Here is a 72,089-nt window from a genome sequence, read left to right as displayed (position 1 = left end):
ATATATATTGGGGGGGGGGGTCACGGATTGTTAAATATGTACATGGGGGGGCCCAGAGGAAAAAGGTTGGGAACCACTGCTCTAGGGGACACTATAGGGAACACCTTGTTGTGACCCGTGTCTGAAGCATACATTGAAAAAACACCAACTTGTTGGCCGGCGACAGCCTCTGAGGCCACTACCAGCGTGAGTATAAACAAGCACCGGGAATACACGTCATTCTCTTCTTCATCTGAAACTTCTGTCTGAAGCATGGCAGGGAGCTAGAGGACGCAGTGTCTCTTTCCCTACTGAGGGAACCATGGTTACATTCGTAACCTGAGACGTTCCCTTTCAAGGGAATTTCGAACTGCGTCCTCTAGGGGTCGCTATGGGGAACAGTATACCCACGCTACCATGCTGAGGTGAGTGCAGGCCAGAATCATGGCGTGCACTAAGTACCAACTCTACCATTTCCATGGGAGTTGCCTTTGGGACGTTTAGACTGCTGTTTGTGACAGTACCCCTTACGGACAAAGGCCTAAGCTACATACCCAACTTAATTGTTAGGGCCTCGGCCCAGGGTAGAGCTGAAGGCTTGGAATCAGGAAAGATTCCTTTAAAGGGATACGGCTAAGAACCTAGCAGTTTAAACCAAGTCTTGCCTGTCACACAGGGGCTACCGCTAGCTTTCGCATGAAATGAGTGGAGTGGTGCGCAAGATGAACAGGGCTTTGACCAACTCAAGAAAGGGCACAAAGCCCTTACCATATAGGATTTTAGAAAGAACGCAGAATACTAGCGTCCAAACTTACCACAGTGTGGATTTCAGAAAGTGTGCAAAGACTTCACTTGCACACTTACCATAGCATGGATTTTCAAATACTGTTCTAAGGAGGGGCTCTCGTGGCACTCTAATAGAGCAGCTCATAGGAATAGTGGAATAGTGTATCTCAAAACAGTATTTTTGAGAGTCATCAACTCAATCTATGGAAACAATACTGGAGCCCTCTGGTGAAAAAAACAGAGAATTCAGTCTCATATGAGAGGAGAACTCCAAGCTCAGAGTAGCGTGCTCATAGGCAACCCTTCTTGGAAAAAGGGGAGCGCTGCTAAACTACCACGAGAATCACCCAAACAGCCCATCGTGTTGAGGGAAGCGATGCTTAAGGTGTATAACCAAATACACACTGGCTAAATTAAGCCAAGGGAACCAAGGTCCAATCATCTCAAAAAAGGGAACGAAGCGAAGCGCGTAATCCTTACCACACAGGAAAGTGTGCGTGAGTCTTGTGTGCCCACTTACCACTTGGATTTTAGAAAGTGCGCAAAGTGTTCACGTGCACACAGACCGCCATGTGGTTTTGAGAAAGTACACAAAGCTTAGCGTGTGTACTTAAAGGGGTCATGACATGGGTTTTTTTATTTTATTATTATGGTCCCCTAGGTGCAATTATAGTATTACTATAGTTAAAAAAAAAAAAACTTTTAAAATGTAGTGAATTATGACATTTTCCCACCCTGTTTCTCATCCTTTGATTCAAACAGTCTGTTTTGGGTTGTTTCCCCTTTAAGAGTTCAGTGTTAACGCCCACTGTTATGATTGGCTAACGACATTTGACGGAACATTTGCGGATTGAGCGTAACTGTTTAGTAGCGAGTGATGCATTCGAAGCGATGGCTCTTGCAATGATAAAACCTTATATGTTTGAGCCGGAATCAGATGAGGAATCAGAGGAAAATGAACCATCACCACAACAACGAAGACTGGATCAGCCCGTGTCCACATGGAAAGTGAAACTATTTTGAATTAATAAAAAAATTGTAACCCGAGACACTTGAAAACGGTTTATTGTTGCATAATTATTCTATAGTTTAATATGCTAACAGTTCAACATTATTTACCTAATTTCAATGAAATGATAGGGTGTACTGCAGACAAAAATGCATGCACAGGCCATATTTGAAGATGCAGCATTGATAAGGCAACATTTGTAATCTTCTATTACATGTAGGCCTACTAGAAAGGCAACATATTTTCAAGATTCTCTTATACAAATAAACTGCATCCATTTTTCCCTGACGTCAGGATCTTTCGGCAGCGTATTCAAAGATGTTGTTTGTCCACAGCCAGGAACAGCACATCTGCGTGGCATTGTAATTTTCCTGTACACAGACCCACTCGCTGTCCGTCGACTGAACACTTGTGAGGCGCGCAGCGCGACAACGATCCGAAATGAGCGTAGTTGTCTTGTGCTGGAGGCGGTCATATGCAAATGGTTGGAACGTCACTTCGCACCGTGACGTCACTTCTTACCATGGATCCAGAACGAGCTGTATTTAGAGCTTGATTAAATAAATGGCTCGTTTATAATGGGGAGGACGTCTTAAGCTATGAAACTTGCAGGACGTTTTAATGGTACAAAGACCTCTTATATTCCAAAAGATCAAGGCAAATTTGGTTTCTCATTTCATGACCCCTTTAAAGGTTCCTAAGCATCACAGAGGCGCTGAATCTCACTGGAGAGGCAAGCTCAAATTTTTGAAACCTTGGAAGAGGGGAGGATCACCTGAGGCAGCATATACAAGAAGACTTCTGTAACTGCCACCTCTACTTCCCACTAGATGCGACAGCACCACTAAGTGGCCAGGAGACCCCCTCATGGCCGGACATCCATGAAATTCCCTGCTGTGCCAGGCCTGATGATCAAGGAGGCCCCCTCAGAAACCTGTGATCTCAGCCGCCTAATACCGGAACATGAAGCCGGATGGCTGGTGCTTGCGAGTGTTAAGTTAACACTGTAATTGAGCACTGCCACGGAAACTCACAGAGTTTATTAGTAGACACATAACCACCAGCAATTTAATACACATAAGTATATACAGAGAGGGTTACATTTACTCACCCACCCTCCTGCGCTGGAGCCCCGCTCAAGGGGTGCCTCCTTTTAGTCTGGACCATCAGTAGGGTGGTTGCTGCCTCGTCTGGATCACATCTTTTAGGTTTTGCTTACCTCCTCATGACCCACGATTCCTTTAACCCCTGCCCACAGGTGGGGGAGGAGCGCGAGTTGCGACTGTGTGACTGTGCCCATCTTTGATCCTCAGATCGAGACAGGCAAGGACCCCTGTGTTGTTCAGGCTCAGACCTGGACTTTCATGGAATGAAGGATCTGAAAGCAACAGAGCGTGCCTTAGTCTACCTAAACTTCTCAATCACCGTCTCAATGGAAATACCGAAAAGTTCTGAAGGCAAAACCTGAGCATCGAGAAGAATGCCTATTTTTGGCCTCACAGTGTCACCTTGTTAGCGCACTCTAATGGAAAGTCCCTTTTTTTTTACTTTGCCGTGGCGCGATAAATAACCTTCAACAACTCTACATACGCAGGGCAGGAGAATTGAGAAGGCTGAGCCTCAGCTTCTTCACCATCCTCAAATATCTCCTACATTCCCTGGGTAAATACCCAGCAGAGCACTAACCTCAGTATCAGAAAGTGTTAAAGATATAACATCATCCTCCCGAGGCTCTGTCGCGTCCGCCGCCATTAAGAACATGAAAGGGAAGATCCCTCTTTAAACCATTCAGACATACCCACCTGTATTCTCACAAGCTCATTCTCCTCTGTGCCTCAGCAGCTACAGGACCTGAACCGCGGGAAGCAGATGGCTGTTTTTTCCCCCTTTTTTTCCTCAGAAGAGAGACGAACGAGAGCTGAGTTTTTATTTATTTATTTATTTATTTTAACGCTCACAATGCACGCAGATGGCCTCCCTTGCGTGCGTGCTCTTCACCCAAACAAATGACGCGTGTCAAAAGATTGCGTGTGTCATCGGGTGTCAAATAACGCCGACACAGATGCACACATTGTCTAAACGCTTGCTAGTTGTTGCCATGATAAACAGAGAAAGATCACTCTTACCGGTTCTTTCAGATGCTCGCTTCAAACAGAACAGTCAGTGAAAACGAAGAGAATGACGTGTATTCCCGGTGCTTATTTATAGTTGCACCGGAAGTGACGTCAGAGGCTGTCGCCGGCCAACAAGTTGGTGTTTTTTCAATGTAAGCTTCAGACATGTCACGACGAGGTGTTCCCCATAGCTCCCCCTAGAGGATGCAGTTTGAAGTTCCCTTGAAAGGGTACTATAGTTGTTAAAGAGGTATTCGTGGCAGTTTACTTTGATATGGAAAATGAATATGATGTTGGGAGAAAGGAGGGATTAATTATTAAAATGAAGAGTGTAGAAGGAAGAATTGGGTTTTAAGTTTTTTTATTTCACAGAACAAATCAAGTTAAACTGGATGGTGAAGTATCTCAAACTGTGGAAAAGGGAATGCCTCAGGGAAATGTGTTTAGTCCTATATTATTTAATATAATGATTAATGATATATTTGGAAATGTGGCTTTGAGAATTAGCACTGGGTTATATGCAGATGATGGTATAATGTGGAACAGAGGAACGAATATATATTTTAATATGAATAAAATTCAAGAAGCTATAGAAGTAGTTGAAAAATGGTCATTAGAATGGGGATTCAAATTCTCAATATCTAAAACATGTTGCCAGATATTTACAGGGAAGAAAATTAAAGAGAATAAACTGTTTAAATGATATGGGCCTTCTTTAGAGAAAGTGTCAAAATTAAAGCATAGGATTATGGTTTGATGACAAAATATCATGGAAGCACCATATAGATTTTATATTAAAGATATGTGGAAAAATGTTTAATTTAATGAGAGCAGTAGCAGGACAATATTGCAGTGCTAACAAACAGTTATTTAAGTGTATTTATGTTGGTCTTATGTGATCAACCCTAGACTTTGGATGTATTGTTTATGAGTGAGCATCATCAACATTGTTAAAGAAATTATACAGTTTATGACAAATGAGAGTTATAATTCAATTTATGTGGGTGACAGCACACATGGAGCATTTAAGGTAATGAGGAAGCAGACAAAATTGCCAAAGAATCAATTAAAATGAAGGAACCAAATATAACCATTGCACTCATTAGATCAGAAGGAAAACATTTTATTTTAGAAGCACGCAATAGGAAATGGCAGTTTGGGACTCATGTCATACCGAGTCGACGGTATGATTACAGTGCCGACCTGGCACTATTGCAAGGTTCAAAAATCCATAAAGAAAAGCAAAATAATTCACAACTTAAGCAGAAAAGAACAAGTTATTTTCACACATTTACAAACAGGACAAAAAAAAAATCTAAATCATACTTTACACATTATAGAGAAACATAACACAGGTTTATGGTATGTCTGTTTAATAGAGGAAACTGTAGAGAATGTTATGAAGATATGTACAGTAGAAAAGAAGGATTCTTAAGGAAGAATTACAAGAAGTAGAATGCCAGGAATTTACTTTAACCAGTTTATTAAATGACGGTCCAAACTCAGGAAAACAAATACATGAAGTAATGAGATTTATTAAGAATAGTGGGTTGTATAATAGGATATAGGAGGGTTTGGTCATTCTTTTCACACTCCATCACAGTAGAACCCTTTAAAGTTGGTTCGCAACCCACCATTAAATCAAAAGAACAAGAAGAGATTTCTTTACAAAGGTAAATTAAGGAATTATATTTACTTAATTATTCAATAAATATATTTCAGAATGTGAATCTTAATGTACTTGTTTATCATTATGTCAGAGTTTTATTGCAAGAACAACAAAGAGACGAAATGTGCTCTGTAGAGCAGTTTGTCCGTTTAGGGCTACTGTAGAAACATGATCGACTTCCATGTAAGGGGGCCCGCGGTGTATGAAGATAATAATTCCTCAATCTAAGGTAATAAAAACATAATGGTTCATTGAGTAAGGTCTTTATCCACCGTTAAACTCTATTTATGTCAATAGATCATAATAAATATTACACATTGCACCTTTAAAATATCAAATTCGCTGTTAACATGAAATTTGAACTCTTCTTTAGAAAAGGGTTTCATAATTTTCACAAAAATTACCTTTTTGCTTTTTCATGAATTGGTTTGTGTCATTCTACTTTCTTCTGACAAAGAAAGTGAAACTTCTCGTCACAGTTTCTGTGTGTCCAAAGATGTGTTTGCTTGTCTAGGGCTCCACAACGAAGGTCTCTTGCAGGACACTGGGGCTGTTCATTCTGATCCCAGGCTGTGTAGTTAAGATCATCTCCATTGACCCAGAACCAGTCCCCTGCTAGAAAACGCAGACCAGTCCACACATAATCTGTTTCAGCCTGTGTGATTTCCAGTGAAGCAGAAGCCAGTCTTTTCATTGTGCTCAGACTTGACAGATCATTGTATTGTTTTTGGCAGTATTCCAGAGCTCCAACCCAGGTCTCTTTCTGACTCACCAGAACAAACTCTATTATATTCATACAGAAGAAGGAGTATTTAGCAGTGCATTTTACTTTTTTCTTAAGGCCACTCTGTAGGAAAGCACAGGTATCATTTTCTAGTTTTCCATTACTAGGATCCCAGCTAATTTGTGTTGCATTTTCTCCTCCTGACCACTTCCAGACTCCTGATTCTGTGTACAGTCCAACCCAGGCAGCAGACGTTTGATCAGCTACATCTCCCAAAAACTGCTTATACTCATTCTCATCAGTAAAGGTGGAGAGGTCGTGAAAATTAGTTTTGCAATATTCTTGTGCAGAAGACCATGACTCATTCTCATTCACAAAGAAATGTTCTTTCATGAGACCGGAGGAGAGTCCGTAGAGCTCCATGATTAGGAGCACAGCGAGTGTTGTCTTCATCTTCATCAAGTGACGATGTTCTCTCAATTGAGAACAGAACTGTGCATGATGACACTGGCTCTCTCTTATTTAAACTGACATACAGCCAATGACAAATGACTGTGATGCTGTGACCAATCACTGAACACCTGTACAGACAGAACAAACAGAACAGGTGCATTTAACCAGTCAAATAAACCTCATAATATTTCTAAGAAAGAAACTAGAGACAGGGAAATATGGCATGCAATATGGATTTTGTTTCAATGTACTTAAAATTGTTTCAAGATTTTGTCACAGTTTCATTGTGCTGAGCCAATTTTACTTTTTCCATTTGAGCTGTGATTACAGAAGTGTTGGTTGTTATTTAAAAGTAGCAAATATGGGAACATGATTTCAACCTTCCATCATGTTTTGCCTGGGTCTGGATAAAGAGAGTAAATGAAATAAAGTGTTAGAGATGAAAAAAATGTGGAAAAAATGAAAATTACTCCATGATTTACTCCTAGGTTTATAGGACTTTATTCGGAATTATATTATATATATAAACTATTCCAAGTTTTATAATGGCAGTGAGTAGATGTTTGTTGTCAATAGTCCAATAAAGCACATCTATCCATAAAAAATTGTCCCACACGGCTCCAAGGGGTGAATAAAGGCCTCCTGAAGCGAATCAATGTGTTTTTGTAAGAAAAAAAATCAAAATTTTACATTTAATAAACAGTAACCTCTAGCTTTTTTATGAACATAAATATAAATACACATAATTTCAATTTCATATTATAGCAACAACAATAACATATATATAAACAATATACAAAAAACCTGGAAAATAGCCAAAAAACAAAACACTAAGCTAGTGGTAATTTACTGTATATAAAATATATACCAATATTTATGAAACAAAAACCTCCATTTGAGAAGAAAAAAAGAGGAAAAACATTCTATCAAGTTCTACATTGAATAATTTTCTCTAATTATTAGCTTTGATTCAGTAATATTTAATCAAAAAATAACAACTTTTTTTTTTTTTTTTTTATCTCAATTGGTTATAAGAGTTGAGCTTCCAATAAGAGAATAGGTCTTGGAGAAGAGAAAACTGAAGATAAAAGGGACTGGATAAGAGTTGCCTTTTGATCAGTCATAGGTAGAATGCTAACATAAACATTAAAATCCCTGACACACTGTGAAATAAGCCAATAGTCTTTACAGGATTGTCTAGAACAAATTTTGTTACTCCAAATACGATTTAATACCATGAAATGTCTTCCTGCAAACATCAAATTTATCTCTAAATATTGTTTATTTAGAATTAGTAGAGGAAGACTAATATTATTATGCACAATATTAAAGCCCCCACCAATGAAAAATAAAGCATTTGGAAGCCACAGCAGAATTTTCTCAAGAGTCATTCTCAAGAGAACTAGTAACCATTAATTAATATAATCACAGTATTATTTAAACAGATGACCATACGCAGAAAGTGTCCACTAGAGTCACTGAAATGATGTAAAACATCCCCAGCAAAAAAAAGTTTTTTTAGAGTCAAAACCGACTTGTGAGCCGTCCAAATCGAATTATTCCACAGATTTTTCCAAAAAAAGCTATATCACTATCAATGAAGATAAAAAAATAAATAATAATAATCTGTCTTAAAGGATTTGGTCGCCATGATTTTGCCAAGTAAGACATGTTCCTGGATCAAAAGCTTTTGCTGATCCTGCAAAACACATTGATTTGCTTCAGGAGGCCTTTATTCACCCCCCAGAGCTATGTGGGACACTTTTATTAAAGATGGATGCACTTTATTGTACTTCTTTTGGACTATTGACAATATTCACTGCCATTATAAAGCTTGGAAGAGCGAAGACATTTTTTTATACAATTCCGATTGGATTCGTCTGAAAGAATTAAGTCATATACACCTAGGATGGCTTGCTGATGGTTCATTTTTGGGTGAACTATACGTTTAACTTAATTTATAAATGTGTGTGTTTCCCAGTTTGTTTTAAATGGTTCCAGATTTGGTTCTCACCTAAACAATATGCAAATACAGTTTGCTTTTTATTTGCTCTGTTAATAACACTTCGAAATGGTTACCAATTATCCAAGCATGGATGAAATGAAACATCCATTGCCTTACAGAAACAGAAGTGCAAGGTGTTGTCAAAAAGTGAATTGTTAGATAGTTGTCATGTAAATTTTACACACAAAACTACACAGAGTAATACAGAAATATTAATGAATTACTATCTTTTACCAACTAAATGGCAAAATCATAATCATAACCATAATCATGTCATAATGTGACTTTATCTCATGTCAACAGACCAAATGGACTGTTTTTGTTGTTGTTGTTTTTTGGAAATGCAAATCAGAACTAGTAAAACAAAGTTTTAATACCATCTAAACAAGCAGACAATCATTTGCCTTTGAAAAAAATAATGGAGCAGAATGCAAACAATTAATGCAAACATTCACTGGTAACTAAATGCACAGATGCTGCCCTCTTAGCCAAGGGTACAATCAGCTGCCTAAAAACTTGAAAAGAACTACAAAATTTACATTTACCTTCATTTATTCCTTTAGCAAAGCCTTTAGGCAAAACAACTTGCAAACAAGAATAATAAAAGCAGAAGGAATTAATCAAAGGTAGACAAGTAGCGTTACTCTGTCAAATGTAAAATAACAGTACATCGAGCAGAAGTGAAACAAGCCACAACACATTACACATACACTGGGAATTATTTGTCTATCCAAATATTTTGTTTAAATCATATTTTTTTTTAAAAGGATAATAAAAAAATAGCCTGTCTTTCTGTAGAAATTCAATATGTTGGTGGATTATTTACTGAAGTCTCTTTTCTAGGCACAAAATGCATTCTGCATGTAGTTTTAGAATACTGCTGTCACACTAACAGCAGTTTTAGCATACGGTATATGTATATATGCTGGGCACACAGTCTGTCACTGGTAGATTCAGTAAAACTAGGAGAAGATGAGAGATCACTACCTGCAACACAAACAAAACAAAAAAAAAAGAAAGAGAGTGTGTGAGAGACATATTTTATGTTAGTTCATCCAAAAATGTAACTTCTGTCATTATTTTCTCACTGTCATGCTCATATATGACTGAAATTCTTATGTGTAACACAAAAGGGTAAATTATGATGTTCTGATCTCTTGTAGGTATCATGCAAATAAAATTGAATGGGGCTGTCAGGCTCGAAAAAAAATAAAAAATTTTAAAGGTACCATCAGGTTCATCTGAAGGCCAGACCAAAATTCTAATTTTATGTAGTGAACAGAACATGAAGAGTTCAGATGCATTCATGTTCATGTGACGTGCATGAATGTCCATTTTATGAATGAATGAGTCAGATCTTTTCATTCACTTTTCAGTAAACAAAACCACTCTTGAGTGATTTGTTCAAGAATCCGAACTGATCTGGTTCTTGAGTTTAATTTATTGACTCAGTGATTCAGTCACAACAGTTAACATCCCACTGGAGGGGAAGATTATCAGTGAATAATGTCATGAATATTGGATTGTTTCGTCAAAAAGATATCAAATTAGTTCAGAAGATTAGGTAGCATGAGTCATAACTTTTAAGATATTTTGATGTTGTTTTTGCTTGAAAACTCCTGTCCCCAATTCACTATACATGCAGAGGGACAGTAGTCTACTCAAAATCTTCTCTTTTTATGTTCCATGGAAGACAGAAAGTCACAGTAGTTTAGAACAACATGAGAGAAGCTTCATTTGAATGTGGTTCATTGCACTATTGCACATGAACACACTTGTTTTCAAAGTTTCACCAAAAGATTTGCGATGGTACAATAAACTGTAATTCGGACTTGAATCAATACATAATAGGTGCATTTAATCAATCAAATAAACCTTATAATATTTCTAAGAAAGAAACTTGTGACAGGGAAATATGGCATGAAAAATGGATTTAGCTTCAATGTACTTAAGCCAAGTTAAACAAAGATTTTCACAATTTCATTGTCTTTATCCATGTGAGCTGTGGTTGTGATTATTGTTGTTTAAAAGTAGCAAACCTGGAAACACGATTCCAACTTGCATCATGTTTTGCATGGGACTTGATAATATGTGAAATAAAGTGTTATTTTAACCATAATTTTGCAAGATGAAAAAATGGACAGATGTGTTCATGTTTAATTAGGTTAGTACTTAAATGAGTTTCTTTTATGAACACATGCTAACAAGAACACAGTTTGCCTTAATGAACTACTGTGAAAATGCCTTGGCTGTAACAAATATAATTTTCTGGCTGCTATCATGAACACACAGTATGTGTGAAAAGTTTATATGGTTTGCTAATGTGATATTTTAAGATAAATCTTTACTTCAAAATAATGAGTTCTTTAAGTTAACTTAAGTTATGAGTGTGTGTTTTCCAGCTTGTTTTAAATGATTCCAGATTTGGTTCTCATCTAAACAATATGCAAATAGTTGTAGCCTTATAGTTAGAGATTTGGACTCGTAATCCAAAATCCAAATGGCAGGGATTGTAGGTGGGTGGTGTGAAGGTACAGCGCTCTCTCCACCTTCAATACCACGACTGAGGTGCCCTTGAGCAAGGCCCTGGACCCCAACTGCTCCCTGGGCGCCGCAGCATAAATGGCTGCCCACTGCTCCGGGTGTGTGTTAACAGTGTGTGTGTGTGTTCACTGTGTGTGTGTGTGTGTGTGTGTGCACTTCAGATGGGTTAAATGCAGAGCATGAATTTTGAGTATGGGTCACCATACTTGGCTGTATGTCACATCAAAAAAACAAAAACAAAAAAAAATACAGTTTAATTTTTATTTGCTCTGTTATAACCCTTAAGAATGGTAACTGGTTATTCAAGCATGGATGAAATTAAACATCCATTGCCTTACAGAAACAGAAGTGCACAATGTTGGCAAAAGGTGAATTGTTAAGTGCATATAGTTTAAGTACATTTTACACACAAACGACAAAGAATAATACACAGAAATATTAATTTATTACTATCTATGACCAAGTAAATGGCAAACTCAACCAACTTACTGTCCAGTTGTAAAAGAAAAAAAGAAATGTGTCATAACGTGATTAGACCAAATGGATTGTTTTTTGTTTTTGTTTTGGAAATGCAAATCAGAATTAGTAAAACAAATCTTTGAAACCATCTAAACAAGCAGACAATCATTTGCCTTTGAGAATAATGGAGCAGAATGCAAAAAATTAATGCAAACATTCACTGGTAACTAAATGCACAGATGCTGTCCTCTCAGCCAAGGGTACAATCAGCTGCCTAAAAACTTTTAAAAAGATATACAACATTTACCTTCATTTATTCCTTTAGCAAAGCAACTTACAAATAATATAATAATATAATAATCCAAGTATTTATAGCATAGTTTAATTTTTAATCCAATTTTGAGTTTCCTAGGCAGACTTGACAAATTGGTCTAATATATGTATAAGATGCTTGCTCAAAAAGGACATAATGACATAAATTAAAAGCAAATAAATTTTTTAATTCTAAACAAGTAACACTACAGTTCCATAGTCTAATCTGAAGGGAGAATTCAAAATACATAAATCATACAACAAGGTCATTTTTGAAGATTAAATCTACTGTTAAAAAAAAAGAAAAAAAATCAATAGGATTTACGTAATATACTGTAGAATATTTTTTTTTTTTTATTTATTTTTTTTTTTTTTTGTCACCTGCGGCCACCCCATTTGGAGGCAGTGCCCCAGCATTGCCCCAACCCCCCACTGAAAATGCTCTAGACACACCCCTGTGTCCTGGACCACAAACACCTCCAGTCTGGTCAAGAAGGCTCACCAGTGCCTCTTCTTCCTTAGGACACTAAAGAAGAACCAGTTGTCTTCAGCCGTCCTGGTGAACTTCTACCGGTGTGTGATCGAGAGAACCAGTTGTATCACAGTCTGGTATGGGAACTGCTCAGTTGCTGATTGCAAGGCACTGCAGAGGGTGGTGAAAACTGCCCAACGCAAATTTGAGCTCGCTGCCTTCTTAAGGACTCCTCTCACCCTGATCATAGACTGTTAGATTAACCTCCTGCTCTCCTGGAGGTGCTTCATGAGCACCTCTGAACCCCCCCACCCCCCACCCCGGCCAACACCCACACACACACACACACACACACACACACTTCTAACCCCTCCTCGACACTACATCTGGTTTACAAACAAACAAACAAAACAGTTCACTTGTTATTACTTGCACTACTGTCTGTTTATCCAGAATACTGAATAATCAGTTTGCACACTCAAATATTTTTCTAGGCACTTTTTTACTGTCCATTGCACTAGGGTAAATGATGTTCATAGTTTTGCTTATAGTGTACATACACTTATTACATAATCCATCTGTATAGTATAGGATAAGTGCTCGTTCACGGCATTCTTAAACAGACGGGATCGATCACAGAATCAATTATGCAAAAATAAAATAAAACTTTATTATCATTGCACATGTAAGGTACAAGGCAACGTAATGCAGTTGGCATCTAACCAGAAGTGCTCAAATCATGAATATTGATAATAAAGTCTTGTTGCAAAAGCTTTCAATAAATAATAGCAGTTCAATGTAATTGATGTCTTAACTTAAAAGTTGCCTTCAACCAAAATTTCATTGAGACCTTTTGATAGATGCTTCTTTATTCATAAACTCTACCAAATAAAAACAAACAAACAGAACCCTGTATGAGAGAAATGTACATCATTTAATAACTGGATGGGGATTAATGAGAGTTATGGTTTAGGACTGTGACTACAGTAGTAAAGGAATTCAGATATATTGTCACAGTTTAGTCCAATGATAACGAAAAAGGTTAAAATCAGTTTTCTATTCTGAACCAAGGAGAGTTTGCCAGTTGATACTGATGTCAACGTTCAGTCTTTGCCTTTGTCTTTCACTGATAAAAATTTTCACCCTTTACATGTGGTGATCAAAAACACATTTGGTGTACAACCACTAAAATCGCTTATGTATGTATTTGTTCTATTAATATGGTTAGATCCAGATGTGTGCAGGCTGCTTATGGGGGAAGTTTCTGTCGTGTGGAGGTGAACTGGGTACACAGTCTGTCACTGGTAGATTCAGTAAAACTAGGAGAAGATGAGAGACCACTACCTGCAACACACACACAAAAAGAAAGAGAGTGTGTGAGAGACATATTTTATTGTATATGTTAGTTCATCCAAAAAATTTACTTCTGTCATTATTTACTCACTGTCATGTTTATATATATGACTGAAATTCTTGTGTAACACAAAAGGAGAAATGATGTGGATGTTCTGATCACTTGTAGGTATTATTCAAATGAAAGTGAATGGGGCTGTCAGGCTCGAAAAAAAAATTAAGAAAAAAAATTGTAATGTAACAATCAAAGTGGTTCACATGAAGGCCGGACCTAAATTCTAATTTTATGTAGTGAACCGAACATGAAGAGTTCAGATGCATTCATGTTCATGTGACGTGCATGAATGTCCATTTTATGAATGAATGAGTCAGATCTTTTCATTTGTCCAGTAAACAAAACCACTCTTGAGTGATTTGTTCAAGAATCCGAACTGATCTGGTTCTTGAGTTTAATTTATTGACTCAGTGATTCAGTCACAACAGTTAACATCCCACTGGAGGGGAAGATTATCAGGGAATAATGTCATGAATATTGGATTGTTTCGTCAAAAAGATATCAAATTAGTTCAGAAGATTAGGTAGTATGAGTCACATTTTTTTTTTATAATTTGATGGTGTTTTTGCTTGAAAACTCCTGTCCTCAATTCACTATACATGCAGAGGGACAGTAGTCTCACAATCTTCTCTTTTTATGTTCCATGGAAGATAGAAAGTCACAGTAGTTTAGAACAACATTAGAGAAGCTTCATTTGAATGTGGTTCATTGCACTATTGCACATGAACACACTTGTTTTCAAAGTTTCACCAAAAGATTTGCGATGGTACAATAAATTGTAATTCTGAGTTACTAACAACACCAATTAGTTGAATCAATACATGAATTAATTATGAACTCTGGAGCAAATGTAGTTGTTCTTATATTCTACATGTTCTTTTGAAGAAAGAGGGTTGACACTTAGGCCTAGTTGACTTCTTCAAATTTATTTGAAAAAGAGAAAATACAGCACTTTTCTAAGACTTCCATTAGAAAAGAGCTATGCCCAATTCTTTTCTGATACTATGGTTGACAGAAACAGTTGGAAGGGCAGGGCTGGTCAATTATGTTATTAAAGGAATAGTTCACCAAAAAATAAAAATTACCCCAGGACTTACTTACTTAACCTCAAAGCATCCTAGGTGTATATGACTTTCTTCAGACAAATACAATTGGGGTTATTTAAAAAAAAAATGTCCTGGCTCTTCCAAGCTTTATAATGGCAGTGAATGGGTGTTATTTTTCAATAGTCCAAAAGAAGTCCAATATAGTGCATCCATCCATCATAAATAGTGTCCCCCAGACTCTGGGGGGTTAACAAAAACCTCCTGATGCAAAACAGTGCATTTTTGTAAGTATAATATCCTTATGTGAAACTTTATAAACAGTAATCTCTAGCTTCTTCTAACTGTCGTACATGTGTAGACAAGAAAATCGCATTTGTTTAGCAAAGGAAATATCAAAATCCGACATTTTTCTTTACAAAAACTTTTGTTTTGCTCTCTCCACTGCACTTCTGCGTTCGTCACTTCTCACTTATGCCTACGTCCGCCAGAACAGAACAGAAATTGCGATTTATAAAGTTGTATATATGGATATTTTCTTTACAAAAATGCATTGATTAGCTTTAGGAGGCCTTTATTTCACCCCCCAGAGACATGTGGGACACTTTTTTATGATGGATGGATGCACTTAATTGGACTTCTTTTGGATTATTGAAAAATAACACCCATTCACTGCCATTATAAAGTTTGGAAGAGCCAGGAATTTTTTGTTATACAGAACTCTGAATGGATTTGTCGCAAAGAGTAAAGTCATATACACCTAGGATGCATCTGCTGAGGAAATCATAGGGTTATTTTCATTTTTGATTGAACTATCCCTTTAAAACTTAACAGTCTTTATTCAGCACAACATTAGCTCTGTTCACACTCAGTTTATTTTACTCACCTCTCATGAGGTTGTACATGTTCAGGTAGTTTGTTCCGGAGTCTAAAATGGCATACCAGCTTTGAGAGACTGACCGGCCCTGAGGAGGGATTCAGAAACAAGAGAACGATTGAATGTTTCCAAGACTGCTCTGGTAAGATTTAATTAATTGTCAAGACATTCACAAATACTGCAATCACAGCATTAAAATACAGTGTGCTCACTTTTGTGAGAAAGCTAATGTGCCACTCACCTGAACATCACAGGAATCTGGGTGTGGACTGCTGAGGTTAAAGGTGATGTCATCCACAAACCTCATCACTGGAGTGGTGTGTGTAGCAGTGATGTCCTCTGCATTTACAGACACCAGCTAAAGATATGAACCGGAATACATTTTAATTATCACGATAAGCATACAGGTATACCAGCATCATGGACAAGAAAAATGGCCAGATCTTGAGATGTTATCCCAGAGATGCATTGCTGTTCTCATCCAAAGACATACATTACAACTGTTAATATTAGCTAACAAAACTTCCCCTTGACATCAGTGTCAATCACACTAGGTTAACACAAGGTGTAATTTTTTTATTTATTTTTTTGCAATTAACTACTCAACCCTCTTTCCTCTGAAGCCCCCATTGTTTGTGTTTGTCCATCATTTAATGTATCTTCAACTAGCTAGCTACCAACCTCTCATGCTGTTTTTAATTATCATTTAAATATTATATATATATATGAAAAAAGTTTAGTGGTCAGATGGTGAGACCATAGTTAGGAATTATTACCCGAACGTGTGATTTCATAAATAATAAAATAAATAAATATATATATATTAGGGGTGTAACGATACGCGTATTCGTATTGAACCGTTCGGTACGACGCTTTCGGTTCGGTACGCGGTACGCATTATGTATACCGAACGGTTCGTTGGAGTATTTAATTATATTTGAAAAAAAAAAAAAAAAGAGAGAGAGAAATATAATGATATGCGTTCAACAAGGTAGCCCAATAACCCAAACAACGTAACAGGCAACGCCCCTGACACTCCCGAAGAAGAAAAAAACACCATCTTATATGTGTTAGGCTACTCAGCAGGCGCTCGCTCACTCAGTACGCGCTGAAGGCTCGTTGCAAAATAGCCAATGCGTTTAACAGACTAGAAATGAGAAGATCCTCCAATAACCAACAGGTCTGGTGTTTGGGTGCACTTTGGATTCCCTTTAAGCTATAATGGTGATGGCAAGAGAGTGGTGGATAAAAAAACAACGGTATGTCGCATCTGCAACATGACAGGGTACACCAGCGGGAATACAAAAAAAAAAAAAAAAACACCAGCGGGAATATCTGGGATATATGCGTCAGTACTATCTGGGAAAAGACGAAAAAAAAGGAGAAACATGCACGCAGCAAACTATCCCTGCAGCATTTAGACACTATAGCTTACAGGGAATCCAACCCAAACACCAGACCTGTTGGTTATTTTAGGATCTTATATTTCTGGTCTGTTAAATGCATTCGACATTTTGCAACGAGCCTTCAGCGCGTGCTGAGTGAGCGAGCGCCTTAGGGGCCGTTCACATATCGTGCCTAAAAACGCATGGAAAACGCTAAGCGCGTCTTTCTCCTCCTTTCCAAAGCGCTCGGGCAGAAGCGCTCATGAGGCGTCTGTCTTTGCTAAGCAACAATGACGTGCTCTCTCCATGAGACGCGGAAATTTCAGCGAAGGATAAATGGATTTGCAGCTCTAAAAATCGCTTGCAGTAGCTCTGCTACTAAATTTATTTCAAAATTGCAATCCATATACAACTATGATCAGCTGATCCTTCATCTTGGCTGAGCTCTCAACGTTGTTACGGGAAAGGATGAAGCTGATTGGTTGGTTCTTGTCACATGACCCGCGGTGCGCTTGCGGCATTCTGAAAAGTTGAGATGTTTTTACATTTTGCTGTATCTAAAACGTATCGAACCGAACCGAACCGTGACATCAGTGTATCGTATCGAACCGAACCGTGAATTTTGTGAACCGTTACACCCCTAATATATATATATATATATATATATATATATATATATTTATTTTATTTTTTACGAAATCACACGTTCGGGTAATAATTCCATTTTTCATCTTACTGGATTCATATTATTTGATATATTCATCATATGAAACAATATACATGCCAAGTCTTTTCTTAAGCCTTTTCATATACACACTCACAGAATAAAGGCATCTTTGACTCTTCCCAGGACATGTTTCTGTTGACCACTCTTTAATCTGATTGACCAAGAGGGAGGAGACGTCAAAGCAAGGAATATCTATTTTCCTTATAAACAAATAAACAAACAAGAGGTTAAAGTCGAAAATAATATATTTAATGAGCATATGTATATACATGCAATGTAATAAAAGATACAATATAAGAATTTACATTTAACATTTAATCAGCAGACGCTTTTATCCAAAGCGACTTTAAATATGTTATAGAATAAATGTGTCTAGAAATCAAGAATAAGCGTGACGCATGCAGACATTTATCAAATTTGTGTCAAATGTGACTAGGCTACTATACTGTACATAGGCCTACCACTCAATAAAGCACTGTGCATGGAGCGGACCGGCCGCCAGCGCGCACAGTATCCCGATACCGAGAACCAGTGCTGCCAGCACGGACACACACACAGTCTTTGTACGGTTAGAGCCGCATGAAGAGTCGGCGGAGCGAGAAACCGCCTCGTCGCGTAACAAACCTGCAGTGCTCATGATCGCCGCGTCCTTATCGCGGCCGTGCAGATGTTTGCAAATGTATGATCCGGATCAGCTGAGTCCCCTGTGCGCTTCTACAAAATAGAAGCTCCAAAGACACTCGATGCGCCGCACTTCAAAAGAAAGGCCCGTGGCATAGTGCAGTGCACGTCTCTCTCTTGCCGTCAAGGATTATGGAGCGCGAAGGAAGGTCTCGAGACGTCATATCAGATTGACCACTCGGACCAATCAGCTGTTAACTTGACGCTAGAATTTAACAACGTTCCGTTTATGATAAGGCATGTCTTTTTCTGCACGGTCTCATATCTCTATTGCACAGAGTAACAGAAGCGCCTCTGTTATCCAGACCTGGAACCGCACAGTCCAGTCCAAGAGTCACCAGAGAAAGTGAAGTTATACGAAAGTGGTGAGTACATGATAAATCAGCATGTAGTATAATGGATTTTCTGATGTGGAATGTGGATTAATACTTATGTTTTAAAAATATATAAAAATGGAATGTAAAAGTTATTTTAGCAATTGCTGTGACTGAGCAGGCATAATAGAGAAGGTCTGTCTGTACTCCACCCCTTCAGCAGAAGCGAAACTTACAACTCATTTGAAATGCTAAAAAGAGAAACTTTTAACAGGCCAATACAATAGCCCTAATAACTAATAAAAACTTTAACACCACCACCAGTAACAACAGCAATACTGTCATCCAGTGTTTATTTAAAAGAAGAAATCCAATATTTGTATAGGCAAATCAGCCATGTAGAACTTGTGTAATTTTGGCACATTTAAACATTAAGTAAATATTAAATAAACATACATGATTGAGTTTAAAATTGAGAAAATAGAATGAGATGATCTATTTGTTTTCCTGTTATGCTTTCGAAAGGGGAAGCATTGTTAGTTCCTGCGTGTCAGAATTTTGTGGGATGTTAAATGATTTTGATTTGGTGTGATTTTCATGTGGTGCACAAACCACTAAACTAGTTATACACTTGTATTAATGAACTATATGTGCTAATACTATTCTTCAAAAGAATATGAATTTGTGCCTTTATTACTTTAATGGTAACAGGACAGCAGTTTATAAATACCTAACATTAACCTAATATAAATGCATATAATTTCCTAAACTCACTCTCATCTTCTCAGGTTTATTATGGTGGAAGATATGACAACTCCATTGCTCTCAGACTCTGAAGCCCCCTCTGATGCCCTACCTGTACGTCTAACTGGTCTTACAGTGGCCATACTCGGTTCTGGAGACTTCTCTCGGTCACTGGCTGTGCGGCTGGTAGCTTCTGGTGTGCGAGTGGTGGTTGGGAGTCGCTGTGTGAATCGCATCCCATCAGGACTGTTCCCTGACGGAGTGGAGTTGAGGAACCAGGAGGGGGCTCTATCACAAGTGTGCCTGGTATTTATGGCCATGTTCCCCGAGCATTACTGCTCTTTGCTGGGGCTACAGTCTGCACTGGCAGGGAAGGTGCTTGTGGATGTAAGTAACGGCGCAAAAGTGAATATCCATGGGCCGTCCAATGCGGAACGACTGGCTGAGCTGTTTCCAGACAGTCTAGTGGTCAAAGGTTTTAACACGGTTTCAACCTGGGAGTTGCAGACTGGGGCTCATGATGGAAGCAGACAGGTCAGGGCTGCTGTTGTGTTATGTGTATTTGCTGAAAACAAATACAGGGTTATTTGAACTCTTATTACATATTACAGGTCATGATCTGCAGTAACAGTACAGAGGGGAAGAAGAAAGTCGTGCAGCTGGCTCGGCGGATGGGGTTCCATCCGGTGGATATGGGTGGCTTGTCTGCTGCTCGAGAGATTGAGGTCAGCCCATTGCGCCTATTCCCATCTTGGAGTGGCCCGGTTGTCGTCACCTTCCTCCTTTTTCTCTTCTTCTATGGCTACGGTTTTCTGCGGGGAATTTTGCTGCCATTTCTTGCACAAGGACACAATGCTTTCTACCGTCTCGCTTTTGACCTGGTGGAAGAGAGCCTGCCAGCAGTAGCCTTGGTGACCCTGGCACTCGTATACTTACCAGGATTATTTGCTGCATGGTTGCAGCTCTGGAGGGGCACCAAGTACCGGCGTTTCCCATCCTGGTTGGACAACTGGATGCAGCGGAGGAAACAACTGGGCCTGCTGAGCTTCCTTTGTGCAGCATTGCATGGTGTCTACAGCCTTTGCCTGCCACTGCGCAGAATAACAGTGCACAGGCTTGTCAATACTGCCTACAGACAGGTATGCCAACCTGAGAATAAAGATCTTTAAATGATAAGTGTTTCACTTTATGTGCCTCTCTTAATTTAGTGTCTGCTGTGTGTTTGTCAGGTTAAAGCAGGTACAGAGGAGCCCTGGGATGAGCTGGGTGTTTGGCGATCTGACTTGTACCTTTCATGTGGAGTTTTGGGTCTTGGTGTCCTCTCTTTACTGGCCATCACTTCCCTTCCAACAGTGGGCAACACTCTCAACTGGAGAGAGTTTACGTTTGTACAGGTGAGGCCATGTACACTATGACAGTGTTTCCCAATCCTGTTCCTGGAGGCACACCAGCAGCACACATTTAGGATATATCCCTTTATCTGTCCCATATTCGGGTCTTGGTGTCTCTGCTGAGTTGACTCAGGTGTGTTTGATTAGGAAGTGTTCTACGATTTGTACGGTTGGTTAACGTCCAGGAACAGGGTTGGTAAACACTGCTGTAACACATTAATCACATATAACTACTTTAGCTGGAGCTTTGTTGAACCAGTATTAGTGATGGGTACTTTTGAAGCACTGCTTCTTAAATCTTTGAAACCTTTGCTTTCATTTGTCTAGAAACAGTGGTTCAGAGCACATAACTGCCACAGTCACATGATTTCAGTAAACGAGGCTTCATAACGTCACAACTGTTTCAAAATTTAACCGGTTTGCTGACAAACACTGAACCAACATCTGTAGTTTTTACCTGATGTCAGATTAGTTTTATAAATGTGTATACATTTTTAATGAGACATTTGTGTAATTAAAAGGATGAGTACTAGTTAATGGTCTCTTATTGCTCTGTTGAGACAAGCTCTCCGTAAAACAAAAACAAGCCCTGCAAATTAATAATAATTAATTAAGTTAACAACCATTTCTGTTTGTCATGGTTGAATTTGAAGATGCTAATGTACAGTTTTGATCCTGTTTCATGTAATTTTATCCTGTTAGATTACATGTATTAATATTTGGTGTTTCTTTTTTCTTCTTCACTTGTGTTTTTTTTGGAAATTCTGTACGGAAAATGTGTACTAGCGCCCTCTACCGTATAATAATGAAAACACGGATACTAGGAGTATAGATCAAATATATTTAGACTTTTTGTAAGTATAAGTCAAGTACACTTAAATGTCATTTTAAGTATATCTATGAGGAGTACATAAAGCCCATTTCTGAGAAGTACACATTTCCTATTTTTAGTTTAAAAGAAGTATACTAATACCACACTTAAATAAACTTCTTTTTCGTAAGGGCAGAAGAAGAAGTGCTATGTGGGTAAGATCATGAGTATGAGCAGTGTGGTCACAAGGGGCAACCCAGATGTTGTAACTGTGGTGGAAATCAAAGTGTGGCTTATGGTGGCTGTGAAGTACTGAAAAGAGAAAAAGATGAGAATTCAGGGTAAGGTGATGCATGCAGAGGCTGTGAGGATATTAAGTCAAAGAAACAGTACAGGTAAGCAACTTGATAAGGATTCAGATCAGGCAAATGAAGAGAAGGTGATTGACATTAAGAAACTAGTCACATTCATAACATGAGTAATCAATGCTACAATGGGGATTAAAGGGATAGTTCACCCACAACACATTACAGATGTCATTAGGTGCCAGATGTCTGGGATTTTTAATTCTCTCAGGTCTTCATGTGGTGCATCCTCAATATTGGTAACCAGGTAATTTCATGCATGCTTGTTACTTGCTTTCTTGAGTATTTGAATTGAACTAAATCAGCTGATTGTGACATTAGAACGAGAACACAAGGATGCAAGCTCACAATGCATATTGAGAAATGGTCTGGTTCTCCAGGAGCAGGGTTGAACAAACTTGTACATGCTATTGCATACAATCTTACAGGCCTAGTTTATTCCTGGTACCTGAATTTCCCATGTGCTTGGTGCACTTGATCTGTCACATTACATGTTGATGTAAGTCGTGTCTAGCTAGTTTTGGTGCAACAATTAATTGATAGTTGATTTTTAGGCTAGGAGGAAACATGAAATGTTGCTCTGATACTGACCAGATAGTGTGGCATGATTTCAAATGTACAACATTTTGGCAATGTCTTTGATTAGCATGCAAATTAGCACATTCAACCCAAAAGCACAATCATAGCTTTTTGACTAAAGTTTTCTCTCTTTTCTTCCTTAGTCTGGTTTGGGTTACATTGCCCTGACTCTGTCCATAATGCACACACTCTTCTTTGGCTGGGATTTTGCCTTCCACATTGAGGCATATCCATTCTACATGCCACCAAGCTACTTATTGGCTGTCGTTCTACCCTGCATTGTTCTGGTGTGCCGTTGCTTCCTGCTTCTGCCATGCATCTTCACCAGACTGACACGAATCCGCCGGGGATGGGAGAGTAAACACAACTGTCCAGTGTTACAGCACCACCATGTGGTGCCTAATGGAATACCATAGAACTCTGGGAAAGAACACGTGCGTTTAAAAACTTTTTCTAATTAATAAGGACTTGTATAAAATGAAGTGTTAAGCAGATATACAGTTGGTCAACACATTACAGCCAATATGCACTTTGGCCAAGTGGAAAATGTTGAAAAAGTATTAAATTAAGTTAAATTCAGCCTCATCTAAACTGGGAACAGCAATTATATGAGACTGTCATACTGTCTCATCTTTGTAAGACTAAAAGCAAAGACAGATAAGATAAGGCACATTTTTATATTAAAGTTGAGTATTGTTGGATGTTGGTGTTATTAGGTGCAGTGTGTATCAGCTGTGATCTCTCAGAGGCACAAAGACTACAGCTCTCTTCAAACGCACACAGTACCTCTCTGATTGTATTCTCTCTGATTCTGCTCCCTAGAGTATAAAAGCCATCATCAGTGTTTTGTTTTGATATTTGAGTCTAACAACTATGTATTAATTCAAAACTTAGGTCGATACCACACAGTTTTAGCTTCAGGAAAGAGACTGAAATACTTTGTACCGAGGTATTGTAACTCTCTCTATGCACTGAAAGGACTTAACACATGCCTAATATTATTATATATGTCAGTACCTCAGATGATTGTCCTCAGGGCCAGTCAATGTTTAAACTCAATTTCTCTGACAAACTCCATCTGTAACAGGAAGGCCAACATTATACTGCGTATCAATAATTACCATTTCATGAACTAAACAAACTTATGTATTAATACATTTATAGTTTCACTTCGTTTCCTTGGTTTGACTGATTGGCTGTTGTTATTGCAGATGAGCTATGGAAAGGAAGTTTTGAATTGAACTTTTAATCAAATGTTGCGAAAACATGATTCATATCTTCAAATTTATTTAACAAAATGGCAATCAACTTCCAAGGTGTCATTCAAACAAAACTAGATATATGGCACCTGATTTGTGGTAAATGAAATAAAAAAATAATAATTGGCATTAAAAATTCACCAATATTTCCCCAAGAAAATAATTACACTTGACAACATGAAAACATCTCCCCTCAAAATTTGTCACACTACGCTGAAGGTATTTGAATGGTAAGAATAAATATAAAAAGTATGAATTAAATTAATATATATGGTTCTATCCCCCTTTAAGAACTTTTCACACATGCTTGTTTCTGGTGAATATGCGGTTGCATCCTGGTCTTCATCACCATTCTGTCTTTGGATTGGCTTTGAACTTTTCATAGTCTGCCATTCTGAAGAATACAAGCTCTGTCTCATTGGTTGTGAGAAGAGGAAAGGTGTTCAAATAAAGAACTCAGCAGGTACAGATTTGTTTGTTTTTATTCATTTTTGTGCACATGAGGAAATATAATTGCACTTGAAAATAGCATTCTATAAAAATGTGCACGGAATCATTAAGCCCTGAATATGACATTGCATACCAACACCACATGCTCGTAACCTGCAGCCGGCACGAAGAATCAACTTTTCATCATCCTCTAAACTCATCACAAGCTCATTCGTCTGAAATGATGAAAAACATATTATTAAGGTTAGATTTAATAATTTTGTCATGTCAACAATTTATCATGGGAACTGGGTTGTTTTTTAACCAATCAAGTATAGATTTATATACTTTAGTGAAATACAAGGAGCAGAGTGATCATGAAAGGATTAGGCCTACGGCATGCAATTTTTAAACAAATGTAATCATGTCGATATCTATATAATTTATGCCACAAGTTGTTGATCAGTTAAAAAAAAGACCTTTGCGCCATGTGCCTGGTGCAGGGACGTAGATGACGCTGGGGACGTGTCCTCCCCAGTTTTATCATCATGGAAATTCGTCCCCTGCACTTTTTCGGGCAGGTGTGTTCGTATAGAGGTTTTCAAGAGCTGGTGTGAATAAATATAGATTTAAACTCAAAGAGACGGGATAGTCTGCGAATGACCTGATGCTTTTTTCGGACCCAGAAGGGGAAATGAACATCACAGAGAACTCTTCTGCTCTTTGTGTGTGTGTGTGTGTGTGTGTGTGTGTGTGTGTGTGTTTCATTCATACTCGAAGCCGGAGGGCGCTCTCGCGCAGAAAGTCATACCAGGAAACTCCTAATATGGACAACAGCGTCCAGCTATTGCTGTATGAAAACAGATATTTTCGGTTTTGTTTTTTCCAAATCTAAAAAAATCGTTCACACACACACACACACTGTCTGGTCAGCTATCCTTGTGGGGACTCTCCATAGGAGTATGGTTTTTATACTGTACAGACCGTATTTTCTATCACCCTTCACCAACCCTACCCCTAAACCTAACCCTCACAGGAAACTTTCTGCATTTTTAGATTTTCAAGAAACTTCATTCTGTGTAATTTATTAGCTTGTTTACCTGTGGGGACCTCAATTTAGGTCCCCACCATGACACGAGTCCCCATGAGTCTGTGTGTATTCAGGTTTAAGTCCCCACCAGAATAGAAAAACAAGTACACACACACACACACACACACACACACACACACATATATATATATATATATATATATATATATATATATATATATATATATACGCATACATACACACAGAAGCATTAGTGAGTAATCCGTTGCAAAAGCTTTTTATTTCAAATAAATGCTGATCTGTGGATCCTTCTATTGATCGAAGAATGCTGAAAAAAATGTACTCATCTGTTTTAAATATTGATAATCAGCAAATCGGCATATTAAGAATGATTTCTGATTAATGTGACACTGAAGAAGGAGGAATGATGCTGAAAATTCACCTTTGATCACAGGAATACATTACATTTAAAATATATACAAATAGAAAACAGTTATTTTAAATAGTATAAATATTTCCAAATATTACTGCTTTTGCTGTATCAAAAAAATGTAGGCTTGGTGAGCAGAAGAGACTTCTTTCAAAACATTAAAAATCTTACTGTTAAAAAACTGTTGACTAGTAAGCTATATAGATTGCAGAAATGTTATATCATAAAGTTTTATATATGTGTATGTGTGTGTGTGTGTGTGTGTGTGTGTAATTTCTGTCCCCCTCACTTCTGAAAAGATGGCTACACCATCTTTTACTGTCTATGGGTGTATGATTTTCATTGTGTCTGCAACAACAACACAGCAACAGGGTGTTAATGCAATAACTGTTCATATTATATTTTTTAGTTAGTAAGAGTAGACTGGCCATAATCAAACTTCTTAAAGGGCAGAGGCAATCCAGCTCATGATGCACCGTCTTAAGAGAGAGAAGCGCTGAAGTTTAGCTCTTATCACTGTTTATATTAAACACATACAGTCATACAGCTAGTTAATCTGTTTACCTTACTTAACAAACTCATCCACCGTCTGATCTAAACTAACAACCACCGGTTTAAAGTTGCGATGCTCAAAAGATTGAACTGTCAGAACCGCATTTTCACACATCTCGAGCCGATCTCATTACAAACCACACGGACTAACATGCAGAGGCCAGACTAGAATATTAAAAAGTAACCTAGAACGAAGTAGAATTAAGGAAAGCAGAGCAGACGCAACCACTTCACTGTTTTATCGTACTTCTGTAATTATAAAACGAATATCGGATCGTTTTCTTCCAACACATACTGAGCAAAGACTGTATAAAAACAGGTTCTGAGAAATGCAATTCTATCTAGACCAAATCAGCAGATGCGTCGATCAGGTAACAGCAGAATCAGGCAAAAAATCAATAGAGCTGCAGAAATATAGATACACATGCAGCACGCGACACATTCAATGCGGAAAAAAGTGGGAGCGAAAAACAAACATCTCAACGGTCCAAAGGCTTGTTTTACGAGTAGCTTACTTCCAACTGGACTGACAAGTTGCATAACTATAGCAAATCAGATTGGATCTATTTCAGTTATGTCAAAGCCCTTGCAATGTTGCCTACATTTTGGTGGCATCATGACATAGACTCAGAGGCGGCTGGGGAAATAGTTTCTAGGTAGGGCGCCACAGAGGTGTACAACATGCTAACACGATTATTGCCAGGTTTTGCCATGGCAAGCCCCTCTCACATTTTCTTCAGAAAATATACATATCTAATTCTTCTTATTTATTTATTTATTTTCATTTAACTTTTTGATACACAATGTTCCACAACTTTAAGTCAAAATGGATTTGGGGTTTGTTGTATTTTCATATTCAAGAGATCATAAACTAGATACAGCTTTTTTTAGATTTGCATCAAATATTCTTCAAGTTTTATAGATAATAAATGGGTTTATGAATAAATATTGATATGTTGAAAACAGTTATTTTGAGTAAGATGCCAAATGAAGCCAAAAAAAGAAAAGTATTTTTTTTTTTTTTTACTCTCTCTAATGCTTTTGCTCAAGAAGGATTTTTTAGACAAACAAAAATTATTGTCCTGTTTTCAGTAAAGAACTCTAGGAAAAAAAGGCAATAAGCAAGCAAGATAATATTTTTTCTGTTTGAAATAAGATTAGTTATTAGTAAAATAAGATTATTCTTCTTTTTGCTTGTTCTAAGAAATAACCTCATTTTGACTTTTTTTTTTTTTACTGTATTCAAATTTGACATTGAAGGGTGCATACAACATATGTGCGGACATTCAAATACGATTTTCAAGAAGAAGAAAAAAAATCACGGGGAAAATAAATGCAGAAAATGTTCACATAGCACACTATTATCATGACTGCATGAAACCATTTAGGAAAATTTGGGCACATGTGTTAACAGAAATCTTGCAGATGTATGTGTGCTATCAGGGCTGTAATCGTCTTTACCTCCATTACAATTATCGTCCATCAAAAAGTTAGTATGATAACTATGCAAAAATACCATAAAGACTGATTGTAACTATGTGTGTGTGGGTAAACATAATAAGTATATGCATCAAGTGCTCTGAATATGGGACAGGGCCAGCATGCATAACACAGTCAGTTTATAGGCTGCTGGTGAACCATGATGGACATGTCATCTATAACTCAAACTTAATAAAGTTAAAGCTTGGAAACACAATATTTAAAGGTAATTTACATATTTAGATCAATAAACTGTTGTTAATCACACACACAAAAAAACATTATATGTGAGTATTTGCACTCCAAACGTAAAAGTGTAATACAAAAACTGGTTACACAAACATTTATATAGGCTTTTTTTAGTCATGATCTTTTTTTTTTCTTCCGGGGGGGTGGGGGGGGGCTTATATGTTTACATGCAAAACTATGGATCGATTGTTTATCCAAATCCCTGAATTCAGAATTCACTGAAAAAATACATATATATATATATATATATATATATATATATATATATATATATATATATATATATATATATATATATATACATATATATAATCATAAGGCACGTCAGTGTAAAAAATAACTTCTGTTGTAATGAGTAGCAATAAAGGCATTTCTATATTTGCGCAATACTCTCAATCTTGCATCCCTAGCCTGAGCCTGTTACCCAAGTTGAAAGACCTGCATTTTCGTGAATTTGATTGGACTGATTGCTCGGTACATTTTCCAGCAGCCAATGGAGTGCAAGGGGCGTGGCTTCAGGCGTGGTAGCCGATACTACAGCAATCTCACTAGTGTCACGCTGCTACTGTCACAGCGGGTCTTCAAAACACATCATTGTACCAGACTGAAACATCTACAACCATGTCTGAGGTGAGTGTGTGCAAACACGACGCATTTGTTTGATATGAGAGTATTTGATCATTACAAACTATGGTTGTCAGTGTGCTGTGTTTAAGACGCTCATAGAAAACGACATGGTGCTGTTTGAATGAGCGCATCTGGTTTTTCTAGTTTTTCATGTCTTAAAGATTAAAGATGGTTTACCTCGATCGAGAATGATAAGTAGTCAACTTTACAATACACGTAACGTTAGTAAATGACACTGGTGGGCATAATGTGCATAATAATGTGCATGCAGAGCTCAAGAAAGCGCATGTCTACGTGGGTGTGGCGGAATGTGAAGTGCTGCTACTACTTGCATTCTTAATTTATGCAAAGCAAAATGAATGCCATATTTTGGAATGACGAGAGGATGACAGGAAATACATTTTTGGGTTAAAATGAAAATATGCACCGGTGCTCTGTTCCGTCCTCCGTCCTGCGTCCTTACGTCACACTCATTTATTGTTCAACAGCTGGAAGTTGTATCAGCTAAAAGGTTTTTTAATTCAATATTCTTAGAACTTTAGAATAGATACGTTTAAGTGGAAAGTAGATTAGTTTAGTATTAGAGCATGTGGAGAGGAACTTTGTCTGCACCACATTAAATAATAATAATAATAATAAATAAATATAGGCCTAATAATAACGTGAAAATGTTAGTTGTAACGGTTCTTCTCCAAAAATACTTGTCAGTTAAAGAAGGTGTGAGAAGTGGGTCTGTGTTTAGTCTTTATGCACTGAAATCTGATGGCATGTTGCACTGATAAGACATTGGTTATACTGGAGCACGTTGTGTGGTTCCTGTTACAAGCCTTGGTGTGCATGCCACTCTGATCCACCTTTGTGTCTGCTCAAACTGTGTAAAGATGCAACTTCACTGGCAAGACCAAATGGGATGCTGCATAAAAGCCAGATTTAATTATGCCTGCTCAGTCCCTAGTATCAATCCATAGCCAATAGTAAGCCTCGGTCCGTTCGACCCGGGGCCGGTGCTACAGCATCAGTTGCACCCCCCATGTAAGGCCTTGGCTCCACCTTTTCAGATATGCAACCTCTGAGTAGCATTAACCTATATTCCTCTTCAGAAGTGCATCTATGCTGTGTAAATGTAATGTAATACACATATCGTTCTAGTTTTTTTTTTTTTTTTATAGTTCTTGGTGTGAACGGGTCTTTAGTCTTGAATATCACAAAGTATCACCAGTGTCTAATATATCACTTGTTAAAGGTGAAACAAATGTTGTAGAATCCGTAGTGGCACAGCAAAATAAGTCATAGTTCAGAGAGTTGTGAACCTTGAATCAGTGTTGCTGACTGATTGTTCATAGTGTTCTGCTGGTTTTATCACAGGCTGAGTTTCAGAAAGCAGCAGAGGAGGTCAAACAGCTGAAAACGAAACCAACGGACGCTGAGGTGATGGAAATCTACGGTCTATACAAACAGGCCACCTTAGGAGACGTTGACATGGGTGAGCTTTTCCTTGTCAAAATTCAAGTAAATAAATTAATGTGGCCTAAGTAGTTTATTTCTAAAATCAAAACTGCAGCTCTAAAAAAATGTGTATTTAATTTTATTTTTTTACAGCCCGACCAGGCATGTTCGATTTCGCTGGCAAGACCAAATGGGATGCCTGGAATGCCAAGAAAGGTCAGTTTCTCCTCCCTACCAGCAGGGGGCAGGGACATATCATTTTACAACTGTTTTTTCACCATCTTAACATACAAAACTGTAAATGATCTCAAGACTCATTGTATGTATGTCTTACTGTTTATCCTCTCTTTCACTTTTCAGGTATGAGTAAGGAGGATGCAATGAAAGCATACATCGCCAAGGTAGAGGAGCTGAAGGGGATATACGGAATCTAATATCATCACGGCCAGCCTGCCTTTACCTGTACTGTCCTCCCATAAAACACCTTTAGGCCTCCAGTGTGTCCTCTCACAAGGGTGTTACAGTTACATCGTAGCAGGCAGACTCGGTTCTGTGTGAGAGAAGAAGCACATTCCTCTCAGGCCAAGAGAAATCGTCCACCAGCAACCGTCTAGTGAAAAGCACAAATGAATTCAAATTTATACAATGCCATAAAGTCAGTTTTCTAGAACCATGTTTGCCTTGTGTTTTCGTACAAACACTGACTAAGAAAAACTTTGATGTTTGACTTTTTTTTTTAAATAGATTCCATAAAAGATTTTGATAATAAATTACTGGATCAAATAATTAAAAAGGATTTACTGTATGAGTGCTGGATTCAATTCATTCAAGACGAAGTTGTGCATTTCTGTAGAATAGCAATATTCTATACTATAAGTGAGCTGATTTCCTGAGTCTGACTGTAACTAATATCAAGGAATGACTTTTCTTGTCCATCACTCCTAATTCATAAGGTCTGCCTTAACGGTAACGTGGCCAGTTCTTGATATTATCAATGTCCTGTCAGTCATTTGATCGCAGTTATTATGAGGTATTTGTTCACATCACCTGACCAGATATTTACCAACACGCCAGGGCTTTAAAATATTTCCCTCTAGTTCAATGGGTTTATGAGGTGGATGAGTGTGTAAACATCAATGTCAACCATTTCCAGAGTTTTCCATGATTTTTATCCAACCTAATGTCTTCACCTCAGTCTGGAAAGGGCTCAAAGTCTTTTCGCTATAGATACTATAAATCGCATAATTATGTTTTAGGCTAACAGTCACCCAAAAGGGACCTGGCCAGTCAGTAATTATGACAATCATCAGTTTAGATCAGTGATCCTCAAATCTGGCTCGTGAGATCCACTTTCCTGCAGAGTTTAGCTCCAAACCTAATCAAACAAACCTACCTGTGATTTTCTAACGTTCCTGAAGACATTGATTAACATACTCCGGTGTGTTTGATTAGGGTTAGAGCTAAACTGTAGGATTGCAGATTTGATGATCAATAAATTAATGATTTCTGTGAAGAGAAACATTCTCAGCAAAGTTTAAGGCTTCATGCTTCATACCAACAACATATTATTTTACTAATTACTTAAACATACTAGTTAAACTGCTACTAGTGACTGGTCAGTGTCTTAAGGTTGCTTGTTTGTTTTTTTACTGGTGAGATAAAGCCATTTTAATTGTGTTGAGTGAAAAACGGAAATAAATGTAAATATGTACTTAGTTATTTGTTAAAATAGTTCTAGCAACCTAGGCTACTGGAAAAGTTTATAAACGGATCAAAGCCACACAAGACTAAAAATGAGACAATGAGATACTATAGGCCTACTGGTATTATTAAAAATAAAAATTAAAAATGAGTCACCTTGAATATGCCCACTAATGCATTCTCTGTATGTGATTGACATAAAACATTTGGAAGAAAAAAATCTTGCTAAGGCACATTTTATATAAATGCACATTTTACACATTTTTGTGCATAATTTGAAGATTTATTATTTATTTGTATTTTTTTGCACAACACATGTGAGATGTTAAGGCTTTGATTCAAGTTTAGACTTCAGACTATATTGTTTACAATATATGTATGTGTGTGTGTGTGTGTGTGTGTGTGTGTCTGATTTACTCTTTAATTAGATGCTCGCTTTCTAATGAATAGTTAAAATTGCCTGGGACAAGGGTAAAAATTTAATGTATGCATAACAGTGACAATAAAAAGATGAACTCATGTATTTCTATGCCTATTATATTATAGAATGCATATTATAAACTTTCCAAAGTTTTGCTACCTTCATATATATATATATATATATATATATATATATATATATATATATTAAACTAAAAATATTAGTTGTAATAAAAATCCCTTGGATGAAAATGCCCAAATTTGAAGAAACTCCTTCATACAGATCTGATACACACGAAGCGCCAGTGATGTGCGTGTCTAAGGAGAAAGCCGGGAGGGGCAGGTTTAAAGACTGAACTACTTCTGTTGACTGACGCCAGTTAATGTTACACTAACATCATACTGTACTTTCGACTGGAGTTGACTTGGCTTCTTCGTCTCGCTTCTCCTTCTCTGAGCTTTACGTCTCGTTGAACTCAATATGACGGCAATAAAAATCAGGGTAATGCCTTTGTGTATTTTAAATGTTTAGGCTATTTGACGTTTATGTTATTCTTTAGAGTGGAATCATTGATTTACTTGTGATGAAAAGGTAAGATAAGCTACTATAATATTCAGCGCCAAGACTAAAAATGGAGCCTTGTTTACATGGTTGTGAGAAGGGAAAAGTTAGTTTTTTTTGCAGAAAAAAAAAAAAAACATAATATCCTAAGGTAAACAATTGAATTTTCCAGCAGTCTAGCAGTGTTCAGTCTTCAGAAAGGGCATAACATAAGTGGCCAGCAGGATCTGATGTTGATATATGTGGATCAGATTTCTTCTGATAACTCTTGTTTCTCTCCAGGTTGGGGCTGATCCACGTGAGAAATCCACTCCTCTTTTTTTAGACTTATTTTGCCGCAGTCTTATTATCCTGTGTACATTTCTGTCTGTCACCCTCTCATCTATTGCTGTGTGTGATGGTCACTGGCTGCTCGACGGCCGCCGTATGTGGGGCCTGTGGTATTTCTGCTCACTGGAGGAGCACCAGGGCTCTGTGTTGGGGTCCCAGAGTTTTAAAGCGTCGTCTAACTGCACTAGACACCTGGAGGAGGCAGGGGTGGATGGTCTGGGCGTGGGCTTGGCTGCGTGTCGTTCTGTGATTACTCTGGCTGTGGTCAGTGCCATATTCGGACTGGAGTTGCTTGTGATGTCACAGGCCAGTGAAGGGAGGGACTCCAGTCAACGCTGGAGCCTCGGGGCATGGCTGGTGCTGCTGGCGGGTTTGATGGCTGGCGGAGGGGTCACAACTTTTGTAGTCCTGTTAGGGGCATCTGCAACGCTCTTTGGGTTTACTCTGACCTTCTGGGGCCAGTTCACTGCCACCTTCCTGTTCTTCCTCAATGGAATGGCAGCATGGCACATCCAGCATATTGAACCACTGCTGCTCAGTGGACATCGTGACAAACTGTTGAAATAAGGCCGACACAAACAATAATCTCTTTAATACTTGGAGAAGCTGCATTAGAAGCCACTGTCGGTTCATCTCAAGCAGCTCTGCTCTGTATCTGCATTCTTTTGCATCAAAACTGATAAGTAATTTTTAAGATTTATAAATAATGAGGAACCTTCTGAAAAGGCCAAATGTACCAATGTTAATATGAAGGAATGTTCCATTTCAATTTTTCACAGGTGTTTTATCTGGGTTTTGAATTGCTTTGCATTGTGTTTTAGGTTTGGAAGAATTTTCTGTAAACTTGAAAATTGGTGCAGGGCTGGTGTGGAAATAAATGTTTTACTAGTTTGTTTGGTTGTATTTTTATCATAAATACTGCTTTCACAGCAGCTTGTTTCATTCTGCCATCTTTTTATTCTTATTTTATGTAATTAATATTGTTGATGACTGTTACAATATGTTCTATATTGTCAGAAAGATGTGAAAGACCATGTATTGTTAATCTGTGAGTCCTGTGTTTTTGACGTCATTGAGATGCGCGAGCACGTGAAGTAAAGTGAGAGCACTGAGTAGCATGTGGTTGTGAGATTCCTTTATTTATATAAAAATAGAGATATTACCAGAGAGAACCAAGCATAACATGGTGGCAGCGGTAAAGTACGATACAAAAGTGAAACATTAAGTTTGCTATCGAGAAAGCAACTGCGAGAGACGAGGTCCGATTATGGAGGGTGCGTTCGGATTGAAACCGCCAGCAAACTTTGACTGGAATGCTACGTGCATACCCAAAGCTTGGAAAGCGTGGGAAGAGGAGTTTTCCCTGTACATCGATTTGTCGCTTACAGACGCGGACAACAAAACGAAGGTAAAAGTTTTCCAATATTTAATCGGAGAAACAGGAAGAGAACTGTGTAAGACGCTGAGCGCGGCTCTGCCGGCTGACGGCGAGCTGACGCTGGAATGGCTGTTAACCGCGTTCAGAAATCATTGCAATCCAGCACCGAATGAAACTGTGGAAAGATACAAATTTTTCTCCAGAAATCAGAACTCAGGCGAAACGTTTGACAAATATGTTACTGACTTGAAAGTGCTGGCTGACACATGCAATTTTGGATCGGCGAGAGATTCTCTGATTAGAGACCGAATAGTATGCGGCATAATGAACTCGCACGTGAGAGAACGCCTATTAAGAGAGATGGACCTGACACTTGATAAGTGTGTAAGGATATGTAAAGCATCAGAACTGTCAAAAGAGAATGTGATGACTATTGAGGGTCAGAAAACGGAAGTGCATGCAGTTCAGAGAGTTAGACAGGCCCAGAGTGCCAAACAGACACAACCAGCTAAGTGCAAATTCTGTGGAAAACCGCATGAGTGGAAAAAACTGAGTTGCCCAGCTTATGGAAAGCAGTGCAGGAAATGTGGAAAGATGAACCATTTTGCAGCCACATGCAAAACAAAAGAGACCGTGCGAAAAGGAATACACAGTGTGGCAGAAAAGGAAGAAGAACCATATCAAGAAATCCTAAGCCTTAGTTCACAAAAGGAGGACAAACATGGAAAACAGCTGTTTGCAACCATGCTGATAGGTGAGAGGCCAGTAAAATTTCAACTAGACTGCGGAGCCAGTTGCAACGTCATACCCATTCAACTGTTAGACCCTGACACAGTAATGGAAAAGACTGAACAGATTCTGGTCATGTATAACAAGAGCACTTTGAAACCCATAGGGAAGTGCAGAATAAAAATAAGAAACCCCAGAAACAGAAAACTTTATCGTCTGGAGTTCATTGTAGTGGAGGAAAGCTCATCAGTTCCCCTGCTAGGAAACAAGGCCGTGCAAGCAATGGATCTGGTAAGAATACAGCATGAAAACATTATGGCAATTGATGATATTGTTACCACAGAGAGATGCAAAGAAAACGAAACGTGGGGCAAGGAAGACTTACAACGAGAGTATGCTGATGTATTTGAGGGAGATGGATGCCTGGAAGGGAAATATAACCTCGAGGTGGATCCTGAAGTTAAACCGGTGAGGCTTCCAAAGCGCAGAGTTCCGGTGGCACTAATGAAGCATCTAAAAGTTGAATTAGAAAGCCTGGTAGATAGAGGCATCATAGCTCAGGTTGAAAAGAGCACAGATTGGATTAGCAGCATGGTGGTGGTGAAGAAACCAAGTGGGAAATTAAGAATCTGTATAGATCCAAGACCACTAAACAAAGCACTTAAGCGTCAACACTTTCCTCTGCCTACCATAGACGATGTTCTCCCGGATCTGACCAAGGCGAGAGTTTTTACAGTGTGTGATGTAAAGGACGGATTCTGGCATGTAAGGCTGTCAGAAGAGTCAAGTTATCTTACCACTTTCGCTACTCCATTTGGCAGGTATAGATGGATCAGAATGCCCATGGGGATCAGCCCGGCTCCAGAAGTTTTCCAGCACAGGTTGACTCAGGCGCTGGAGGGGCTCCCAGGAATCCGGATAATAGCGGATGACATCCTCATCTGTGGGGAAGGCGATAATGATGAGGCAGCGGAGAAAGATCATAACAAAAAACTGAGACAACTACTGGATCGGTGTAGAAACAGAAACATCAAACTAAATTTCAACAAACTCAAGCTGAAACAGAAAGAGGTGCCATACATCGGACACAGACTGACTTCAGAGGGTCTAAAGATTGATCCAGAGAAGGTGAGAGCCATAATGGAGATGCCCAGGCCGTCAGATGTGAAGGGGCTGCAGAGATTATTTGGTATGGTGAACTATCTGTCCAAATTTTGTGCACACTTGTCAGATAGCTGCGATGCATTAAGACAACTGACACACAGAGATGTGGTTTGGGAATGGACTGATATACAGGAAGAAGCGTTCAATAAATTGAAACAAACGATTGCCTCTGCACCAGTTTTGAAATATTATAATCCAGAAGAAGACCTAGTTCTCCAATGTGATTCCTCAGAGACCGGGCTGGGTGCAGCACTTCTGCAGGCAGGACAACCAGTTGCTTTTTGCAGCAGAGCACTTACACCCACGGAAAAAGGGTATGCTCAAATAGAGAAAGAATGCCTGGCAATCCTGTTTGGGATGGAGAAATTCCACCAGTACACCTACGGCCGGAATGTAGAAGTCCATTCTGACCACAAACCCCTAGAAACTATCACAAGAAAGCCTCTTTTAGGTGCACCTAAGAGATTGCAGAGAATGCTTTTGAGGCTTCAGCGATATGATATCAATGTTGTCTATGTTCCAGGTCGACTAATGTACCTAGCAGACACTCTCAGCAGAGCGTACTTACCGGAGTGTGCTACAGAAGGATCCGTAGAGACAGAAATTGAGACGATTAACATGCTGCAGTACCTGCCCATATCAGAAGGAAGTCTACAGAAGATACAGACAGAAACGGCTAAGGATGGGACATCTCAGATATTACAGCAAGTGATAGTCCAAGGATGGCCGGAAGAGAAGATTCAGCTGAAAGAAGAGGTGAGACCATTTTTTTCAGTAAGAGAAGAGCTTAGTGTGCAACATGGTGTGATTTTCAGAGGAGAGAGAGCTGTAATACCAGCACAGCTAAGAAAAGAAATCATGGAGAGAATTCATGCTTCGCACTTAGGCATAGAAAGCTGTTTACGCCGAGCAAGAGACTGCGTATACTGGCCCGGGATGAGTGCCGCCATAAGAACATACGTAGGAAACTGTGCAGTCTGCAGAGCAGTGGATGCACGGCAGCAGAAAGAGACATTGTGCCCACATGACATTCCTATGAGACCATGGTCAAAAGTGGGAACAGACTTGTTTTCATTTAACAACAGAGCATATCTCATCACAGTGGATTACTTTTCAAACTTCTGGGAAGTAGACTGTCTCACGGACACCAGGTCAAGTACAGTAATACACAAGTTAAAGGCCCATTTTGCACGACACGGGATCCCAGACACTGTGATCTCTGATAACGGACCACAGTACAGCTCACAAGAATTCAAGCAGTTCAGTACAGCTTGGGAATTTAAACATGTAACGTCATCTCCAGCTTATCCACAAAGCAACGGCAAAGCGGAGTCTGCGGTAAAGACGGCCAAACAGCTGATGGAGAAAGCAAAGAGAGCCAAGACTGATCCATATCTAGCTATTCTGGAACACAGGAACACACCATCTCAGGGGTTCCAGGCCAGTCCGGCACAAAGACTCATGAGCAGAAGGACTAAAACATTACTGCCGACACATGACAGCCTCCTGCAGCCAGGTGTTGTAAACACAGAACACGCAGTAAAAGACAACCAACACAAACAAGCATTCTACTACAACAGAGGAGCAAAAGATCTGAGACCTCTCCAGCAAGGAGAACACGTAAGAGTTCAGTTGGACACCAAACACAGATCTGACTGGACACCAGCAAAAGTGTTAAGAATCGCCAATAACAGATCATATACAGTCAAGCTGGAAAATGGAACTGTTGTAAGGAGGAATAGGAAACATCTCAGACCTGTGCCTGGAGGACCACAGAGAGCAGAAACACAAAACTTGAGGGACAAGATTGAACAGTCTAATCAGATGATCCAGCGGGATGAGGGACATTCACAGACAGTACCAGAGACACACACACGCACACAACATTCGAATAACAACAACAGTGTTGTGACAACCAGATGTGGCAGAATAGTCAAGAGACCAACACACTTGAAAGATTTTGTTTAAATCTGTTAATTGTTATTGTGACACTTAATCGTTACTTTGAGTATCTGTTATATTGTTGTTCTTAGTCAAAAGTTTATTGCATACAGTGACCTCAGTGACAGTAAAAAAAAAAAAAAAGGAAGGATGTTACAATATGTTCTATATTGTCAGAAAGATGTGAAAGACCATGTATTGTTAATCTGTGAGTCCTGTGTTTTTGACGTCATTGAGATGCGCGAGCACGTGAAGTAAAGTGAGAGCACTGAGTAGCATGTGGTTGTGAGATTCCTTTATTTATATAAAAATAGAGATATTACCAGAGAGAACCAAGCATAACAATGACAAGCAGTTGACAACTTACTCTGACAAACCATGAATCTTGAAATTCATGAAATTAGTCTTAAAAGTTTATTTAAGAGAGAATTCTCTCTTTGTCATCATTGAACAGACCATTTTACAGTGTTTTTAATACTTAACTATACATGGGGATCAGTTAATTTAATAACAATATTTTTATTTTCTTTACAATGTTTTCCCACAACTCACTATATATTTCACAGCACAATACATGGATAATAGGTGTCCAAGGCATCATCTCAATATTTACACATAGATGAACAAGGGGATGAATTTACCATTGCTAAAACAAAACAATTTACATGCTCAGTTTCCTTTAAGGGTGGGTTCACACTTGGCTGATTTGGTTTGATTAAAAATAAATCTGGTGCGATTGCTCTGTTAGTGTACACTTGAATAAGTGTGAACACTGCCATCCGACCAAGATCCACATTTTCAGGGTTCTTGGTCCACTTCGAAACAAAGGGCTTTACCAAATACCACACTTGCGGTCTTGGCCACTTGAGAGTGCGTACACACAACAGGAAGTATGTGTGCAAGACTATCCCAGGTATTAAAAAAATCCATACCACTCCAGAACATTGATTGAGGGTAAGTGAATCTCATCATGCATCTTGTTTTGGAAATAAATTGTGAGAACTTTTTGCTGAAATCTTGCAAGTCATAGAAATTAAGTTAGAGTTAAGTTAAATATTCATAATAAATAGATAGCCTATTACATATAATTTGGTAGTAAAAAAAAGTGGTGCACATTTTATTGGCACAAAGAGAAGTATGTTTATTTTGTATAACATTTTTAAATTTTATCAATTAATCAGAAGCAGCACAATTACTAAACTGTGTAATCTGTTATAGAGACTACTGAACAGACACTTAGAAGTTTATTTTAAAATACAAAGTACTGAAAATCAAAATAGAGCTCTTGTAAACACTTGCATTTTTACAACACTATAAGTATGTCCATTCAGGTAATAAAAGCTGCATCTGAAACCACATACTTCCCTGCTACATAGTAGGTGAAAAACAGTATGTGACTAAAGTAGTATGTCCTAATTCACAATAGTCACAATAGAGAAGGCAAAAAAGTACCAGGATGACCTTCTACTTCCTGCGTGAATCTGAAGTGTGCATGCAATGGACTCATTACTATCCCATGAGGCGATGTGAGAGATTTATGAATGGCAGTGATGCAATGCAACTGATGCAGGTACATCACAAGAATGTAGAATGTAGTTGTATGTGAGAGTTTGTTATGGCCATGAAGCTTTTCTGTTGGAGACTGTTGTTTTAGTTGGCCGGAGGGATTGGGTAAATGGGCGATGCATGTGTTATGATTTTAGCTGTTGGATTGTGGCACGAGTGATCTCCGGTGGTGTTGGGTGCTTGTGGTCAGGTGGTCTGTGTGCTGGGACGTGTCAGCAGTGAGACCTGTGTCAGCGGCAGGCCACTGTTACTCAGGGAGCTGTGATGCACCCTGGGATCACCATGGAAATGCTGCTTCAGGCGCCACCGTCTCCATCGTCTTTGGACTTCATATTGTACCTGTCAAAAGTTAAAGGTCAATAGTTGTTAAGATTTACCAGGGAAACGTTAAACAGGACCGTCCTGCGTCGTATGCCTAGAATGGGTTCCGATAATGACAAGTGTGTCTAAAATGCGCAGGAAATGTGTGATGAATTAAACTCAGTCCGTCTCTGGAAAGCATAACCTAAGGTAATTCGATTCCAATTTCAATTATTTTTAATTCACTCACCTCTCCATTCAAAAAACAGTACAGCAGTGCCACAATAAAGCCCTGTAATAGCAAACACAACATGAAACAGAACCAAAAGGCAACAGGGGTTAATTTTATAAAGCCAGAGAGAGTATTAATTACAGAACATTTTTAAAATTTTCCTGTTCTTGAAGCACATCTAAAGTCTATAAGGTATAACCTACTTTACCTGTGTACATACAGTACACTCAAGCTATATTTACTATATGACGAACATCTACTCCATAATTGTTTATATCGTTGCAAAAATGTAAACTGTAGTATCGCAGAGCTCTATATATAAACTATATATATATATAATTAATCTAACTTTATCCGCATACATACAGTACCCTCACATTCTCGGCTGCATGATTGTTTATAGTGCTGCAAATATGTAAACTATATTATCGCATAGCTCTATATATAAACTAGTACATATATTAAATCCAAATTCAACCACAAACAGTACACTCATGTAAAGCAATATATATTATATAGCAAATCTCAAATGCCTATTTTTATCATTTTATTGTAAAGTGTTACCATTTCACCCCGCTCCTTTTAAAGTTGGATATGTAAGTATTTCCAGCTTTATCGGCATACATACACTACACTAATGTAAAGCGATATACAGTATACTATGCAGCAAATATCAAGTGGCAGATTTTCTTGTAACAATGTATATACAGTATGCATAAATGTATGTGTGAACAAAAACACCCAAAGCGATATACTGTATAGCATATCTCAACTGCTTGATTGCTTGCATAATCACAAAATGTAAATGATCTCTTATCCATAAGCTTGAATCTGCCAAATGAGCCATAAGCTATGAAGATATAATAAACATCATGAATTTCTGTAAAACTACTTTGAAACAAACAGTGTGTATAGCGCTATACTAATAAATTGCTGTGACTGTTTGTGTATGATTGTGTTTGAAGGAGAGATGTTGTGTTGTACATCATCACCTGTGTGGATGCTAATGCTAGCTCAATGACATTCCAGATTTTGAAGGTTAGCACGCTCACTCTATCAGGAAAAAAGGCAAAGAGCACATACTGCAGTCCAAAGAGCGACACTAAGAGAAATGTAGATTTCGCCAGCTTCCTACAAAACAAACATGGATGAGTAAGAGTTCTGCATCGGTTTTACACACTCGCTTATTTTTCAATCGTAATTGAAAAAAACTGTGTAATTTCTGTGACCCTTGCCGTGCAAAAATAAATATATATATATATAAAAATAGAAGAAAAAAATTACTTTCCATAAAAGGCATTTTATTTTTGTCACTGTCATTTTTTTGCAATTCAGTTTGTTATCACTCGAACGTTTTATTTTCTCTCACCTGTGATGATTGATTTCATTTCCATGCATGTCAGGAGCTTTCAGTTTAGCCACTAATGTCCGAATTATACTCAGAAAAAACAGCATGTTTACCTGAAAGACAGTTGCCTTGAGATAATTAAAATAACTGTTCATTGTTCCATAAGCTGTTGGATATTTCAAAAATATTATAAACATGGCATGACAGTATTATGAATAACTCTTTAAAAACATTGTAAACAGAGACATTTGGAAGTAAAAACAGTGTTTAAATCTGAGAAAATAGGCCAGAAGCTGGCCAAAATCTAACTGAACTGGAAAGTTTACTTACTGTGATAAAAATGATTACTGGAACTCGCAGTATCCACCATATCCAGCCATGATCTCTCGTCTCCCAGCATCTGACAGCACACACACACAAACACAAAACATACTGTGTTCTCATGCACAGCCATGCTGGTTTAAAATAGCCTCTCTTACATAAAACAAATATAATAAATAATCTTTTGTCGTTGTCCAAATGAGGTTGGTATAAACAAAGAAAGTCCCCCAAGAGATCAGAAAGAGCTTAAAATAGTATAATACTTTTACCCACTATTTTTGAATGTTTGTGAACATACCCTTCATCCTGGTGCCGGTATTTGGCCAAACTCCAGCTGATAATAATGATCATTGGGATCCCTGTGGGAACATAATTAAGTTTTAATTGTATATCAGGAATTTGCATACCCTTTATTTTCATTTGTATCCATGCAAATGCAGGAAAAATGCAATATTTATCTGTATTTTTTTTTTTTTTTTTACTGTTCAAGTTTACAGGAGTTCTTTTTTTTTTTTTTCACAAATGTTATTTTACAAAAATAACATAACAGCAGACCACAAAACAAAAACACAGAGCATCTAGTTTGCACACACACAATACCATTAGACTATTACACTTGATATTACAGCATAATAAAATAGAGTAATACTTGTCAATACCTAAAGGCAGAGTTTCGTTTCATATAATTGTCCCATTTTTTCCTATAATGTTTATATTTGTCCGAGGCCAACCTTATTGAGAATGTGAGTCTTTCCATTTCGCGAATGTCTGTGATGATCTGGAACCAGTCTGTTTTGGAGGAAACATCTTCACACAGCCATTTGCGTGTTATGGCTTTCTTTGCACCAGCTAATAGTATTGACAGAAGATACTTCTCTGATTTTGTTAACTCTTGAGGTAGATTACCTAAATAGACTATTGTGAAATCGCAAAGCAAGTCCAGTCTGGTTATGCTTTTTATTTCTTTTACCACCATTGACCAGAAGGGTGTAATTTTGGTACAGCTCCAAAAAACATGAAAATGGTTTGCTTTGATGTCACCGCAGTTTCTCCAACACACTGCTTTGTCTGGATCTTTACAATGTTTACTCTTAACATATGGTGAAATAAAGAAACGTACAATGTTTTTCCATATAAACTCCCTCCAAGTACCAGAAGATGAGGTATTCATGGCAGTCTTACATATGTTCAACCAATCATCTTCAGAAATTAATATATCTGCTTCTTTTTCCCATGTTTGTCTAATATATGTGGTTGAGAGGTTTCTTGTAGCTTGTAAACATGTATATCCCTTTGATATTTGTTTCTTAGGGGCATTACCTTTGCAAGATTCTACCAGAAGTTTAACCAGATCTACTTCTTCCATAAAATTTATATTTTTGTTATAATAGTGCCTCAGCTGAAGATATCGGAACAAATCATGTTTTTGTAAATTATATGTCTCTGAAAGTTGTGAGTAGCTTTTAAGAACCTTCTTATCTGAAAGAGCCCAATATCCCGTGATGCCTTTTTGAGACCAATGCACAAAACCACAATCTGTCTTTGAAGGTAAAAACTCAGAATCATAGGCTGGCCATCTGAAACATCTGGCACTCCTCTCAGTGTTGCTGTTTTTTAGTATTCTAAACCAAATTTCTATTGGTACTGTTATCCAGGAAGGTAGCCATTGTGAATTTAAATGTTTATTGAGAAGAGGTTTATCACCGAGCATGTACTGTAGAGGGGTGTCAAAATATGACTGATCTATTTCCTTCCATTTAGCCTCGCATGTTGGGTCACTCCAGCCTATCAGTACTCGCAGCTGTGCTGCTTTGTAGTAATCTTCCAAACATGGCACAGCCAATCCGCCTTTCTCCTTTTGCAACTGTAATGTTTGGAACTTTATTCTTGGCTTTTGTTTTGCCCAGATAAAATGTGACATCATTCTATTCCACTCATAAAATTGTTTGGGTGGTATCTGAATTGGCAGTGCCAGGAAAAAATAGAGAATCCTTGGTAACACATTAATTTTGATACTATCAATCCTATTATACATATTCATTGGCAACAGAGACCACCGCTGTATATCAGCTTTAATATTTGAGGTCAATATAGCATAATTTTCCAAAGATCTTTTGGAATTTGAATTCCTAAATATTTTATTTTGTTATATTTCCAGTTGAATTTTAACAATTGTTTTATATCTATGGATGGGTGATAGTTAAATGAGATAATCTGAGTTTTTTGCAAATTTAATTTGTATCCTGAATAGGTACCAAATTCTTTAAGTAAGGACAAGAGGTTGGGTAAACTCACTTTAGGGTTAGACAATGTTAAGAGGATATCATCAGCATACAAGCATGTTTTATGTTCCGAGTCTCCTATGATAATACCTGAGATGTTTTTACATTCTCTGATTGCTTGAGCAAGAGGTTCAATAAAGAGAGCAAAAAACGTCGCACTAAGGGGACAGCCCTGTCGACAGCCTCTTTCTAAATTCACAGTGTCGGAAAGGTCCCCATTTATTTTAATTCTGGCAGATGGCGAGTCATACAAAGATCTTATACATCCAATAATATTACTATTAAATCCAAATCTGTTTAAAAATAGGTATAAATATTCCCAACCAACAGAATCAAATGCTTTTTCAGCATCAAGACTAACGGCTATTGATTCTTTATTTTACATTTTATCAAAAAGATGGAGGGCCCGCCTTACATTATCATGAGTTTGTCGGTTCCGTACAAATCCAGATTGATCTGTGTCTGTTAGTTCAGGGACAATTGATTCAAGCCTCTTGGCTAATATTGTTGCAAATATACGGTAATCAATGTTTAAAACCGATATTGGCCTATACGAACCACATTCAATTTTGTCTTTGCCTGGTTTGTGTATAACTGAAATCACCGCCCGTTTCAAGGATGGTGGTATTTCTCCTCCTGTTAAGATGTGGTTAAAACAATTTTTAAGTTGGGGAATAATTAAAAGTCGGAAATGTCTGTACCACTCTGCGGGGTAACCATCCTCACCTGCCATTTTGTTTACTTTCAATTTAGAAATTGTTATACTAATTTCCTCCTCTGTTATTAATTGATTTAACCTTTCGTTCTGTTCTGTTCCTATTGATGGTAGGTCAAGCGAGGACAGAAAACGGTTTGTAGCTTCTTGATCCAATGGGTGTGGTTGGGTATATAGTTGCGTATAGAAAGCTGCAAAAGAATTTTGTATGTCTTTCAAATTATAGTGTATGTTGTCATCCTGAGGGTTTTTCACCTTGTGTATAAATCTATCAGCCTGCTGTTTACGCAATCTCCAAGCAAGAAGTTTCTTAACTTTGGGATCATTTTCATAGTAATTTTGTTTCATAAATTTGGTTTTCTTTTCTATTTGATCCTCATAGGCCCTGTTTAAAGTTTGCTTTATTTCTGCTATATTTTCTAATAGGTCATTATTATTATTTTGCATATGTTCTTGTTAAGGGACTTTAGTTCTGCGGTCAAATCATTGAAACGCCTTTCTCTTTCTTTTTTTTTCATAGAAGACCACATAATCAATTTTCCCCTAAGAACGGCCTTTAAGGCATCCCATAATATACTTGGAGAAGTGCAAGTGTCATTGTTATAGTCTGTATAGTCTCTAATTTCTTTTTCAACAAAATTATGAAATTCACCATCTTTTAAAAAAACTGGTGTTCAGTCTCCATAATGTTTCTTTACGGTCATTATCTAAATGTAATGTTAAACATATATCCGCATGATCAGATACGTCCTTCACTACTATTTCACATTCTACAATTCTATGTCTGTCAGCGTTTAGCATAAAAAAATAATCTAAGCGTGAATGCACACGGTGAGAATGAGAAAAAAAAGGATAACTCTTGTTTGTTGGATACAGACTTCTCCATACATCCATCATCCCAACTTCCTTAAGCATTTTCTTAACAAGGATTGCCTCTGCTTGAGGTTTTTTAATTTTGCTCGAAGAAACTATGGAGGTGTTAAGACAAATATTCCAGTCACCTCTACAAATAAACACTCCCGATATTTCTGTTGCAATAAGGTCAAAAATTCTCTTAATTAGACTATTGTCTTTACCTGGTGGTCTATACACGTTTAAGAGAGTCACTTATTTATGATCTATATATCCTTTAACCAATACATAACGTCCCTCCTTGTCGCTAACCTGAGATGGAAATTTAGCCTGCTTGGTAGAAGAATAGCAACTCCTCTAGAGTTACCTTTTGAGTATGAAGAGTAAAACAAGTTTTTAAATCCCATATTGCGTATCTTTTAGTGCTCTGCGTCTGAAAAATGCGTTTCTTGCCAGAATATTATGTCATATTTCCCACGTTTCATTTTAGCAATAGCCTTGCTTCTTTTAATTGGGTTATGTAAACCATTTACATTAAGGGTAATTACCTTGTAATGCTGTTTGACCGTCATCTTTATGGGGGTATAGAATAATGTACATATATATCTCTAGATGCTCTGTTGAAGAAACAAAGGTCTGCAAGGAAGAACGTAAAACACACCTGAACAAAAAAGAAAAAAAAAAGGGGGTGACTTCCAAAAGTGAAGTGTAAGTCCACCTTCATGTTTGGGGGGGAGAGGAGGGCCTGGAGAACCCTCTCAGTGCTGCCACTCTTCCTCTCCTCTATCGTAGCAGCGCAAAGAGAAAGCGTTCCTCATGTGACGGTCAATAACAATGTCACTCTTTTTAAGGGGCGGAGTCATAATCCTCTGTTTACTTTTCTATTCCAGCACGTAGAGATGACTAGCTGGGACGTTTTAGTTAGTCCTTATTATCAGGGTGCTTGAATCTTTTCAGCTTTTCCTGAATATGTTTTGTGCGCTCCTCTCTGTTCCGACTGGTTCCACGCGCCGATTCCCAAGGGGTTTTCCCCGACCTGTGAGTGGGTGCGGCGGGTGCGGTGTCCTCCACCACATCATCTTGTATTAGCCCTCTCTTCTTCAAGTCGTCCGTAGCTTCCTCTAGACTTTTGTAGATGATTGGGCCATCATCAAAGAACACGCAAAGTCTGGCCGGGTACATAGTTTGGAAACGACAGCCTTTCTCTTTCAGCATTTTTCTGATTGGGTTGTAAGATTTGCGCTTGGAAAGAATGTAACTGGGGTAGTCGAGGTCAAAATACACACATTTTCCATGGAATTGAATAGTCTTTTTCTCCCATGCCGCACGCAACACTTTCTCCTTCGTTGGGTACTCCAGAAAGCACATGACAATGGATCCGGGATTAGCACTCGGTGGTGGTTTGGAGCCTAGTGAGCGGTGGCAGCGCTGTATGTTAAATGTCGTATTAGCAAGAGAAAGTTCTGATTTTAAAAAGTTCTCCATGAAAAGTTGAATATTGGTGCCTTCGGCTTCTTCGGTTATACCATGTATGCGAATATTGTTCCTGCGTGAACGTGCTTCCAGCTCTGTTACTCATGTTTGGAGCACCTTTTGCATGTATAGAGCATGTTCCAGGGCATCGTAAACATCGGCACTGATCTCCTCAATGTCGGCCACTCTCTGCTCTGTCTCCTCCACTCTTTGAGTCACTCCTTTTAATTCTTCAGCAATGTCATCCATACGTTTCCCCATTTCTTCTCGGAAACCACTCACTTCGATATTTAACGCCCCAATCTTGTCAATCAGCTCATTTTTAGCGTCATCTTGAACTTTTTTTTAGCTCTGCAATGATAGTAGCTTGAATAGCTTCCATGCTTTTGTTATCTTTAGCTAGCTCGTTAGCTGCGTTGGTTTCTGAGGACAAAAGATCTGCCGGTTGAGTAGTTGTTTGCTGATTCGCCCTTGTTCTTCTTTGTTTACCCCCTGACATACTATATTAGACTATAATTTTCAGGTTTTTATGTATTTTTCCATCAGGGAGCGTAAGACCGTCAGGGAGTTAAGATATTACGCTTTTGCTCGCTTCCTCGTCATCCCCGGAAGCCCAAGTTTACAGGAGTTCTGACAAGTGAAACTGTTTTTGAACTCTGAGATGAAATCAAACAAAAGAAATTTGAAGTTTAGAAGTTTAGAAGAATATGAACAAAAATTTGGTAACACTTTATAGGGTATCTTAACTAGTTGCTTATTTTTAACTAATCAATGTCGTTGTTCATCTTAAATGTTCTGAATTAAATGAGTATGCCTAGTTCAAAACTTAGTCAACCTGTCACAATTCCCTCAGAGCACAGAACGAGGAGACATGGAGATCAAAACACAGTCTTTAATTATCAATTCACAAGGGCAATGTTGGAGACACAGCAACATATGAAAGTACGTCCAGAACTGACAAAACTAACTAAATGGACAAGACCTTAAATACACAGACAATTAAGGGAGTAATGACTATACACACCTGGAATCAAATTAACAATCAACAAGAGAAAGAAACTGGGTCACAGGGAGCAAAAACACACAGATAGTCCATAACTCTGAAATAACACCCCCTCCCAGAAGTTGCGTCCTCGCACCATAGAAACAACAGAAGGGGGGGCACGGGTGGGTACTAAGGAGTAGGTTCCAGAGGAGGACGGATATACAGTATGGGAGGAGGATGACTGGTGGAGATCAAGGAGGAGACACGAGGGGCTTGGAACAAGAGGAGTCCAGCTGGACCTAGTCTACAGCCATGATGTCGACACACGGTGGAGCTGACAGAGGAAGGAGCCATGGAGGAGGAGCCCAAGGCAGAGAGCCAATGAGCCAGGGGGTTGCAGAGGATCTGGGGGGCCAGGGTGGAGCCGAGGTCTTTGGCAACCAAGGTGGAGATCCAGAGATCCGGGGCAGAGCTGGAGTGAAGGTGGAGCTGGCAGGAGGAAGGAGCCCAATGGAGCCAGTGGGACTGAGCGATGAGGCGCAGCCAGAGTAGAGGAGTCCAGAGGTGATGACAGGTCGACGCCCGACCAAGTTGGAGGGAGGGACGAGGGAGCCTGGAGGAGCTGGTGGATCCATTGGTGATCGATTGAATCTCCTTCTCCCTCTGTGGGCCCAAATGAGCTGTTGATATAGTTCAATTCTTTTTGCTCCGAGATCTTAGATGTAGTGGCCCAATATAAATTTAGGAAACCTTAACTTAATCCAAATTCAAGGCTTAATAACTATACTTGTTCTCTGAGGCAGGAAAGCAGAAAGGCTGAACGGAAATAGAGATAGGATAAGCTACAGGTTTCACTTCAATTTATCAGGCTACTGTGAGAACTGCAAGGAAAAGAATTTTCTCGAGTGTCATTGCACAGAAATATAATGCCCCTGCAGCCCTTTATTCAATAATTAATAGACTTCTCAATCCGACTGATTGTTCTATCTTGACCCCCTCATTGGAGGCATTTGAAATGTTTCAGACATTTTTTGTGTAAAAGTGGAAAAGATTAGAACTTGTCTATCTACATCTTCAGTTGAGTCTGTGATGTCACCAGCATGTGTAAGGAGTTTTGAGCTCTTTGAGCAGGTGTCTCTGGCGCAAGTTATGTACATTGTTATGGGTTTGAAGCCTACACCTGGTTGTTGCGATGTGGTTCCTTTACACCTTCTTAAGGAGATGGTTGATGTTGGTGGCCGAGGATTACATTAGTCTTCATAATGGAGTTGTTCCAACAGGCCTTAAGCAAGCCTAATTTAGACCCTCTAGAACTGAAGAATTATTGGCCCATCAACCAAAGGTTTTAGAGAAGGTGGTTTATTCCCAGTTAATGTAATTTTTAAGTAGGTATGAGATCTTAGACAAATTTCAGAGCGGTTTAAGGGCAGGTCACAGCACTCAGTCTGCAATTTTAAGAGTGGTTAATGACCTTCGTATAATCAGAGATGCAGGCAACGCAGCAGCTCTGATTTTATTTGACTTAAGTGCAGCTTTTGACTCAATAGACCACTTGATTCTTATAAAGCGGTTATCCCATTTATCTGGAATTAGTGCCATGGTTTTAGAGTGGTTCTAGTCTTATCTGTCAAATAGATAATTCTCTGTAAGGTATGGTAACTGTTTCAATGGCAGCACCTGTTATTTGTTAGGTCCCCCAGGGTTGTGTTATTGGCCCCATTTTATTTTCCTTGCATGTTGCCCCAAAAAATACAGCATGTCTTACCATTTGTGTCCAGATGATACACTGATCTATTTACCTACAGTATGAGAGTGGGAGAGAACAATGGTTCTAATTTGCTATTTGCATGTCTAGAGGAGGTTAAGAGCTGAATGATTCAAAATATGCTTCTGTTGAACCAGAGTAAAACTGAGATTATATTTTTGGCACTGCCAAAGGATGTTTAGATATGTCTACATATTTGGGTTCATGGTCCGATTATTGCCATGACCAAATAAGGAACTTAGGTGTGGTGTTTGTCCAAGAGCTGAAATTTGACAAGCAGATTAATGCATTATTATAAGTAAAGAGTTGTTTTTTCCATATTAGGTCTATTGTTCGACTAAAGCCTATTCTGTCAAGGAAAGACTTAGAGAAGGTTATTAATGCCTTTGCTTTGTGCCGTCGGGACTATTGTAAAGTATTTTATGTGGATTGTATATAGGTTATAAACTTATGTTTATCTACCCAGAGGATGTACAGATCGTTAACATATAGCTAAGGCAATTTCACTCTTTGATATAGGGCAATATTAAATTTCGGTATGGGGACATACAGTGGAGATCCTAAAGTAAACACTTGAATGTTCAACCATATAATCTTCTTCTATCATTGCTTAACAAACAAACAAAATTATTTATATTCACCTCAGAAACTGCTTGAACACTTAAGCCACATTAAAAATGACCCCATTTAACGGAATTAAATAACAAAATATCACGGCAAGTTTTGTTTGTGCTAAATGTTACTAGAGATTTTCTCAGAATGAACTCCGTGTCCTTTAGTCTGCTGGTTTTGTGATGATTTTTATTGGATGTATGAAATCAGTTCTCCTTAAATTCACACAGGTGTCCTATAGCAGAGGAACCACACACTTAAAATAATTGGGTTTTGCATTGATGCCATAGAAGAACCTTTTTAGTTCCCCAAAGAACCTTTCAGTGAACAGTTCTTCAAAGAACCATGTTATTCTTAATGTAAAGAACATTTTATTGATTAAAAGAACCTTTTGTGCAATGGAAAGGTTCACTATATCTTTAAATTAACCTTTCTTTTAAAGAGTGCAGGTGCAGAGAATGACATGAATTATCAACATTATCCACTAACATTTGGAAACCACAAAGTGTCACAATACTTCCAAGAGAAAGGAACCTACCCCAGCCAAGCAGGATGTACCAGTGCAGACGTTTCTTCTGTGAACGCAGTGAGAGGTTAATGAGGCTGTGAAGATAATGTCCTTCGACCAGCAGCCAGCTGTAGTTTGCCAGGATGCAGTAATTAGACAGGAACAGTGCCACTTTGCAGCCAGGCTGAGGGGAAACCCCGGAAACACATCAGCTAAGAGAGCTTATCTGCACTTTTCTTTATGATGCAGAATATCATGTGTTTATGTGCATGTGTCGTGTGGTTGTTTATGCGTTTGTACCGGATGAGAGTTGCAATGGTAATACTCCTGTGAGTAATGCAGCGCAGCATCTCTGATGAAGATGAAGATGGCTCTCAGGATGAATGACAAAAAAAGCTGCATGTGGATAAAATTACGAGTGCAGTGCAGCTTCCTGAAGGAGGGACGGGAGTTGGGATGGAAAGAGATTTAGAGAGAGGATGAGGCATTTTAAACAAATAAAACATACAAAGTGTGTAAATAAAAATGTGTTTAATTCAGTGTGGCATGTGGGATTTTTCTAACTAGACATTTTCTAAACGTATCCGAATGTAAACATCTAAATGTTAAACATCTTCATCATCCCAAAGCCAGCCTGTACAAGTAACTGCAGCGTAGAACTTGGAACACGAATGGCAGAATTCTTTGGCTGATGTCACAGAGTTTAGCAGAGCCACGGTTTAGGCTTTTTAGGCAAATTTGCTACGATGTCAGGATACTTTCCATTTTCCATGTTTTTTGCTCAGAATGATAGCTATTGTAATTTTAACTTCTTTTTGTGTGATTTACAATTGTTATCACAAACCGAACAAGCACTGGAGGACAGTTCCTCTGTGCTCGAGGATTGATTGTGTGTTGCTTTTAAAAATTAATTGGAATGGTTTATGTGTGTCTAAAATGAACTGTAATTTCCTATTTTTTGGGATATGAAAGTTTGTGTAAGTGTAATATTGCTATTTTTTGTTTTTGTTCTTCATTAGCTGTGTTTGCTAAAGCGAGTATCCTTAGTATTGTACATAGGTATTTCGCTAACCCAAAATGCATAACTCAACTCACACTGTTTGATCTATGAACACAATTTTATTGTTTATTAGAATAAAAAACAGGTAAAATAACGAGATAACATTTCCACGAAAGAATAAAAAAGGTAATGCCATTTTTTTTTTATCTCACAATACAGAATTCCAGGATATAAACTCAGAATTGACATTTTTCTCACAATTCTGAATTTCTATCTCGCAATTCTTACTTATTTTCTAACAATTTCTGAATTCTGCAGGTATGCTTAAAGTATGTTAAAAGTGGAATTTATGCCATATCTAAAGATCTGAATATATTAAGGGTGAAATTCGTTTTCTCGTTTTCACTCAATATCCTGTTGATCTTGAGTACCTATAGAGTAGTACTGCATCCTTCATAACTCCAAAAAGTCTTTAGTTTTATTCTATTCATAAGAGAAAGATAGTCTGTACCGATCTTTCCCGGAAAAACACGACCGGCTGGAGGCGTGACGTGTGGGCGGAGCTAAAGAATCACGAGTGCCAGTAGGCTTTTGCGTTGAGAGCGTTTGGAACCTGTGACATTACCGTGAGGAAAAAACCATCATCCCAGACAAACCAGGTAACAGTCAGATTCAGCGTATATTTATGATCCAGAATCAGATCCAGAGGCTGAAATTTAACAAGAGCAGCATCTGCAACGACGTCTCTATGTGGTATGTACTGAAACTGTATATATTTGCTTAGAGGTTTTGGAAAATGACTAAGTTCCACTTCATGTCTGTCACGGATCCAGCCAACCAACCAGCGTCAGACCCTACAGCTCAACCTTCCCGTTCCTGCTCACCTGAGTATTAAGTCATTGCACCTGCCGCTGCCCAATCAAGACGTGCATATAAACCCGCACTCACAGACTCCTAATCGTCTGGTCTCGTCTATCGCGTATGTGAAAGACTTACCCGACTCTTGATCTCCAGTTCTCAGATCCTCTTCGTCCTCATCGTCATCGACGTCATCTTCTGCCATTGGTCAGTTGCCTACCATTCTCCTCTGCCCTGAAGTACACCCGGACTTGCGTAGTGGAAGTTTATAAGTCTCTCGGATACTGGGCTTTCACATCCGTTCATCTCCGCGGTGTTTCCCCAATCAAGTATTCTCTCTTCATTAAAATTCTGTGAATTCCCATCTTGTCTCCTGTGCTTCAGTGGTGTGTGACAGAAGACCAGACCTTTATTTCACGAAGATATGGACCCCAGTTCTCCGACCACGTCACAAATCGATCCATTTGCCGAACTCGTGAATCAGCTCCGGCAGTCACTCTTTCCTCCAGGCGCCGCTTCCTCACCTGAACTGCCGGCCGGTCCTATGGCCCTACCAGCGCCGTTCAGTGGCGCGGCGGAGAATTGCAGCGGCTTTTTACTGCAGTGCACCTTATTGTTTGAGATGCAACCTCAGCGCTTCCCCACAGATAGAGCCAAGATCGCATTTATTATCTCACTGCTCTCTGGCCGTGCTCTCCTGTGGGCTAAAACCATCTGGGAACAAGCTGGGCCTGCAACTCATACCCTGGAAACCTTCGTAACACATTTTAAGGAGGTATTTCATCAATCTGCAAACTCCCTTTCTGTACATGACCAATTATATCACCTAAAGCAGGGAAGATCCTCGGTGGCGGAGTATGCAGTGAAGTTCCGCACCTTAGCAGCTGCGAGCGGATGGAATGAGGCTGCTCTCATCACAGCTTATAGACAGGGGCTATCCCCATCTCTCCGATTACATCTCGCCATCTATGTTGATAGCTTTGGTTTGGAGAATCTGATCCAACGTTCTATCCGGGTAGCCCAGAGGCTTGCAGCATGTGATCTGGGATTGCCCGCGCCTCCTACTTCACCTACCACCACCGCAGTAGGCCTATCTTCCCCAGTGCAATATCCTTCAGCATCAGCCATCGAACCGATGCAAGTTGACTCCTTCCATCTCTCACCTGCTGAACGTCAAAGACGGCTGCAACAACACCTGTGTCTTTACTGTGGAGCAGAGGGTCATCTCAGGTCTGAATGCCCCGTTCGTCCACCTCGTCCAGCGGTGAGTAGCCTGACCTCTAGGGCTGAAGTTGTATCATTAGTCTACTTTCCTGTATCGGTGATCTCTGGCCCCAATTCCATTTCAGCGAAGGCCCTCATTGACTCGGGCTCCGCGGGAAACTATATTTCCAGACACCTCGTCAGCCAGTTCCACATCCCACAAATCCCTTGCCAGAAGATGAATGTACACTCCATTCTGGGGAAACCTCTCGGAAAAGGTATTATTTCTCACTGTACACCATCCCTTACCCTACGCATTGGGGTAACCCATTATGAAAGGATCTCCTTGCTGGTGCCGGATGGATCAACAGCAGATATCATCCTGGGACGCCCTTGGCTTAGGCAGCATAACCCTCACCTTTCCTGGACTACTGGCGACATCCTCTCTTGGAGCGCCTCCTGCTTTGAAAGTTGTCTAAAACTCCCTACTAGACCCTCTTCCCCTACTAGATCAACCCAGTTACTCCTCCAGGCCACAACCATCGAGAGTCCCCTAGGTCAGCATGATATAGCAGTCCCAGAAGAGTATAGCCCATTCCGGGATGTTTTTAGTAAGCAACTCGCCACCCGTTTGCCCCCGCACAGACCATGGGACTGTGCTATTGAACTGCTGCCAGGTGCAACCCTACCTAAGGGAAGAGTGTATCCCCTATCCATCCCAGAACAGAAGGCCATGGAAGAGTATGTAGAAGAGGCTCTTCGTCAGGGTTACATCCGCCCTTCTACATCCCCTGCCGCTTCCAGTTTCTTCTTTGTAGCCAAGAAAGACGGAGGCCTAAGACCATGCATTGACTACCTGGCCCTTAACAAGCAGACCGTACAGTACAAATATCCCCTTCCCCTGGTACCAGCGGCACTCGAGATGTTGAGAGGGGCGTCCATTTACACCAAGCTAGACCTGCGCAGTGCGTACAACCTCATCCGGATACGGAGGGGGGATGAATGGAAGACTGCCTTCATCACACCTTCAGGGCACTATGAGTACAGGGTCATGCCATACGGACTAGCCAATTCACCCTCCGTATTCCAGGCCTTCATGAATGAGGTATTCCGGGACTACCTACATCGGTTTGTGATCATTTACATAGATGACATCCTCATATACTCGCAGAACGAGGCCGATCATCGTCTCCATGTGGCACAGGTCCTCCAAAGACTTAGGGATAATCACCTGTACCTCAAAATCGAAAAATGTGAGTTTCACCGCTCCTCTATTCAGTTCTTGGGCTACATCATTGATGCCAGGGGAATACAAATGGATCTGAAGAAGATGGAAGCTGTCCGGCAGTGGCCCATTCCCACTTCGACCAAAGAACTCCAACGATTCTTGGGTTTTGCAAATTTTTATCGCCGCTTCATCTGTAACTTTAGTACCTTAGCAGCTCCCCTCACTTCCCTCCTACGGAAGACACCCAAGCATCTATCATGGTCTCCAGCAGCATCTCAGGCATTCTCCCAGCTAAAATTAGCCTTCACTACAGCTCCCACTTTGATCCACCCTAACGCGGAATTACCCTTCATTGTTGAAGTTGATGCCTCTACGACAGGTGTGGGAGCGGTGTTATCACAACGGGGGGGTGTCCCACCGAAGCTCCATCCGTGCGCCTTCTTCTCCAAGAAGTTATCCCCGGCGGAGCAGAATTATGATATTGGCAATCGAGAACTGCTAGCCATCAAACTAGCATTGGAAGAATGGCGTCACTGGCTGGAGGGAGCCAATCATCCGTTTGAAGTCATCACTGACCATCGCAACCTAGAGTACCTCCGGGAAGCTAAACGCCTAAACCCTCGTCAAGCCAGATGGGCATTATTCTTCACCCGGTTTAAATTCACAGTGACGTATCGTCCAGGAACAAAGAATCAAAGGGCCGACGCCCTTTCCCGCATTCATGCCCCAGACCAACCCACCAGTCTACCAGAATCCATTCTCCCTCCAGCCATCATCGTCAGTCCCATCCATTGGGCTCTAGATGATCAGATCGCCCAAGCAACTCTTACTGAACCTGCTCCACCGGGAGTCCCCGAGGGTCTGACCTATGTCCCATCAGCTCTAAGACTGTCCCTCATGAACTCAGTACACTCTTCCTTAGGGTCAGGACACCCAGGGAGCCAACGAACCCTCTCGCTCATCCGCAACAGATATTGGTGGCCTGGCATGACCAGAGAAATCAAACGCTTTGTTCAAGGATGTTCTACCTGTGCCATCTCCAGCGTACCACACCATCTTCCCGAGGGGAAGTTACTTCCACTGCCTATTCCTCGCCGACCCTGGTCACACCTAGGAGTGGATTTCATTTCGGATCTGCCCAACTCTAACTCCTACACTTGTGTTCTGGTGGTGGTAGATCGTTTCTCAAAGGCCTGTCGCCTTATTCCACTAAGGGGTCTGCCATCAGCAATGGAGACTGCTGAAGCCCTATTCAATCAGGTATTCCGGAACTATGGGCTACCCGAAGACATAATCTCGGACCGAGGTCCTCAATTTATTTCCAGAGTTTGGAAGGCCTTCTTCCGTCTCTTAGGTGTATCAGTTAACCTAACATCTGGTTACCATCCGCAATCGAATGGGCAGACTGAAATGAAGATTCAGGAGATCGGACGCTTCCTAAGGTCGTACTGCCATGGCCACCAACATACTTGGAGCCGGTATCTTCCCTGGGCCGAGTACGCTCAAAACTCTCTCCGCCAGTCCACCACAGGCCTAACACCTTTCCAATGCGTGCTTGGCTTCCAGCCACCTCTGTTCCCCTGGTCAGGAGAGCCCTCTGAGGTCCCAGCAGTCAACTATTGGTTTCAGGAGAGCGAGAGGGTCTGGGACTCAGCACATGTCCATCTGCAAGGGGCAGTTAGGAGGCACAAGATCCAGGCAGACATTCACAGAGCAGTAACACCTACATACCTCCCTGGACAGAAGGTCTGGCTCTCTACTAGGGATATACGCCTCCAGCTGCCCTGCCGCAAGCTGAGTCCCAGATACATGGGGCCATTCACTATTTTAAGGCAGATCAATCCTGTCACTTATCGTCTAAAATTACCTCCAAATTGCAGAATTACCCCTACCTTCCATGTATTTCTACTAAAACCTCACCGACCTTCTCTTCTCCCTTCTCCCACAGGGTCTGATGTGGCTGAGGTACCTCCTCCTCCAATCGAACCGGAGGAAGACCCCATCTACACTGTACGGACCATCCTGGATTCACGGCGACGAGGAGGCCAACTGGAATATCTCATTGACTGGGAGGGCTTCGGTCCTGAAGAAAGGTCCTGGATTCCACATGAGGATGTTCTAGACCCTGCCTTACTCCAAGAGTTCCACACCAATCACCCTGATCGCCCAGCACCCAGAGGAAGAGGCCGTCCTCGTCGCCACCATCATCGGGCTTCAGGAGCTGCCCGTGGAGGAGGGGGTACTGTCACGGATCCAGCCAACCAACCAGCGTCAGACCCTACAGCTCAACCTTCCCGTTCCTGCTCACCTGAGTATTAAGTCATTGCACCTGCCGCTGCCCAATCAAGACGTGCATATAAACCCGCACTCACAGACTCCTAATCGTCTGGTCTCGTCTATCGCGTATGTGAAAGACTTACCCGACTCTTGATCTCCAGTTCTCAGATCCTCTTCGTCCTCATCGTCATCGACGTCATCTTCTGCTGTTGGTCAGTTGCCTACCATTCTCCTCTGCCCTGAAGTACACCAGGACTTGCGTAGTGGAAGTTTATAAGTCTCTCGGATACTGGGCTTTCACATCCGTTCATCTCTGCGGTGTTTCCCCAATCAAGTATTCTCTCTTCATTAAAATTCTGTGAATTCTCATCTTGTCTCCTGTGCTTCAGTGGTGTGTGACACATGTCGTCTTTTTTTTTTTTTTAAGCTGTACATGTGGAAAGTGCAGTTTGATGACAACATCGCATGTTGTTTACTTGATGTGCTCACGCGCCGATAGCTAAGTTAACAACACAGAGATATTTGAAGCAGTTTTACTCACCGCCTGCGGTTCCAACACACGATCGTGACCCTTTTTTGTTGGGACTGCATTATCCTTAAGAAATAAACGATGTGCAAATCCAGCATCAAACTGGGCCTTGTTTGTAAAACAAGCATCTTCGAAATGCAGGGGAACAAACACAAACACTTGCACAACTCCGTTGATGCTCTGTGAAAATAAACTCCATCCACTGGTCCCTTAATGCTATTTTTTTTTGGTAATCTGTGCAGGGTTGTCTTGCCCTGGCAACCAAAAACACACTTCTTTTGTGTCTTTGCGCGACGCTCTCGCTCTGATCAGTGAATGTCTGTGCTCAGCCTCTCAGTGCTCTGCTATACGGGAGCGTGTGCTCTTCAGGCAGAAGTGTCTTTAGGACCCATATAAGGACATTCCGCTCCATCTAACGTCACACAGAGCCATACTCGAAAAAAACTTTTTTTGGAACAAAAATACTCCTTCAAACGTACAACTTAATTTTTTAAACTTTGTCCATGTTTAGCATGGGAATCCAACTCTTTAACGGTGTAAAAAACTTAGTATGCATGAAATAGCATTTCACCCCCCCCCCCCCCCTTTAAGCTATGTTTGCATCCAAAGTTGCAATTTTAACTTATTGGAAAATTGGAATAACGCATCAAATATTGGCACATAACGCATTATAGCCTACCAAAATACTTTTTGACGACAGACTTTGGCTCAGGCATTTCAGAATGACAAAAACAATATTTCAGATGCTGTGCAACGAGATGGTTAGTCCAGTTATGTGTCCCATCTCACAAAGTCACGTGGCTTTTTTGATGTGCATCATGGAATTTATTCTGTAAAAGTGTTTGAAAACATGTGCATGTTTTCAGTTGCATATTTTTTTTTTAATTCATGTGCTTCTTGGCATTTAAATTCAGCGTTTTTATGCAATAGCCCAAAATACACGTAAAAACGTGGATGTAAACATAGCTATTGAAACCTTTTTTTTTTGTGCCCAGTAAAGTGGATTTCATAGGAATTTTTTTTTTTTTCAGACTAAATATGATCAGATTCCGATATGCACAAAAATTGGATTTGGATTGACAGTCTGAACAATGCTTAAGCAACCACCCTAGCAGCTACCTCAGCAATTCCCTAACAACTGAAAGAACATCTTAGCAACTGCATTTTGTTTGCTGCTCAGTGTTATCATTACACTTGATATGTTCATAATGTGAATAATCAAACATATGTGAACACACAGTCTGTTACCTGAACACACACAACACTATGAGGGCAATGCTGAGTGAGAAAAGAGAGACGGCGTATCCCACAGAATACAAGATCTTCACATAAAAGAAATACTCATGTGAGACCAGCACCTAAGAGAAGAGACAGATCAATTCATATTATGTGACATTTACATTTTAAAGAACTTCCTGTGTTTCAGTGAGTGTCTGTGTTACTGGTTCAGTGAAATGAAGACGAGAAGCTATTGTTACGCTGTCCCTTGTACATGCATTTACTGTTTTTTTCTCTTTAACTTGTAATCTGTTCTTAAGTGAAATGTCATGTTTGTTAGTTTCTCTGAAAGCATATGAATATAGTAATAAAGCATAACATGTTTTTCAATAGTACCAAGTCATTGGGAATTTGAAAGCTGTTATTGAGCCCATGGGCACAGGCGAGTTCGTATGAGGGAAAGATTTCAGACCAGCCATTCTCAGTGCAGTTTTTCATCACAGCTCCTGTGGACAACAAACATGAGACAAACAACAGACAACGAAATTACAGGCCTGTCCAACAGTTTATCCATTATCTGTTAAGTCCGTAATCATATACAGCTCCCATAATCCATTCATTGTGTTGTTAATTTTCACTATAAATAAAGTCTGTTTAATCATATTTGATACATGAATTTCTAACATGATCAAAACTTTGCTGAGAAAGCTGCTCACAATCTACTACATGCCTTCTGTCATCCGACTGCTATAGTTCAGACATTTCAACAAGTAAAAGGACTTTAAGTATAATTGTAAAGGATGGGGTTAATTTGCTGTGAAATCTTTACAGATTTTTATAAAGTAAACTTAAGAATGACATTTATATTGTTAATAATACTTCAAGTTGAACACTTACTGGACTGAAGCAACTAAGGTTTACTTTATTTTGTAATACATATTTTTGAGAAAAATCATGTTTAAATGTATCAAATATGATCAATCAGCCTTTTGAGAAATGTTTATTTGTTTACCTCTCAATCAACGTTGTATTGCATTGCATTAGTATATATTTTACCCCCACAAACACTATAGAGTTAAAAAAAAAATCAGCATAGAAATATCTTCTAGTTACGGAAGTTAAAGCGGCCATGCATTATAATTTTTTTTCCTTTTTGTTTTCTCGTTATAACGACTTAATTTTCTCGTTATCTCGACATAACAAAAGTCGTTTTCTCGTTATAACGACTTATTTTTCTCGTTATTTCGACATGACGAAGTTCGTTTTCTAGTTATAACGACTTATTTTTCTCGTTATCTCGACATAACGAAGTTCATTTTCTAGTTATAACGACTTATTTTTCTCATTATCTCGACATAACGAAAGTTTGTTTTCTCGTTATAGGGACATGACAGTTTTACTGTTGCTATAGTAACAAACTCAACTTTGACAGGCATCTGATGGACAACCATGCAGGCGCTCTTACTGTAGCCTATATTTCAGCAAATTTAGCTTCACCTATAGGTAATAATGTCTACAATACTGTATATAAATAAAGGCTGATCAATCATTGTTGATTTTTCCAGAGACAGTACAACGAACGTTTGTTTTTGTAATTAACATGTTTAAATGGCAACACCGCGAAATTAGAGCTGCTTGGATTAAACTCACTTTTCATTTTCCCTTTATTTGAAATAAAATTATATATAATTTGTAATTTGTAGTAGTCATTATATGATGTAGCAGATATCATGTGTGTTACAAGCTTCAGTTTGAAAAGAGCCTCCATGTGTACGTGTAGTGTGTGTGTGTGTGTGTGTGTGTGTGTGTGTGTGGAAAAAAAAGATTACAACATTATAGAACAAAACTGAATTAAATAAGCCTATGGATTTTACATATACATCACATTTCTCATCAATATGGTTAACAATAAAGATTAGTAATAAGGAAAAGAAGCACATCAGCCTACATCGTTAAATCCCGTCCTACTGTAGATAAACAGAATACAGTGATGTCAACCTTGGTTTTGATAAGCAGTTATTTTATGACACAGAAAGCGTTGGTGAAACTCATGCATCTAGCAGGAACTTAATACACAAAATATTCATATTGATTCAAGCATTTAACGTTTATGAATTAATTAGATGTCAGTAATGAAGACTGCACAAATTATAGCGATCACGAGGAAGGTCCGCGTACAGTAAAGTGGATAGTGTACAACGCCCCATCAGTTATATTCAGGTCTATAGTGCCACCTGCTGGCGCAGTTTTGTAACTTCTTAGAGAAAATTAAGTCGTTATAACGAGAAAACGAACTTCGTTATGTCGAGAAAACGAGAAAATGAAGTCGTTATAACGAGAAAACGAACTTCGTTATGTCGAGATAACGAGAAAATTAAGTCGTTATAACGAGAAAACAAGAAGAAAAAATATTATAATGCATGGCCGCTTAGAACTTCCGTATCTAGTTAAGACATAGTATTGGGAGATAAAGCGTGACAGCTGATATTTATATGCTTTTTATGTAAGTAGCCAGTTATACTATTAGAGATCTCATTGATTTACACGCTATCACAATTTCATCTTACTTTGTGGCCATATGAGCTCCATATTGTCACTATATGAGTCATAAAAGCCTGATGTATCAAATATTACACAAAAAAAGACACATGCAATTTTTTATTTATTTTTGAATATTGTCTAAAGGTTCAATAAACTAATTCATTGTTTCAATAAACAATTAATTATTTGAAAGAATTTCCTGACTTATTATTATTTATTTTATTTTTTATTTTTTTTCAGGCTTGATGGGTTTAACAATATTGAATTAATAAAAGCTTGTACGTGAAAACACAGCACCTGACCTTTGACCCGAAGGAAATTGGGGCACGGCCGAGACACAGTCTCTCCCACTTCAGCATGAGGCCAACAGTTCAGATCATCCCATAAAGCACTGCAACCTGAAGGTGGGAAACAACAGAATTAAGAGTGAATCTGAACAGTGTGATAACTACAAGCATATAATCCTATTATATCTTTATCTAATTATTGCTCTACTAAAGTACTAAAATTTAAAAATCCTGAAAATTGTTGTGAGCACAATGGTTGAGTAGTGTTTTTTCTACATTTATGTGTGCATAGTGATTTGCCTCCGTGCACAAAACAAGGCCCATTAAGGAATGGGTTACTGACTCTGGTAGTCATTAATGTGACTGGCCTGCACAAAACCCAGACCTGAACCCCACTGAAAACCTTTGTGATGAACTGGAATGGTGACTGTGAGCCATGATTTAACATTTAGTGCAGTGGTTTTCAACCAGGGGACCAGAGCCCACTATATAAGGGGCTTCAGCAAACTTCTAAAGGGGCATCAATATGTCTTACAATTATTTAAAATAAAACATAAAACAGCATTAAAATGAGCTGAAACAGCTAAAAATAACATTATTTATTTACAGATGCAAACATGTATGTATGAGGTAGCCTACATTTAAAAGTGTTTAAAATTTATAAACCTGGAAAAGTCATGTAAATTAATACATTTTAAAATCTTTATAATGAATATAAAAAAAATCTAGTAGAAGTTGTAAATAAAACAAAGATTAATGGAATGTGTTTTACAAGAAAATACTGATTAATTCTTTCTACAACAACATTTCATGTTCAGTTCAATGTGTTACAAGCAAGTTTCTTTGTAATTTGGTGTAAATACTGCAAATATTTCAGAGTGATGCTTGAATAAAAAAGCTACTATAAGTAGGAGAATAGTAGAAGCTGTTAAAGGTGACCATATGTCTGTTAATGTTAATGTAGGTGTCCATAAACGTGTCCTTATACCGCTTTTCAGATTTGATAAGATTACTGAATGATCATTATGTCCTTGAATTAAGATTCATAAATGCTCCGGTTACTGCCATAACCTCAGTTCCCTAAGATAAGGGAATGAGCATTGTGTATGGGGAAACTCCGGTTTACACTGGTATTGAAGCCTGATTGTCCACATTTGTGTAGCTTCACAAACCAATGGCACTCTAGCCTGACAGAATGGGCGTGGCCGACCTCTATATAAGTCGGCTCAGAGCATCATTTAATCAAAATCATTCAACTGAAGTGACAGTCATTGATTCGCATGCAGCTTGTAGCATGGCGAGTGAAAATGCTCGTTCCCTTATCTCAGGGATCCCAGGTTATGTCAGTAACTGGAGTGCTCCCTTCCGAAAGTTCTCTCACGTTGTGTATGGGAAACACATACACTCACACCGTGCTACGAGCAGATACAGAACAAACTGCTCTGCATGGTCAGTCTCGGAGCACTTAAGTAAAACATGAGCCAAACTGAGTCCCAAGCACAGCTGAGGACTGCAGATATAACTATTTCCACCTTCGGGAAGAAATAGGCAAATCAAACAGACAACCAATGCCAGCAGTGCAGAGATGTCTAAAAATTGAATTTTAGCAAAAGGATGGCAACGACAAGCCAGCGGCCACACAATCACAAGTAAAATGAGTTCCCAGCCAAGCTGGGACTACAGATATAACCGTTTACACCCTTAGGGAGACATAATCAATAGTCATAATCAAAGAAATAGACATAATCAGTGGCTGCAGGGCAAGGACATCTAAATGATAGAATCTGGCAAATAATCTGGCAACAACCAGGCGGCGGCTGAACAAATCTCACTTATATAAATTCTGCTGGACCTTCCCCATGAGGAGGCCATTCCTCTGGTGGAGTGGGCCCTCACCCCTAGAGGGCATTGCAAGCATTCTAAGGCATAAGCCAAGGCTATAGCATCTACTATCAAGCTGAAAAGTCTCTGCTTCGTAACCGGCAGCCCTTTACAGCAGCCTCCAAAACAGACAAATAGCTGTTCTGATCATCTGAAAAGACCAGAGCATTCAATATACACTCTAAGAGCTCTAACCAGGCAGAGTGAATTGGGACCCTGCTCACTGTCCAGAGTGGGGAGTAGGGCTGCACGATATTGGGAAAAAATGACATTGCGATATCTTATTTTTCTGCGATATATATTGCGATATTTTTTCTTACAAACAAAAATGGGGTGAGCACACTTACATTCTCAATTTAAATGATTTAAACAACGACACCCTCGTGTCAAATGATTAAAGGGGGGGTGAAATGCTCGTTTTCACTCAATATCCTGTTAATCTTGAGTACCTATAGAGTAGTACTGCACCCTTCATAACTCCAAAAAGTCTTTATTTTTAAATATTTATAAGAGAAAGATAGTCTGTACCGATTTTTCCCGGAAAAACACGAGCGCCTAGAGGCGTGACGTGTGGGCGGAGCTAAAGAATCACGAGCGCCAGTAGGCTTTCGCATTGGGAGCGTTTGGAAGCTGTGACACAGATCCAGAGGCTGAAATTTAACAAGAGCAGCATCAGCAAATGCGTCTCTATGTGGTATGTACTGAAACTGTATATATCTGCTTAGCGGTTTTGGAAAATGACTAAGTTCCACTTTATGTCGTCTTTTTTTTTTTTTTTTAAGCTGGAAAGTGCAGTTTGATGACAACATCGCATGTTGTTTACTTGATGTGCTCACGTGCCGATAGCTAAGTTAACAACACAGAGATATTTGAAGCAGTTTTACTCACCGCCTGCGGTTCCAACACACGATCGTGACCCTTTTTCGTTGGGACTGCATTATCCTTAAGAAATAAACGATGTTCAAATCCGTCGTCAAACTGGGCCTTGTTTGTAAACAAGCATCTTCGAAATGCAGGGAACAAACAAAAACACTTGCACAACTCCCGTTGATGCTCTGTGAAAATAAACTCCATCCACTGGTCCCTTAATGCTGTTTCTCTTTTGGTAATCTGTGCAGGGTTGTCTTGCCCTGGCAACCAAAAACACACTTCTTTTGTGACTTTTCGCGACGCTCTCGCTCTGATCAGTGAATCGCTCTGATCAGTGAAATGTTTGTGCTCAGCCTCGCTATATGGGAGCGCGCGCTCTTCCGGCAGACATGCCTTAGGACCCATATAAGGAAATTCCGCTCCATCTAACGTCACACAGAGCCATACTCTAAAAAAACTTTCCGAAACTTGTGACAAACCGGAAGAGGTTTTTTTGGAACAAAAATACTCCTTCAAACGTACAGCTTAATTTTTTAAACTTTGTCCATGTTTAGCATGGGAATCCAACTTTTGAATAGTGTAAAAAAAACTCAGTATGCATGAAATAGCATTTCACCCCCCCTTTAATATGCACCAGGGTGAGAGAGCAAGACAGCGCTCTTATTGTTTGAAGATGGCTCGCTCTCTCTCGAGCGCGCTCTCTTTCTCTCTGTCTCTTTCGCGCGCACTCTCTCTCTGTCTCTCGCGCGCGCTCTCTCTCTCTCTCTGCCCTGTTAAACTTGCATGTGTTTTTCAGTCCTGTCAATGATAAACGTTCACTCTATGATGGTTAAGCTGTGCAATTAATCCGCGATTCACATCCATTAAGGGCCGGGGAGCAGCTGGCCCATACATCCTGCGATGTGACTATCGTGGATTCGTACATCGCGATATCGATGCTTAAACGACATATCGTGCAGCCCTAGTGGGGAGCACTTTAAGGATAATTGCATGGGCTCTAAACGGAAAAGAAAGAACCTAGACTCATAGCTTTGTCTTAGCTTGAGGATGAACTTACAGTCACAAGGCCCAAAATCCAGACAGGAAGCACTGATTGACAGTACTGGCAGGTCACCCACTCGCTTAACCGACACTAATGCCAAAATGAGGGCAGTCTTAAGCAGCATGGGCAGCAGATCGGCCGAATGGAGCGGCTCAAAGCGAGGAGTCCTTAGGGGTCCTCGGGACTATGAACAAGTCCTATTTGGCACAGTCGGAGGACTAGGAGGATTCAATCCGCGGGCGCCCTTCAAGAATTTAATGACCAAGTTTATTCTGCTGACTGACAGGCTAGATTCAAGGGAATGATTTGCTGCGATAGGTGCCACATAAACTTTGAGCATGGAAGGGGGACGCCCATTGTCCAAAAACTCCTGCAAAAAAGTCTGCACTTGGGATACATCACAAGAAACCGGGCCAAGCTTTGTGCTTCCCACCAGTCACAGAAGACTAACCATTTAATCTCATAGACGGTACTGTAGCCTCTGAAATGGTGTCTCGTTGGGAGCTGTATAGGCTTCCATCGGGGCTCCAGACATGAACACTCCACAGCTCCGGCTGGGGGTCCAAATCATGCCCTTCGCCTCTGAGAGAAAGTCTCTCCATAACGATATCGGCCACGGGGCAGCTGCTGACAGCTACACTAACGCTGGGAACCAAGTTTAGTTCTTTAAAAGTGGGGCCACAACGAGGACTGAGCGACTGACTTCTCTGACCCGTCTGATGATCTGTGGAAGCAGTGCAATGATGGGGGAAGACGTATAGATGAGAGCTGGGCCAATCGTGGGCCAGCACATCTTGCTTTATGGAGAAATAGATCGGGCAGTGGGAGTTTTACTTCTGAGACGAAAAGGTCAACCTCTGCTCTGCTCAAAAAATCTGCTCTGTTCTGCCTGCCTCACTGAATCTGCTACAATTTGCATATCGTAGCAAATGTCCTACAGATGCTGCTAATGCTTTCAACCTACACTCTGCTCTCTCCCACCTGGAAAATAAGAACACCAATACAGCAAAATTACAATACAGCATTTAAAACCATAGTGCCTGCCACACTTGTTGCGAAGCTCCAGACTCTGGGACTAAACAGATCAGGTGGTGGAAGTCAGGTGGTAAGAAACGGCAACAATACTTCATCCCTGCTGACCCTCAACACTGGTGCTCCTCAGGGCTGTGTCCTCAGCCCACTACTGTACTACCTGTACACACATGACTGTGCAGCCACACACAGCCCCAACGTCATTGTCAAATTAGCTAACAATACAACGGTGATAGTCCTGATCACCAACAAACGATGAGATGGCCTACAGAGAGGAGGTGAGCACCCTGACTAAATGGTGTCAGGAGAACCATCTCTCACTCAACATCGATAAGACCAAGGAGCTGGTGGTGGATTTCAGGAGACAGAGCATATAACACACACCCATCACCATCGACAAGACACCTGTGGAGCGGGTAAGCAGCTTTAAGTTCCTCAGCGTTAACATCAGTGAGGATCTCATCTGGTCTACACACACTGACACAGTGCTGACACATGTTGCAACTAATTAAAATGTAAAAAAAAAATAATAATTTGCTTTCAGTTAATGTTTTTATATATCTTTATTGTTTACAAAAAAAATGCAATCTTTTTACGTTCGTCCTTGAACTTGTTTTTTGTTCTCTCTCTTGCTCTCTCTCTATCTCTCTGATGAATGGCACAGTCTTTCTCTTCTATTGCCCCTTTTGCTGTCTCTTACTCTCTCAGTCTGATTAATGACAGGAAAAGTTGCTTGGAGTTGTAAATCTTTTTCGCTTTCTCCAGTGAAATATGGAGAGGAGAGGTTGTGAGGACCAAAAGAGATCTGTACAGCGTTGCAATGTTATTGTGATGTGGCTGTGTTGACAGGCCTGTATTGACTGTTTCCTGTGCATGTAAGGACAGACAATATTTTGAGAAAGGATTTATGCTTACAGAGTGAGAAACTTTAAGGCCTGTTCACGACAGTTTTATTGTCGAGGGTCTGAGAGTGGTTCTTCCTGCTGATGAAGGGTATTCCATAAAGCAGATTATGTGAAAGTTAAGTTCACGGGTAAGTAAGCTCATATAACCTTAATAACTAGTTATATTGATAATATATATATATACAGTAAGTCTCTCTGAATGTAACCACCACTGCCCAGTAGGTGGGATTATAAACTAAGAAAGCACACTGCAATTTCACAAGAGAAGAAGAAAGAAGATGGTCATTTCTTCTTAGCTTTTGACTGTTTTCATGATGACTCTTGAATTCAATGCTCTGTTGAGAACAGAGTCTTGCTCTGTGGCCATAAGTGTGGGTACTTGAAGAGGTCCTACTGTAAGTTTCCAACTCTGGGTTGACTGAACTAACTCAAAGACAGCATCTTCGGAACTGATAGATAACCACGTGTAAGCAAGGTTTAAATTAATCAACTGAGAGTTTGAGGATTTATGTGATGACAAATGATAAGTTAACCTGGACATGTACCTGGAAACAAGTTAACATTTTAGGACTTCTGTGTTTCATCGTCCTGAAGATAAGGTTTGTTTTTATGTTGTTGTTGTTTTTGGTTAAATGCCAGGGAAATGTCTGCGTCTTAATCTACAACATAAAATACAGCAGTAATGCCACCTTGTGATTTTTTTTCAAAGCTTTTACTTGTTTTGAAAAAGGAGGTTGCTAACAAGTGGTTTTCAGGGACATTAAACATCATCATGTAAAAATTCTGTGGTTTAGTTCATTTATAGCCTATGTGTAGCTTTTAACTTAGGGCGATTGTATTTAGGCTTCAAATTTCATAAAAGTTGTGTTCATTTATGAAGATCATCATGATGAACAAAATGTGCAAGAATCATAAACTTGTGTAGGTCACAGAGCTTATTTTCCGCAATAATGCAATAAAAAAAATCCTTTTGTCAAGGGAACCAGAGTGATGTGAACTTCAGTGTTTAACTACAAAAATACGTCATCCCTGCAGAGCTCTACAGCATTGCTGCTTATTTGCATAAAGATAAATTCTTCTCAACTTTGACACATTGCTGGACATGCCAACATTACATCATTACACTGTAAATCACCAACTGTCATTGAATCTGGTCTCTTTTTCGTTCCAAGGAACTGAATGTGTAAACAGGGCATTAAAGTTTATGAGACTGTCACTTGAACACACATAGACCCTCTCAACCAAAAACAACAGATGTGCACTCACATTACATTGTATCCTGAGTGGGCAATAGTTGTGCAGGAGTTAGACCAGCAAGTGTGTGTGTACTCACTGCGCTGGAGGGCGTTATATATCTAATCTGATAAGGGTGTGATTTATGGAATATGGATTATGGAGGCCATTCTCTAAACTTCCCTCCTGATATCGCATTACACCTCTTAGGAACGCACAAAAACACTTATCATTTTGTATGTCCACATAAACGACAAGTATAAAAGGGCATTAGGTGTCTTGATGTGTATGAAGGATGTTTGTGGAAAACACTCTAGGATATCAAAAATAGCTGCCCTCTATATGAACTCAATCGTCTCATTAGGTGTGTGTGTGAGTGTGTGTGTGTGTGTGTGTGTGTGAAAGAGAGAGAGAGAGAGAGAGACTGTAGTGGCTCGCCTGTGCGTGTGGACCCAGTCTCTGTCAAGTTCTCTTGATAGATGATGTTGTAGCAGTTTTCCTCCTCTCTGAGTAGCATGAAGTCTAGGTCACATTCTGGAGGAATGGCACACACCTTCACACGCACATATGTATATATTGGTATCGAACAAAAATCTGTACAGCAGACAAACAACTCAAAATAAAACAATGCTTCGACTGAAGTTATGACTTCACTACCAGGCTAACATTCGGGATAAATAAGTCTCTTATGTTTACCAAGGCTGCATTTATTTAATCAAAATCACTGTAAAAATAGGAATATTTTTCCGAAAGGATCATGTGACACTAAAGTCTGGAGTGATGATGCTGAAAATTCAGCCTTGCATCACAGAAATAAATTTAACTTAAATATATTCAAACAGAAAACATTGTAATAATTATAATAATATTTCACAATATTATTGGTTTTACATGTTTGTTTGAATAAATGCCTTTGTAAATGCCTTTTTTTTTTTACTGTTGACCAGTAGTGTATATAAAGTATAATGCAATACAGTAATGTATAGCCTATGATATATATTCTGATGTTTTTATACTGATAACAAAAACACCTAGAAAAGGTAAATCATAGTTTGACCATATAGCAATAGTTAGTAAAATCACACTAACATACATTTATATCGAGGTAGATTTTAATTTGAAACCTGACGATTCTATAAGTTTTTAATTTAAGTGCTGTCAAACGTTTCTCAACAAATATATATTGGCCAGAGCTATATAGTTTAATAGCATATTTAAATTAGTATGTTTGTTCTTTCATTAATTAATAAACAAATTGCAATTTTACAACCTACGTGAAAACATGCCTCTCTGTGTTAACTATATCAATGAACACTGAATAGCCTTTGCATGATAAAACTATTTCTGCAGTGCGTCGCATGTATAACAAATTCAACCTTCTGCTCTAACTCACGTGAGAAGAGGCGCGAAGTAAAGCCGCGAGAGCAACCAGGTGTACAACGGCAGATGTCTTCATTTACAAAACGTCTGGCAGCAATGATCTCGGTCTTGTGATGGAAAAATCTCCTGGCGCTCGGTCCCTCCGAGGGAAAGTTTCATCTCCTCTCGCGCAGTCCTCGACGCTCGAGCGCAGTGAACGGAACAGAATGTGCGCGCAACGCGTCCGGTCAGCCCACGTGCGACTGCTGATCCTCCAAACATCTACCTGACTGTTCCTGCCCTCGGATGCTTGGCGCTCTCAGCACAACCTCTGATTTACTCATAACCATCTGCTGCTCTCTTTTACTGCGCACAGAGAAAATATGACTGTGAAATGTGGGCTCACTGTGAACTTTCGTGCACTTGATAAAGATAAAAGAGATAATGCACTTTCCCATGAGTGATTGCATATCAGTAATAGCTGGATTCTCATACAACACTAGGTGGTTGCTAATGTGTTCTTATGAATTTTCCCACTTTTTCATTGGCTGTTGTAATGTTTCTAAGTGGTTGCTAGGATTCATAATTCATACATTTAATTCTGGGATTTTTTGTACCTACATTATACATATTGTTGCCAAGTCTGTGGTTTTCCCAAAGAATTGGGCTGTTGTATACAGTTGCTGAGAGACAATTTTTTTTTCCCACGGGTTAAAGAGAAAGCTACTTCAACAGAGGGGGTTATGAAAATCATGCTTAGATACAGCACTCTGTGAACAGCCAGCTTCTTCGGCAATGAATGTTTGTGGCTTACACTCCTTGCGTCAATGATTGTCTTCTGGACAACTGTCAGATCAGCGGTGAACCAAACTGAGAGACCGTTTTGAAGGCTCAGGAAACATTTGCAGGTGATTTGAGTTGATTAGCTGATTGGCATGTCACCATATTCTAATTTGTTGAGAATTTGTTAAATGTGAGCCAAAATCATCACTTAAACTACTTCAGTCTGTGTGCACTGAATTTATTTAATACACAAGCTTCACAACTTGAGTTGAATTAATGAAATAAA

General features: G+C 39.4%; 4 protein-coding genes across 4 annotated transcripts; 3 read left to right on the top strand and 1 right to left on the bottom strand.

Moving 5' to 3' along the window:
- Positions 1 to 18,862: 18,862 nt before the first annotated feature.
- steap3 (STEAP family member 3, metalloreductase) lies at positions 18,863 to 31,178 on the top strand. Its single transcript, XM_026219064.1, has 8 exons — positions 18,863 to 19,012; positions 19,750 to 20,239; positions 20,317 to 20,844; positions 20,935 to 21,099; positions 22,995 to 23,266; positions 30,271 to 30,410; positions 30,527 to 30,589; positions 30,734 to 31,178. Exons 2-8 carry the CDS (start codon positions 19,757 to 19,759, stop codon positions 30,805 to 30,807), a joined length of 1,725 nt encoding a protein of 574 aa, XP_026074849.1. The 5' UTR covers positions 18,863 to 19,012; positions 19,750 to 19,756; the 3' UTR covers positions 30,808 to 31,178.
- Positions 31,179 to 32,831: 1,653 nt separating this feature from the next.
- LOC113053440 (voltage-dependent calcium channel gamma-like subunit) lies at positions 32,832 to 34,278 on the top strand. The gene is made up of 2 exons (XM_026218457.1): positions 32,832 to 32,996; positions 33,339 to 34,278. The coding sequence occupies exons 1-2, from the start codon at positions 32,976 to 32,978 to the stop codon at positions 33,951 to 33,953; spliced, it is 636 nt and encodes a 211-aa protein (XP_026074242.1). The 5' UTR covers positions 32,832 to 32,975; the 3' UTR covers positions 33,954 to 34,278.
- A 69-nt stretch (positions 34,279 to 34,347) lies between these two features.
- On the top strand, positions 34,348 to 37,358 carry LOC113053424 (uncharacterized protein K02A2.6-like). The gene is made up of 2 exons (XM_026218439.1): positions 34,348 to 36,621; positions 37,181 to 37,358. Exons 1-2 carry the CDS (start codon positions 34,654 to 34,656, stop codon positions 37,187 to 37,189), a joined length of 1,977 nt encoding a protein of 658 aa, XP_026074224.1. The 5' UTR covers positions 34,348 to 34,653; the 3' UTR covers positions 37,190 to 37,358.
- Positions 37,359 to 39,063: 1,705 nt separating this feature from the next.
- LOC113053427 (secretin receptor-like) lies at positions 39,064 to 71,410 on the bottom strand. Its single transcript, XM_026218444.1, has 13 exons — positions 71,055 to 71,410; positions 70,100 to 70,214; positions 62,714 to 62,809; positions 60,267 to 60,376; positions 59,901 to 60,010; positions 51,858 to 51,990; positions 51,588 to 51,741; positions 42,664 to 42,724; positions 42,375 to 42,444; positions 42,066 to 42,157; positions 41,689 to 41,827; positions 40,715 to 40,756; positions 39,064 to 40,503 (listed from the first exon to the last, which is right to left on the bottom strand). Exons 1-13 carry the CDS (start codon positions 71,115 to 71,117, stop codon positions 40,351 to 40,353), a joined length of 1,338 nt encoding a protein of 445 aa, XP_026074229.1. The 5' UTR covers positions 71,118 to 71,410; the 3' UTR covers positions 39,064 to 40,350.
- Between the last annotated feature and the right edge of the window lie 679 nt (positions 71,411 to 72,089).

Source organism: Carassius auratus, chromosome 34, assembly GCF_003368295.1.
Source record: "Carassius auratus strain Wakin chromosome 34, ASM336829v1, whole genome shotgun sequence".
Classification (NCBI taxonomy): Eukaryota; Metazoa; Chordata; class Actinopteri; order Cypriniformes; family Cyprinidae; genus Carassius; species Carassius auratus.
This window is presented reverse-complemented; position numbering and strand designations above follow the sequence as displayed.

Excerpts from the sequence above, each read along its gene's own strand:
- steap3 (XM_026219064.1), top strand. The coding sequence starts at position 19,757 with ATGGTGGAAGATATGACAACTCCATTGCTCTCAGACTCTGAAGCCCCC. Across the intron at positions 20,845-20,934 it reads TCAATACTGCCTACAGACAG|GTTAAAGCAGGTACAGAGGA; the intron begins GTATGCCAACCT and ends TGTGTTTGTCAG. Across the intron at positions 30,590-30,733 it reads TGCCTGGAATGCCAAGAAAG|GTATGAGTAAGGAGGATGCA; the intron begins GTCAGTTTCTCC and ends TTCACTTTTCAG.
- LOC113053440 (XM_026218457.1), top strand. The coding sequence starts at position 32,976 with ATGACGGCAATAAAAATCAGG. Across the intron at positions 32,997-33,338 it reads TGACGGCAATAAAAATCAGG|GTTGGGGCTGATCCACGTGA; the intron begins GTAATGCCTTTG and ends GTTTCTCTCCAG.
- LOC113053424 (XM_026218439.1), top strand. The coding sequence starts at position 34,654 with ATGGAGGGTGCGTTCGGATTGAAACCGCCAGCAAACTTTGACTGGAAT.
- LOC113053427 (XM_026218444.1), bottom strand. The coding sequence starts at position 71,117 with ATGAAGACATCTGCCGTTGTACACCTGGTTGCTCTCGCGGCTTTACTT. Across the intron at positions 60,011-60,266 it reads TTCAAATTCCCAATGACTTG|GTGCTGGTCTCACATGAGTA; the intron begins GTACTATTGAAA and ends CTCTTCTCTTAG. Across the intron at positions 41,828-42,065 it reads AATGAAATCAATCATCACAG|GAAGCTGGCGAAATCTACAT; the intron begins GTGAGAGAAAAT and ends TTTGTTTTGTAG.